General features: G+C 41.7%; 1 protein-coding gene across 1 annotated transcript; it reads left to right on the top strand.

Moving 5' to 3' along the window:
- Positions 1-24,971: 24,971 nt before the first annotated feature.
- On the top strand, positions 24,972-65,067 carry ZC3H12D (zinc finger CCCH-type containing 12D). Its single transcript, XM_044003502.1, is given in 6 exon segments — positions 24,972-25,288; positions 49,707-49,846; positions 56,968-57,202; positions 62,206-62,312; positions 64,024-64,967; positions 64,969-65,067. Coding segments are annotated over 6 exon segments (1,842 nt in total).
- Positions 65,068-66,105: the final 1,038 nt, after the last annotated feature.

Genomic DNA, 66,105 nt, shown 5'->3' with positions numbered 1-66,105 from the left:
AAATATTATTTTATTTGAATTGGATTTGTGTGCAAGAGGGTGTAATTCTTTAAAAAGGAATTCCTAAGAACCCCTACTCCAAACCCCTATCAATTTCACTCATAACATAATTGGCCCAACGTTGCAGGGTATGGGAAATTCCTCTTTCCTCTCGGCACACAAAACCTGGAGGTAGGAACCTCCCTTCTGGGTTTCTTTTCTCCCTCTCCCACCTGACTCAACCTCCCGTTTGAGTCTTGGAGAGGTCAAGACGGTCAGCTTTTGCACAAAACGGCGACAGGCAGCCTGGGTCTCCCTCCCTTGCCAAAAGCTTGGCGAGACGTCCGAACCATGCTCGGACCCTCGGACTCCATGTTTCTGGGTAAGAACTTTTGTGTTTGTGTGTCTATTCCTTGCCAGCGCTCGGCTCTTCCATGAGACGGGCAGCCAGCGTTTCCTTTCCTTGAGAAAGCTCAACCTAAACATCTGAACTATGTTTAGACCATTCCCCTTAGACAGAACGATATCTGGATACAGTAATGGGGCAGAAAGGGAGTGCATCTCTGGGGTGCATCCTAAGAGACTGGACTAAATTAGAATTTACAAATTTGAAAAAGAAATGCACATTCTATTGTTGTAACACTGTTTGGCCAAAGTTTCCGTTGGAATCCCAAGAAAATTGGCCTTTACATGGAACTTTTAACTATAATACCATTTTGCACTTGGACTGGTTTTGCAGGCGTAAAGGGAGATGGACAGAAGTTCCATATGTGCTGTCCAGGCAAAATTAACCAAGCCTAAGGAGGCTATTGATAACCCTAAAATGCCTCCTTCCTCACAGGAATTCAATGACTTCTTCTTCTTCTTTTTTTTTCTTTTTGCGGGGCAATGGGGGTTAAGTGACTTGCCCAGGGTCACACAGCTAGTGAGTGTCAAGTGTCAAGTGTCTGAGGTTGGATTTGAACTCAGGTCCTCCTGACTCCAGGGCCGGTGCCCTATCCACTGCGCCACCTAGCTGCCCCCTCAATGACTTCTTAGATGACTTCTTCCTGCTGGTAGGAAATCACCACAAGTCCATGTGATTAGCTAACCTTTCTAGCACACCCTCCTCCTCTGGTACTCCAACCCCTCCTACTCCTCAGCCTCATTCCCCAACTTTTCCTCCTTTCACCCCTTCTTCCCCGCCTCTTCCGTCCCTATGGGTCAACCATTGTCATACCACTCTATGACCCTTTGCCCACTAGCTGATCTCAGAACCAATCTCCTGCCACACTTGGAGTGGCCATCAGTACTCTTCTATTCTTCTGACTCAACAACCGTATTTTCTTCATTCCATTCAACTAGAAGGAATGTGTTATGGACCCAGGGTACCTCAGAAGTTTTCTGTAGTAGAAGCTCAATAAAAGTGTTTTTTCCCCTCAAACCCAAATGTTGTTGTTAAGTAACTTCAGTCATGTCTAATTCCTTGTGATCTTGTTTGGTGTCTTCTTGGCAAAGATACTGAAGTGGTTTTGTCATTTCCTTCTCCAGCTCATTTTACAGATGAGAAAACAGAGGCAAACAGGGTTAAGCGACTTGCCCAGAGTCACATAACTAGTAAGTATCTGAGTCTAGATTTGAATTCAGGAAGATGAGTCTTCTTGCCCCCAGAGCAGCTGGGGGAAATCAAGGAAACTTCTCCTTGAGAAACTAAACTAAAAGACAAACACACCTAAAGAGATAAGTGACACTGGATCTAGACTGAATTAGCTCCAGGATCACCACCCTTCATTCCCGTCTCTTCCACCCTTCAGGGAGATAAGATTAGGCATGGCTGCTGCACTTGTGGTGTCAGGGGAAGAAAGATGGCTGGAGAGATCAGAGCCACCTCTCACCCAACCATGCCTCTGTGCCATGCCTTCTCCCCATGCGAAGTCCAAGGACTTCTCTCTTGGTTTCCTTTCCCTAGTGCCTAAATAAAATATTATTTTATTCTCATTGGATTTGTGTGCAAGGTGTAATTCTTTTTTTTTTTTTAGTGAGGCAATTGGGGTTAAGTGACTTGCCCAGGGTCACACAGGTAGTGAGTGTCAAGTATCTGAGGCTGGATTTGAACCCAGGTACTCCTGACTCCAGGGCCGGTGCTTTATCCACTGTGCCACCTAGCTGCCCCGAGGGTGTAATTCTTTAAAGAGGAATTCCTAAGAACCCCTACTCCAAACTCCCATTAATTTCCCTCATAACATCTAACATTGATCATTTCCATCCTTTATCATCTTTGCCAAGTTGTTTTGATTTTCCTTTTTCTTAGTAGTGACTTGCTTATTTCATATGCTTGTTTATATATAGTTTGCAATTCTTTTACGGGCTGTATGTTTGTATCTTTTTCCCCATGGGGGAGGTGTTTTCCATTTCTTCATTTTAAGGAATGCCCCCTGCCCCTGCCCCTACCCTGGTGATCTTTAGCTATTTTCCAGACATCTAGCTAAGGAAGCCCTAAAAGATTTTAATATCTTTTGGTCTATCAAGCAAGTCACTCAATCTCTTTTAATCTAAACTTTTCTTTTAGTTATGGTCCAAAATTCCTTTTTATAGCTTCTCAGAACACCAGGGTCCCCTTTAAATCATTCCAGAGACTCCGCTTAGAAAAATTGCCAAACACCTGTGTAGAGCTGGGGTGAGAAGATTCTTTTCAATCTCTATAAACCCCGGGTTGCCGTGCAAATCAATTCAAGAGCAAGATTGAAAAGAATTTGGGCTTGTGAAACAAATGACCTTTGCCCACTATCCATCTCCCCCCCCCCCCCAGCAATGAAATTGGCTGTATTCCCTCCGACTGCCTAGTGGACCATTCTGAACTTCCTAGCAAGCAGCTCAGCTCTAATGCCATTCTAGATAAACAGTCACAGCTATCTCTGGTTGTCCCAAAGTGGTCACAGCCATGATACACGCAGGGTTGGAAGCTGGTATTGTTAACTACTTCCATGAATAACCCAGCGGTGACTGTAGCCAAATACACAGATGGGCTGTATTCTAGGCGGATGGATAAGCAAGGACGATTAGTTCCCCCCCCCCACCCCCCACCCCCCCCCCCCGTTTGTCATAACCAATGTTTCATTATTACTGACAACCCTTTTATCTGCCGATTCTCCAGAAACCAAGCAAAATGAAAACCCAGCTTTCTCCTCTTAATGCTTATGGAAAATAGCGTGATGAGTTTTACAGTAAAGAGGACTGATTTCTGATGGACATTATGTCATTCAGAATGGAATCTAGAGATTGCTGCCTCAGGCACAGCTTGGTTGGGTCGGGTACAGAATTTTGGGAGCCTGCGGTTGGTTCCCTGATCCATCTGAAAGGCAATTCCAGGCAGTTAGATTCAACTTAAATCTCCTGTTCCTCTTGCCTCCATTTTTCTTACATAATGGAGATTAAGCAGTACCAAAAAAGGGTGTAGCTGTTGCAACTAAAAATGTGGTAAAAACACTGTTCATTTACTAGCATTTAAGGTGCTAGATAGCACTTTAAAGCTTGCAAAACACCTTATTTATATTATTTGATTCTCACAATAAGCCTAGCAGAATACCTATTTCACAGATGAGGAAACAGGCTGAGAGGTTAAATGACTTGCCTGCGGTCATACAGCTATTAAATGGATTTCAATTTAGATCCTTTTGACTCTGGTCCAGCACCCCATTCATCCTTGTTGCAGTTGTTCAGTTGTGTCTGTCTCTGTTACCCTGTGGACCATACTGTCTATGGGTTGTTGTTGTCGGGTTTTTTTTGTTTTTTTTTTTATAAAGATACTGGAGTGATTTGTCATTTCCATCTCTAGTGAAGTAGGCAAACAGAAGTTAAGTGACTTGCCCAGGACTACACAGCTAGTGAGCATCCGAGGCTGGATTTGAACTCAAGGCTTCCTGACTCCAAACACAGAGTTCTATCCACTGAGCCATCCATAGTACCACTTAACTATTTAGTAAATAACTTTCAAAGTGTGTTACAGTGGAAAGAGCACCGGCTCTGGAGTCATTGGAGCTGTGCATCCAGCATTACTTGTTATGACCTTGACCTCTGGGCCTCAGTTTCCTCATGTATAAAATGGACTCTGAGGTTCCTGCCAATGCTAGACCTCTGATCCTAAGCATAGACCAGGGAAGAGGGGAAAGACTGGAGAAAACGACCTCAGTTTTTTCATAGAACACCCTATTCCCCAAGTTTTTTCTTGGTAGGTGTTGAAGAAAGGTTGTTTGTCTTGATCACTGAAGGCTCCGGGAACAGAGCAAAGCAAAAGGGCAGAGAGGCTCAGGGAGTGAAGTGCTGGAGGATTGGCAGGGCTGGAGGAGGGGGCTCTGAAAGTTGTGCAAAGTCTGAGGGAGATTTCCAGGGGACGGGGGGGCTCTTGGAGGAAGGAGGTGACAGATTGCTAGAGTCCAGAGATTGCGAGTTGCTTGCTAAGCTGGAATATGGGGAAAAATGTTTGCAGAGCATCAGAGGAAACATTTGGACTTTTGAGGTCATTAAGCACAACTCCCTCATTCTACGAGGCAGCTAGTGTGGCACAGTCAGGAAGACTCATCTTCCTGAGTTCAAATAGGACTCAAACACTCATTAGCCATGTGACCCTGGGCAAGTCACTCAACCCTGTTTGCCTCAGTTTCTTCACCTGTAAAATGAGCTGGAGAAAGAAATGGCAAACCATTCCAGTATCTCTGCCAAGAAAACTCCAAATGGGTTCACAAAAAGAAAGATATAACTGAAAACAATTGAACAACAAGAATCCACTCTATTATAATGCCTGATAATCTTCATCATTTGAAAATCCAATTCCCCTTAAGATTCAAGAATATTTACTGCTATTAGTAGGGACCATTTCCCATATCTCACTAGATTATGACCTTTTAAGAAGGGTAGTGGTTTCTGTAAGCTATAGGCTGCTGGGAATGTTGTCTAGAGTACTGAACGTAGAGTAAGGGAGACCTGAGTTCAAATTTAGCCTCAGACATATTAGCTCTATGCCTTAATTTCTTCATTTGTAAAATGGGCATAATAATAGCACTTACTATTATATTACCCAGGATTGTTGTATGGATCAAATGAGATAATATTTAAAGCACAATTTGTAAACAAATGCTAGCTATAAATCTTAAGCTATTGCCCACAATAGCCTCCTAGTTTATGGGATAAAAAGCCACATCAGAGGGATCATTGGGAAGCCTTTTTATGTGCTCTTCTGCTTATTTGGATCATACACTCTCATGTTGTTGTTAAGTAACTTCAGTCATGTCTGATTCCCTGTGACCTTGTTTGGCGTCTTCTTGGCAAAGATACTAGAGTGGTGTATCATTTCCTTCTCTGGCTCATTTGACAGATGAGGAAACAGAGGCAAACAGGGTGAAGGGACTTGCTCAAGGTCACGCAACTAGTAAGTGTCTGAATCTAGATTTGAACTCAGGAAGATGAGTCTTCTTGCCCCCAGAACTGGTGCTCTATCTACTGTGCTACCTAGCTGCCTCCATACACTTTGACACAATATATACTTGTGAGTTTTACAATGGTGCTGTTGTGAGCTTATTAAAGATTTGTCTGTCCGCTCTGACATTGTCATCCTTATTTGTAAAGTGGAGGAGTTCGAGTACACAGCCTCTGAGGCCCCTTTCAGTTGTGGATCTAGGAGCACAGGTGATCTCTAAGGAGGCTTTGAGCTCTAAATCTATGAGTGCATTATTACCCTGGGAGTTTACCATCTTATGCAGATAATGGTCTCATGAATGGGCACAGAGACAAACACGATATCAGCCCATACAGACAGTGAATAAAGACTTTATCATGTGCAGATAACATATTTATACAGTATTTGAAAATTGGCAAAGCCCTTTCCTCAAAATAACCTTGAGAAGTAGACAAGTATTATTATTTTCATTTAACAGAAGAGGAAAATGGATTAAGTGAATTATCCAAAGTCGAACCATGACCAAATCCAGTATTCTTTTCATTATCTCAAATTGTCTTTGTCTTTGGTGAATCAAAAGGTATATGGCAAATGAATTTAGTGGTAGTGGATAAAGAAAATTGATATTGTATTCAACTAAAGAGCTCCGTGGTAGATTATACCCTTTCTTCCAAATAGTTGGGAAACGACCAGAATCCTCTTCAGAGCTTACTTGATGTTGATCTCTTTGGGAACTGATAAAATGCCATTTGTTACTAGGAATTATAAGAGACCAATCAACTTCCCAAAGTAAAATCAATTTGGTTTGCTCAGTAATATCACCTGGAATTGGAAGCTGCTTTGAAAACTAGAAACTTTAGCAAAAAAAAATCAGATCCATAAGAGAACATGCTAACTCAGATAAATAGGACCACTTGGAAAGTTACAGGTTCAATTGATTACATATGAAAGAAAAGATACATTATTATCTATAAAAAGATATACCATTATATTTAAAAGAAAAGAAAGTTATAGATAACATAGAAATCTGGAGTTTGGTGTACAACCCTCTTTTTCTGTTATAATATATGTGTGGATATGGAAAAATTCATTTTTGTTTGGTGTCTGGAAAGCTCAGAATAAAAATAAATGAAAAAAGAATAGAACAAAGCTAATCTAAATTCACAGATATGATCATGTCACTCCCCTACTCAGAAGTCTTCAATGACTCTCTGTTGTCTATAACATATGATACCAAATCCTCTTTCTGGCATTTAAGACCCCCCCTCCCCATCTGGTTCCCCACCTACCTCCCTAGTCTTATTCATGTTATTTTCCTTTATTTAAGCTCCATTCTGGTCCAATCAGAATGTTTAGCTGCTTTCCTATTCATGATATTCTATTCCTTGCCTTTGTGCATGCGGTCCCCCAAATCAGGAATCTGCATCCTTCACACTTTTGCTTCTTAGAATTCCTCACTCCTTTCAAGGTACAACTCATGTACCCTAGCCTACATGAGACCTTTCCTAAATCCCCTAGTTATTGCTTTCTCCTTCTTGACAGGTTTTAAATAGGATTATATATGTATATATACATATAAATATATATACATGTGCATCTTCATATATACATACACACACACACACACTGTATTTCTTTTTCTTTTTTTTTTTTTGCGGGACAATGAGGGTTAAGTGACTTGCCCAGGGTCACACAGCTAGTAAATGTCAAGTGTGTGAGGCTAGATTTGAACTCAGGTCCTCCTGAATCCAGGGCCGGTGCTTTATCCACTGTGCCGCCTAGCTGCCCTCTATAGTACACATTTTGCACAATAGAAATTTTCCTGAAGAATCATGTGAAAATTATCTTTTTGTCAATGGAATTGTATTTTCCCATTGAATCTATATGTCCTTTAAGGTCAAGTTCCACCTGCTCCACAAAGCTTCCCTGACCACTCTTCTCTCTTCTTTGACATTGTTGTTAGAATCAGACATGAAGACGATATTGACTTCTTTTGTTCTTTCTTGTTCTGTGTTTCTTGACTCCCTTAACTAGAGTGTAAGCTTCTTGAGCACATTTACTCCCATAGGCCTCTTCCTGTCCTCAAAACTAGCACCTTGTCTCTCTGTAGTAGAAGCTCAATAAAAAGTATTTTTTTCCAAACCCAAATGTTGATTGATAGTATTATCTTTATTTCTTGTTGATCTTCAATTGTCAATGGTTCTTCAGTCTTAAGATTTAAATTGCTCAGGGCAGCTAGGTGGTGCAGTGGATAGAGCACCGGCCCTGGAGTCAGGAGGACCTGAGTTCAAATATGGCCTCAGACCTTTGACACTTACTAGCTGTGTGACCCTGGGCAAGTCACTTAACCCCAATTGCCTCACTAAAAAAAAAAAAAGATTTAAATTCCTCTTCATTTCCCACCCTTGCCCTCCATAAGAGGACTAATATCTCTCAAGGTTTCCCCTTGTTCCAGCCATAGGGATTTGTTTTTCCAAAAAGAGAATGGCTGTCCCCAGGGCCTGATTGACTCCTGCCTCTCTTGATGCAGCTTCCTGTTTTTTGTGTGTGTGTTGTTGTTGTTGTTTTTTGTGAGGCAATTAGGGTTAAGTGACTTGCCCAGGGTCACACAGCTAGTGTCAAGTGTCTGAGGCCGGATTTGAACTCAGGTCCTCCTGACTCCAGGGCCGGTGCTCTATCCACTGCACCACCTAGCTGCCCCGAATCCTCTTTTTTAATGGCACAAAGAGTCCCATTCACTTGGAGTTGGGAGCATCTCCAACTTGGTGACTGTCTGAAGATCACTTGAGCCATTCTACACCCTGCCCTGCTGATTCAATGTATTTCCAAATGGTGGAGGACAACAGGGCTGGTATCTATAGAAGTTAAGTACCACTGTATTGTTACATATCATTGCCATGTTAGGGCAAATTAAACCTTTTATTAACTATTCAGTGACTTGGCTAGTGTCTCATTTCGTCTCAAAATGGAACCTGATCTGAGTGCCAGTATCAGGCCTACCCCTAACAGTCTCTCAGTTTCATAGCTTCTTTTTCTTACAGTTAATGATCATTTGAATTCATGTGGGAAGCTCTTATTTAATGGAAGCCTCCAGTGGTTTTGTGGTGTTTTATAAGTGGGACTAATTATCACCTCTCTAATTTATCCTCTCTTTAAGTTCTGATGAGCACACTGGCATACCAGCATACTCAACTCCCTACTGGATTGTAACTTCTTTGAAAGCAAGAGTCTTGTCTTATACATCTTTTCTCTTACCCTGTTCTCCTTAGCCTGAATGCCTACCACAGTATTTCATTCATAGACACTGCCTGATCATTAAAAATAATGTTTAAAAGTTCTCTTTGTGGGGCAGCTAGGTGGTGCAGTGGATAAAGCACTGGCCCTGAGTTCAAATCCAGCCTCAGACACTTGACATTTACTAGCTGTGTGACCCTGGGCAAGTCACTTAACCCTCATTGCTCCACCAAAAAAAAAAAAAAGCTAGCTGTCATTTGTTCTGGGGCAGCTAGGTGGTGCAGTGGATAAAACACTGGCTCTGAGTTCAAATCCCACCTCAGACACTTGACACTCACTAGCTGTGTAACCGGGCAAGTCCCTTAACCCTCATTGCCCCTCAAAAAAAAAAAAGTTCTCTTTGGGGGATTTCTCCCTTCTTTGGTTCATTGCCCCTCACCAGATTGTCTAATCTGGAAAATTCAGTAGTTTGACTCTGTCTAGAAATAACCTGGTCACCAGCTCCCTCACAACCCAGTAGGTTTAAAAGACACAAAACACTAGTGGTTTTATTTGCAACTTAGTGTAAACAGACAGTATTTGCATGAGTCTGAAAGTAATTGTATCTCCAGGGAGCAACCTTCTCCCTACATACCTACGTAGTCCAGGTGACTTAGTACTCAGCCGCCTCTAAATGGGGAGCGAGGGGTGGTCAGTGTTTGTTCCTGGCTTCCACAGTGGGTTGTTATTTATTTCTGGCCACTTTCATATCAGCAGATGTCTCCAGTTTCTGTTCTCCTCACCATTTTCAAGGCTCAGCTTAATTGTTACTTCCTATGTAAAGTCTTTCTTGATTTCCACCCCCCCCCTCCAGCTGTTAGCATTCTATGGCCTTAAAATATCTTGTAATTATATGTATATATATTGTTTCCCCAGTATTTGCTTACTGCTTGAGGGTAAGTCCTATTTCTGGTTTTAATTGTTCTCTATGGATGGTACCTAGCACAGTACTTTGTGCAGAGTGGATGCTGGACAAATGTTTGTATTTAACCGCCACTGTAGTCAGTGTTACCTTGTTTGAATGAAGGAATTACTGACTTCTCTCCACAGCACCGGCCTCTGTGCCTCTAATGGTTGTCTCGTCACTGGCCACATGCTCCGTCCTGTGGGACTCCTGCTTCTTGCAGCTTTCCTGCGTATTTGTTCCAATAAATAAATCTCCATAGAGTCACTGGAGCAGGCGGTTGTTTCATCGCCATCTTGAAGCTTCAAGATCGGTATGTTTTAGGTGAATCAAACAATTGCCACCATCTTGACCAGACCCTGATGGAGCCAGTCCAGGTCTCTGAAGCCAGGAGGATAGCAGTGCCTCCCAGACCACAAGCTTCCAGCCTGGACCCTGCAGCTATTACTCAGTGACCAATGGGTTTATAAACCCAAGAAACTGGCAATGGCAGTGTCATCCTGGGAATCAGCCCCTAGAGAGATCAGCCCCTGGAGAGAGCCCTGGTAATGGCTTCCTTTGGCGTTTAAGCCATCATCTTCAACAACCCCAGCTCCTGAAGACTCAGAAAGCAAAGCCTTCCTAAACATAGTTCGTGGCACTGCCCAATCGTTGCACATCAGAAACGGATGGGATCGCATCGGTAGAAATGACACTTAAAAAGAAGTACTGTTGGGGGCCTAGGTGGCGCTGTGGATAAAGCACCGGCCCTGGATTCAGGAGTACCTGAGTTCAAATCCGGCCTCAGACACTTACTAGCTGTGTGACCCTGGGCAAGTCACTTAACCCCCATTGCCCCGCCAAAAAAAAAAAGGCAAAAAAAAAAAAGAAGTACTGTTAAGAATTTGGAACTCAAAAATCTTATATTAAAAAAATGTTGAAAACTATCTTTATTGGCTAATATGACAAAAACAGAAAATAATAAATGTTGGAGAAGCTGTGGGAAAAGAAGTGTAGTTATCCCTTCCACATCGCTGGGGTGAGGGACACGGTGCCTGAATTTTTTCTTTTTCTTTTATGGGGTGTTTGCAGTACCTTATTGTAAAAGGTAAAATATTAAATATTAAAATTAAATATGAAAATATTATTGTAAAATACTTAACCCACGTTAAGTATTTGGTCACAGAGCTCTGTGTCTTCTGCTGGCTTTTGTGTAACATCTGTGGCTTCTGCAAAACTCCCTCCAAATTCCCATTTCATTTCTTATGCCTACTGATGATATATTGAAACCACGACGATGAGTTGCGGAAGGGATAACTGTATCGACATCTGATTTGCTGCCACACCCTCAGGACCATGGTCCTTTCCATCTTACACGCAGCTGAAAGCTGCTGTATGTGCTGCACCCACCACTCAAATGTGAGCTCTTTTTGATCGGGGGCTGTCTCTGCTTTTCCATTTGTTGCCCCAGAACTTAGTTTAGTAGCTTTACACATTTGGTAAGGGCCCCTAGGTGGCGCCATAGTGCATAGAGCGCTAGACCCGGAGTCAGGAAGACTCATGTTTCTAAGTTCAAATCTGGTCTCAGATACTTTACTAGCTGTTGTGACTGTAGGCAAGTCACTTAACCCTGTTTGCTTCAGTTTCCTCATCTGTAAAATGAGCTGGGGAAGGAAATGGCAAACCACTCCAGTATCCCAAGAAAACCCCAAATGGGGTCATGAAGAATTAGACACAACTGAAATGACTGAACAACAGCAAAATCACTTGATAATTACTGATTTGTTTGTTCTCACTGGATCCAAGGAATTCAGGGAGAGCATTTTATCTTTTCTCCAATTATCCCTCCATTTTCTGCCTTTTGCCAGGGTGGTTAGACAGTATTCTTCAAATTAGAGGAGAGAAAGAAATTTGTAAGCTTTGCCACATCTTTGTTGTGAAGAGGGAGAAGGGAAGTGGGAAGGAGGGATATGGATATTATGGATAAAGACAAACAAACCAAGAAGCTCATTTTGGCCAATTGTTATAATCTCTGCTTCCACCAAAGTGATGTTTTCTTTCTTTCTTTTTCTTTTTTTGGTGAGGCAATTGGGGTTAAGTGACTTGCCCAGGGTCACACAGCTAGTACGTGTCAAGTGTCTGAGGCCAGATTTGAACTCAGGTCCTCCTGACTCCAGAGCCGGTGCTCAATCCACTGTGCCACCTAGCTGCCCCCTTCTTTCTTTTTTAAAATCTAAAATGCTAAAAAGCATTTCATGCATTATGCCCACATATTACAATTCAGGATAATATATTATATAATGTGTATGTGTGTATGTATGTATATTTACACACATACACTTCACTTCCTGTAAAGATAAAGTGACTTTTCCAAAGTCATATAGGCAGTAAATAGCTGAGACTAAGGTCACACAGCTAGTAAGTATAGTAGGCTAGATTTGAACTCAGATCTTCCTGATTCCAAGCCTGGCAATCTATCTGTTGTACCATCTAGCTACCCCCAAGTTTAGGCCATTTGTCTTCAAATACAATATTCTTTCTTTCTCTGGACCTCAGTTTCCTTGTCTCTAATATGATGAGGTTTTATTAAATGATCTAAGATTGCTTATAGTATTAACATTTTGTTTAGAAGACTTATAAGTTTCTATCTGTTTATAATTTATTCACTTTCAAGCCGTCAACTTCTTTCAGATAGTTAATTCCAAGATACTGAATGTTTTAAACTAAGTTTAATATTCTTTTCCTTGAGGGCTTTCCTGGGCATTTCTCCAGACTCAATTATCCTTCACTTCCAAGTTTTCCCATTCCTCAGATCTCTTTTATTCTACTTTCAGAAGTTCTGTTTGTCATGAAGAGATTGAGTCACTTGGCTGCCATATTCCTGAAAACTGACATCTTTTCTTCTCTTCAGTATCTTAGACTCCTTTATTCCTCTTCCCATGAGCCCTTATGGAAGTAAGGGTTGTGGTCGATAAATGCGATAATTGATGACACTCTCTTAAGAATGAATTGGAAGGATTTCTAGGCACAGCTTAGGCAGACTTTACTGCCTCACATCCCAAAATGCTCAGCATGAGAAACAAACAAATAGACAAACACTACCAAGGGGAAAAAAACCCACATTTTACAAAGATTCAAACTTATAAACCAATCAGGGTAGCAGTTAATCATATAACCCAAACCTTCTTTATTTCATATGAGGATGCTCACAGCCTTCTTGATATTAGCCAGCTCCCTTGGAGCCTTCAGTAGATGGTTTTGTTCATGTGAATTTGATTAATACAACTTCTTTTCAGGCATTAATGACTGAGTAGGTTTCAACAGCCATATAAGTCAATTTTAATTGACTTGTGACATTCCTCATTTCTGGACCATAGAAAGGATGGGTTTTCTACCTATTAAGACTTGCTGCAGGGCAGCGAGATGATGCAGCAGAGAGAGTACTGGCTCTGGAGTCAGGAAGACCTGAGTTCAAATCCAGTCTCAGACACTTGACACTTACTAGCTGTGTGACTCTGGGCAAGTCACTTAACCCCAATTGCCTCACAAAAAAAAAAAAAAGACTTGTTCCACTTACAGGTAGGTTGAGCAGTCTGAGGTTGGATTCGAACTCAGGTCCTCCTGATTCCAGAGCCAGTGCTCTATCCACTGCACCACCTAGCTGCCCCAGTTGAGCAGTAATTTTGAATCTGATGAGGAGCATTCAAGGAAAGAGACTATAATGTTTGTACCCTTCCTTCCCTACCTCCTTCCTTGCTTCCTGTTTTTCCTCCCTTTCTTCCTCCTTCCTTCTCTCTCCTTCCCTTTAAAATATTCTTGTGCCTATCTCTAGGCTAGATGGTCTGACCCTTTGTAAAGATATTAGAACTCTTATAATGCTGATATTGGAATTGAAGGGCAATATTTTCCTTTAAGGTTGGAATTCTTTTTTTTTTTTCTTTCAGGGCAATGAGGGTTAAGTGACTTGCCCAGGGTCACACAGCTAGTAAGTGTCAAGTGTCTGGGGTCAGATTTGAACTCCTGTCCTCTTGAATTCAAGGCTGGTGCTTTATCCATTGTGCCACCTAGCTGGCCCAAGGTTGGAATTCTTTTTTTTTGTTTTTTTTTGGGGGGAGGGGTTGTTGTTGGGTTGGGTTTTCTTTGTTTGTTTTGTTTTTTGGTGAGGCAACTGGGGTTAAGTGACTTGCCCAGGGTCACACAGCTAGTAAGTGTCAATTGTCTGAGACTGGATTTGAACTCAGGTACTCCTGATTCCAGGGCGGGTACTCTATCCACTATGCCACCTAGCTGCTCATGGAATTCTTTTTTTTTTTTTTAATTAGGCAATTGGGGTTAAGTGACTTGCCCAGGGTCACACAGCTAGTGAGTGTTGTGTCTGAGGCCGGATTTGAACTCAGGTACTCCTGACTCCAGGGCTGGTGCTCTATCCACTGCACCACCTAGCTGCCCCCACTCCTGGAATTCTTAATAGATTTCAGGTCTGCGAACCTGGATAGGAAAAAAAAGGATATCTTAATTTCTTTAAAAAAAAAACCTTTAAAAGATATCTTTATTTCAATGTAACCTATTTCCTTCCTAATCTTATAGATTTTTACTTTATGCATTTAAGACATTCATCTGAGAAGTGGTGATAGACTTTGCTAGACTGCCAAGGGGGTCCATGATGCAAAAAATAATTAAGAATCCTTACTTTAAGGCTTTCCGTTTGTTATGGGGAAATAGGTTGGGGTTTTGGGGTAGGGGTTTGGGGTCCTTAGGAATTCCTCTTTAAAGAATTACACCCTTGGGGCAGCTAGGTGGCGCAGTGGATAAAGCACCAGCCCTTGATTTAGGAGGACCTGAGTTCAGATCCAGCCTCAGACACTTGACACTTACTAGCTGTGTGACCCTGGGCAAATCACTTAACCCTCATTGCCCTACAAAAAAAAAATTACTCTTTCTTGCACACAAAACCAATTAGAATAAAATGCTGGTTTATTTAGGGGCTAGGGAAGGGAAACCAAGAGAGAAATCCTTGGACTTCTCTTGGGGAGAAGGCATAGTGCAGAGGCGTGGCTCTGAAATACCTATCTCCTTGAGCAGGAGACAGGCAGATACTTTTATAGAGGATTGATGGGGGTGATCATCTGACTGTGGAAAGTTCCCCTATTAAGGGAGGACCATCCCCCACTGCTGGTGGCTGGGGGAATTTGGGTGAGGGGTGGCTTCGGATCTCTCAAATCATCTCTCTCCTCCTCCAGACACAAAGGCAGCAGCCACACCTAATCTTATCTCCCCAGGGGTGGGGGAGACTGGAATGAAGGGTAGTGGTCCTAGGGCTAGCTCAATCCTGATCCAGTGCCACTTATCTCTTTAGGTGTGTCTGTCCTTTGGTTTAGTTTCTCAAGGAGAAGTTTCTTTGATGTACCCCAGAGAACTTCTGGGGTGCTAGGCCTATAGCACATTGATCTAGAGAGGGAGACAGAGATGCACCAAATGCCATTTTGCATTGGATTTGTTTGTCAGTGTTTGTCTTACTAAGGGACCAACACATTCTCTGATGCCTTTTCCTGCTTTTGTCCTTTGCTTTTACACACACCTTTGTCTGTCTACCGGCCATATACTTAGTTTTCCTTCCACTTCCCCCACTATTAAGTTTTTTCCACTATCCTTTAATAACGAATGGAAATTATAATGGAAAATAACAAACTCCAAGAAAGGAATTGCAGTTAGAAGTTTGACTTTCAAGTCAGGAAGACCTGAATGTAGATCCTCCCTCTGATCATTTTAATTTTGTGCTGAGTCTTATTTTCATTGTGGATGATCCCTAGGGACCCTTCCAGTTCAAGTCTGTGATCTAATGCTTGAATGAGGTTTTCTAACTTACCAGAGAAATACAGTACTTTGGTGGTCAGAGTGCTGAACTTGGAGTCAGGAAAACCCAGATTCAAATCCTACCTCAGACATTTGCTAGATGTGTGAGCCTAGTCAAATCACTTCATCTTTGTGAACCTCAATTTTCTTATCTGTAAAATAGGGATAATAATAGCACTCACCCCATCAGGTTGTAGGGCTCCACGGAGATGATGTATGTAAAATAATCATTAGAACTATTATTAGTTGGACAATAATAATGAAGATCAAAATTCTCAGAATTTTAAAATGATTTCTCATCAGATCACCCTTTGCTGGTCCCTGAGTAGTCTATTTTGTAAAATATCTCATGGCCCAACAACTTTCTTGCCAGTCATTTTTGCATGTGGTTATTGAACTTTGAGTCTCTGACTCATACAGAGGCTTTAAGCAAGCCCGTCTTTCCCTTTTGTGTGAGTGTGCGTGTGTGTTTTCTTTCTTTTTTCAATTCAAAGCAAAACTACCTCACTCAAAAGCCCAGCAGTTACGGAAGTGAGGTGTGGGTATGGAATAACTAACGACTGCCCTGTGAGCTTAGTTATCGTGTCGTCTGTTTACTCTTTTTTCCTCTTAGTTGACTCCAGCAGCTAAGCCTATGGATTCAGCCCTGACTTCCTCCAGGGGCTGTTCTCCTGCTCAGGCTGAAGACTAGCACGGTAGTTGAATGACTCAGGTGTTCACTGGCAGAGATCACATTGGACAAGCCAAGGCAGGAGACAGGTGCCACTACCTGGTAAGCATCAATCTCTTTTCTGGGAAACTGGCCCCAAGGGAAAGGCAGTGGAATACAGGAAAAAGAGGGGTGTAATTCCCCCCCACCCCGCCTTTTCTCCCTTATAATTATTCTCAGCAAGCTGATTTCTCACACCTTCCATCTTTGCTTTATGGACTCAAATGGAAAATTAAACATCCTTTAATTTTCTTCAGGCCAGATTCTTACACATCTTAGCAAAATCCCACTTAGTTTGAAGTAGTGCTTTCTCGGGGAAAAGTTAATCAAGGGAAGATCTTATGTTGATAAGCAGTAAATGTTTGCATGAATGAATGAATTGTGTCTGTGATCTCAGAAGCTATTCTCCTTGTGTACAATAAAGAACAGTATAATTCCCAGGATAGTTTTGAATGTAAACCCCTTTCCCCTGAAAAAAAATATTATAACTGAATAATATAATAATAACATAACATTTAGTTATTGATTTGTGGGTAACCTTCACTGGCTGAGTGCAAATTAGGAATATTTTGTATCTTCCTCAAAGTTATTTCTACTAGGCAAGGAAGGGCTCTATGAGTTTAAGGGAATGAGTTTTCTGAACCTGATTCCAAGACAGTGGGAAAATACAATACTATGGATGTGAACTAAGTTGCTGGAAACTCATGGTGAGGATAACATTTGGCTATTTCATTGTAGTCAGTGAGAAGCTCAGCAACTGGGGATTGGGTTCATGCGATTAAACAGATAAGGACTTTAGCAGTTCCCTGTGATTTGGGATGGGAGATTGACTATAAGTGTAGGTACTAGTATACCTTTAGGAATTCTACTCCCTCTTTTTCTGTTTTCCTCCCTTTGAACATGGGTACAAATCAGCGATCTGGTGTCATGAGTAAAACAAAGCAATAGACATAACTGTCTGGGACAGTCTGAAAAACCAAACCAAACCAAATCAGGAATGTGTTCTCCAGGGCTATTGTTTGAAACCTTTGACTTCTGCAATTTTTCTGAAAATAACAGTATAAACTATAGTGAATTCTGCCTTGCGTTAGAGCATTGGTTTTGAGCAAAAGCTGCTGCTGCTGCTGATTAAGAAATATTTCCCCTCTGTGTACATAAGGTCCCTCATGAGAGTGGGGTCAGATTTAACATAAAGAGGTAGTGAGGGGGACAACTAGGTGGTGCACTGGATAAAGCACTGGCCTTGGATTCAGGAGGACCTGAGTTTAAATCTGGACTCAGACACGTAACACTTACTAGCTGTGTGACCCTGGGCAAGTCACTTAACCCTCATTGCCCTGCAAAAAAAAAAAAAAAAAAAGCACAGTCCCTTCTACACTGTAGCTGCCTGATAAATGCTTATTGAATTGAATTGAATTGAGTTGAGTTGGGATTGTGACTTAGCCTGTTGCCACAGAAGATCTGCCTCTGGTTGGTGAGGACTGCATTTTTCGGGGAAGTTTTGGTCTTTTTTATGGTATGTAGTGCTGGGTAGTAGAGACCTGTGCTACTGTGAAACATTTGTGGCTATTATTTCTTTTCTTTTCTTTTTTTTTTTTTTTTTGGCGGGGCAATGAGGGTTAAGTGACTTGCCCAGGGTCACATAGCTAGTAAGTGTCAAGTGTCTGAGGCCAGATTTGAAAACAGGTCCTCCTGAATCCAGGGCTGGTGCTTTATCCACTGCACCACCTAGCTGCCCCAATTGTTTTTCTTTTTTTTTTCATTTGAGGCTATTATTGCACCTTGTAGGTGATTGGGGAGGATTTTCCACAGATGGTACTAACTGGAATAATGTTAGTATATTTGTCTTTTTCTTTTTTCTTTCTTTCTATTTTTTTTTTCAGGGTAACGAGGGTTAAGTGACTTGCCCCGGGGTCACACAGCTAGTAAGTGTTACATATCTGAGTCCAGATTTGAACTGAGGCTGGATTTGAACTCAGGTCCTCCTGAATCCAGGGCTGGCACCGTATCCACTGCGCCACTTAGCTGCCCCTATTTTTCTTCTGTTAGCAGTACCGGCATCATTTTTGTTTCTGAGTGCCCTCAATGCACTAAGCCAGGGAGATGACCCATCTCTTGCTATTAACAGAGACTACTCTTCCCCCCACTTCTTTCTCTTCCTCCTTATCTCTTTATATTTCTGTTTTTCCTTTCCCTTTTCTCCCTATCAACCTTTTTTTCACCTACCTTTTCTCCCCTCCTTTCTTTTTCCCTGACTAGGTCTTTGGTCTGCCAGTGGCATTCAAGGCCAAAGAAGTTTCTGAAGCCTGACCGCCTGTATTGGGGGCACTCAGTGAATATCAACTGATTCTAGCTATGGCAGTAGAAGGAAACTTTTTACAGATAATTCCACTTAGTTCCCCTGTCCTGTGGAAAATACTCCCCATTTCCACCTTTCCTTAGTCCTTGAATGACTTTAGAATCAAATTATATCTCTTCCTATTGCCCCCTTGGTTCACAGCCTGCTGAAAGGCAATCGTGATACTGCAGATTTCATAAGTATTGCAAGGCTATAGCAAGGAGGATGGACAGCTTTTGCAAAGTATTATTAATCAGCAATGATGCTTGTCATTTCCAGTCAGGGCAGAGGAAGCGAAATCCAATGAAATCTTTAGCTCTTTCAAGATTGAAAAATGGGAAGAAAGAAGGGGTAGGAAGGGAAAAAACTGCTAAATGTTAACATAGAAATAAAGGCCTAATCTCTAGCTTTTAAGGAAGATATGCAACAAAATGTGTCATGGAGTCCAAGAGCTGGTGGAAGTGGGGTTGGGGATCTTGTGAACAAACTTTTCTCAGAGTCTTCAGAAATTTCTCCCTTTATTTAGGAATTTTTAAAACTCTAAAATGTTTTAAAGAGTTTCTGAAGTGGCAGATTTCATAAACATTTATTAAACACCTGCTGTGTACCAGTCACTGTGCTAGGTTCTGGGGATACAAATACTAAGTGAGACATTTTCTGTCTTTATGGAGCTTATAGTCTACTTAAAAATTTGTGTTTTTTTTAGTGAGGCAATTGGGGTTAAGTGACTTGCTTAGGGTCACACAGCTAGTAAGCGTTAAGTGTCTGAGGTCGGATTTGAACTCATGTCCTCCTGACTCCAGGGCCAGTGCTCTATCCACTGCACCACCTAGTTATCCTACTTATAGTCTGCTTTTATTAGAAATCTTCTAGTCTCCTTTCACTGTGTTAAAAAGACCTCCTCTCAGGGCAGCTAGGTGGCGCAGTGGATAAAGCACTGGCCTTGGATTCAGGAGGACCTGAGTTCAAATCCAGCCTCAGACACTTGACACTTAACTAGCTGTGTGACCCTGGGCAAGTCACTTGACCCTCATTGCCCTGCAAAAAAAAAACAAAACAAAAAAACAAAAACAAATAAAAAGACCTCCTCTTTAATCAATAAGAGGGCTGGCCTTGGAGTCTGGAAAACCAAGGTATAAGTTAATTCTGCCTCTGATGCATACTGTGTGATCCTGGGCATGTCACTTTACCCTGTTTACCTCAGTTTCCTCATTTGTAAAATGAGCTGGAGAAGGAAATGGCAAACCACTCCAGTACCTCTGCCAAGAAAACCCCAAATTGTGTCACAAAGAGTCAGACATGACTGAACAACAGTGACAGCAGAAATAAGAGGGGGACACTGGAGCAGCTTAAATAGATTAATGAGACCTGTGATTTACAGATATCACTTTGGCAGCTGTTTGGGATGAGGGCCTGGAAAAGGGAAAGACCTGAGGCAGGAAAACCAATTAGGAAGCAACAGGGCAGTAGAAGAGAGAAGTGATGATAAGGGTCTGAGCTGGGCTTGTAGGCATATGAAAAGAGAGGAAGGGATAGATGAGGGAAATGTTCATAACACTTGGCAACTGATAGGATGGGTAAGATGAGGGAATGTGAAAGTCAATGACTCCCAAGTAATGACCCTGAGTGACTGGAAGGGTGGTGATGCCCTTAACAGAAATAAGGAAGAAATATCTATCAGTCACCTTCTATATACAAAGCCCTGTATTCAGAGTATACCAGGATTGAAAGAGAGAGAGAGAGAGAGAGAGAGAAAGAGAGAGAGAGAGGGAGGTCCCCTGCTTTCACGGAGCTTACAGTCTTTTTTTAGGGTAGTTAGGTGGATCAGTGGATAGAGTACCAGGCCTGAAGTCAGAAAGATAAGTCTTCCTGAGTTCAAACCTGGCCTCGGACACTCACTACCTGTGTGACCCTGGGCTAGCCATTTAACCCCTTTTTGCCTCTCAAAATGAGCTGGAGAAGGAAATGGCAAACCACTACAGTATCTTTGCCAAGAAAACCCCAAACAGGGTCAGAAAGGATCAGAAGTGACTGAAACGACTGAACAACAAAAATACATAGATATATGTATGTGTATATGCACACGTGGGTCCAGATCTGTGTCTGTATATATGTGTATGTATACACTCACACACATACATATACACATACATATACATACACATATACATATATATGGCAAAGAGACACTCTCTAGTATTTTGAATGTATGGTACAGTATCACCACATGTACAGTCTAGTAACAAGAAAATGTAAGAAGCATTAGTCCTTAAAAAGAAAACCTTCAATTTATCTCCTTTTGGAAGAGTTTACTTTTTCTTGACACTAGAACATGGAGTCTACTTTGGATTTAGGATGACAACTAAGCTATTTTTGAGGGTGTTGACTCCTGGGTCTTAGAATTTTATCCTCCATGAAATAAATATTGGTTCTCTTCTTGGGTTTGTTATTAACAAATTGTGATTTGGGAGAACTCTCCTTGCAGTTGTATTTCAGTTGCCCCATTCGTACAGTCAGGATGATGTCTTCCTCCCTTTTAATACATAATCATCTTGTGGAAATGAACAGGTCTGAGAGATTTTCATCATTTTTATTCCCTCTATAGCATTTTAGCAATAGGCCCCACAGAAAGAATAGTAAACATAAGAGGGAAAAGTGAAGTCTAAATGGGGAGAGGGGCAGTGTAGTATTTGTTGTTCAGTTGTGTCCAACTCTGATCCTATTGAGGGTTTTCTTGACAAAGATACTAGAGTGGTTTGCTATTTTCTTCTTCAGCTCATTTTACAGATGAGGAAACTGAGGCAAACAAGGTAAAGCGACTTGCCCAGGGTCATACAGCTGGTAAATGTCTGAAGCCATATTTGAAATCAGGAAGAGGAGTCTTCCTGATTCTAGGTCCAGCATTCTACCCACTACGCTACCTAGCTGCCCTCAGTATAACATAGTGGAAAGAAAGTTGGCTCTAGAGAAAAATGATGTGGGTTCAAATCCTATCTATGACATTTAAGACATTGTAAAGAGCACTGAACTTGGAGTCTTGTGACCTGAGTTAGCGCCTAGCCCTGTGTTACATTGGGCTTTTACCCTTCCTGGGCCTCAATTGTCCAGGGTCACACAGCGAGGAAGTGTCGTTTCTGAGGTTGGATTTTGAACTCAGGTCCTCCTGAATCCAGGGCCTGTGCTTTATCTACTGCACCAAGTAATGACCCTGCCTCAATTATCTTAACTGCAAAATTAAGAAGATTGGACTGTAGGACTTACAAGGTTCCTTCAAACTTCAGGAAGGAAGGGAGGAAGGAAACAAATAATTTTTTTAAGTGCTTACTCCCTGCCCAGCACAGTGCTAAGAGCTGAGGATACAAATACAGGCAAAAAGAAAGTCAGTCAGGGGCAACTAGGTGGCACAGTGGATAAAGCACCGGCCCTGGATTCAGGAGTCCCTGAGTTCAAATCCGGCCTCAGACTCTTGACACTTACTAGCTGTGTGACCCTGGGCAAGTCACTTAACCCCCATTGCGCCCCCCCCCCCAAAAAAAAGTCAGTCCCATCCTTCAATGGGAGACGACAATGCTCTAAAGGAAGCTAAAAGGGGGGAGGGGCAGGGAGGGAAAAGGGAGGGACAGAGGTACCTAGTACAGGGACTCGGTTATGCAGTCTAGAGGAGGTCTTTAGATCTACGAACCCATGACTTTTGTGGTCTTGGGCAAGTCATTTAACCTTCTGGGGTCTCAGCTTCCTCGGCTGCCAAATGAAGAGATTGGGCTATATGACCTCTGAGCTCCCTTAGAAGTCTAGATCTATGAGCTAGCTGATGACCTGCAAAGATGATAAAGGAATGACTTTGGGCGGAGGGACTGACTTGTTTGCTCTCAGTCATCTTTGTAGTCTTTGACAAAGCTATTATCATATTTAGGGCTGCTAGGTGGCACAGTGGTTAGAGCTCCAGACCTTGGAGTGAGCAAGGCTCTGGTTTCAAATCCAGTCTAAGATAATTACTAACTTTGCAACCCTGGGCAAGTCACTTAAATCTGTTTGCTTTACTTTTCCTCATCTCTAAAATGACCTGGAGAAGGAAATATCTAACCACTCCAATAGCTTTGCGGATAAACCTCAAATGGGATTTTTTCTTTTGGGCAGGGCAATGAGGGTTAAGTAAGTTGCCCAGGGTCACACAGCTAGTAAGTGTCAAGTATCTGAGGCTGGATTTGAACTCAGGTCCTCCTGAATCCAGGGCCGTGCTTTATCCACTGCCCCTCAAATGGGATCTTGAAGAGTCAGACACGACCGAAAACGACTAAACAACAACATTACCACATTGGGGCTCCTACCATTTTATGTTTGGGCTAGACCATGTTCACAGAAACCTTGGTAGATTCCATCCTGAACCACTCAGATGTCTAGGGAGAGGCAGTGGGGTTTGATGGTAAGAATTCCAAATGGAGATTCAAAAGATGTGGGTCTGAATCCCAACCCAGCTACCTACCACCTATGTGATCTTAGGGAAATCACTGCGATTCCACAAACATTCTGGTGCTTTAACACATGCTAATTGACTGCTTGTTATGCCAGGCACTGTGTCAAGTGGTGGGGATGCAAAGAGTTAAAAAAAGAAAAAAAACAACAAAACAAACACAAGGAGCTTACATTCTACTGGGAGTAAATAGGAGGGCGGGGGAGTTAAAGTGAGATTGTGAAGGGATTTTTAAATGCTGAACAAGGAGGTCATGCTTTATCATAGGGGCACTTGGAGAATGGCTGAAGAGTCTTGAGCAGGAAAGGGCCATGGTTAGATCTTTAGGAATATCACCCTTAATACCTGTTGGGAGGATGTGTTGGGAAGGGGGAAGCCAAGACAGAGTCTTCCTAGCACCATTGGAGGTCCTCATTTGGCATGTCTATAAGACAAAGGGAGGTGAAAGAGATGGTTGCTAAAGTCCCATTATCTATGAGATTCTAAGAAAGAACTGACCCCAAGATGTCTCAGGGGCTGGTCTTGCTTGTTTTGCAAAGAGTTTTAGAGCGTCAAGACAGCCAGAATTGAATTGCAAGACAGAGGTGGTGCTAGGGGGCCATTGAATGATGGAGCTGGGATGGTAGGAGGTAGCTAGGGTCAGTTGTTCTGGTGTGTGTGTGTGTGTATGTTTGACAGGTAGTGGAGTGTCGATTTTCCCACAAAATTTTGGAATGATTTTTCCTTCCAAAATTCCAAAAATTTTTTCCTCAATGATAATGTAGAGTAGTAGTCAATTATCATTAATAAGTAACATTTATATAGTTTTTTTTTGGTGAGGCAATTGGGGTTAAGTGACTTGCCTAGGGTCACACAGCTAGTAAGTGTCAAGTGTCTGAGGCCAGATTTGAACTCAGGTCCTCCTGAATCCAGGGCTGGTGCTTTATCCACTGTGCCACCTAGCTGCCCCTATATAGTATTTTAAGGCCTACAAAGCACTTTACATATATTACCAAGATTTTTTTTTTAACAACTTTTGGCTTTGGTTTAATTTAAAAGTATGTATGGGGGGGGCAGCTAGATGGCGCAGTGGTTAAAGCGCTGGCCCTGGATTCAGGAGTACCTGAGTTCAAATCCAGCCTCAGACACTTGACACTTACTAGCTGTGTGACCCTGGGCAAGTCACTTAACCCCCATTGCCCCGCAAAAAAAAAAAAAAGTATATATGGGTGGGGCAGCTAGGTGGCACAGTAGATAGAGCACTGGCCCTGGAGTTCAAATCTTGACACTTGACACTTACTAGCTGTGTGACCCTGGGCAAGTCACTTAACCCCCATTGCCTCACACACACACACAAAAAAGTATATATGGTGCAGTGGATAAAGTACTGGCCCTGAATTCAGGAGGACCTGAGTTCAAATGCGGCCTCAGACACCTGGCAGTTACTAGCTGTGTGACCTTGGGCAGGTCACTTAACCCTCATTGCCATTCCAAAAAAAAAATAGTATATAGAGCAAATGCACATACAACTAAACTAAGAACACCTGATTGCTAATGAATTGGTTTTGTTTCAAGTTTTTTTTTTTTTTAAAGGTGATTTTTCCAAAAGAAGGACTTTTGCAATAGGTTTATGATCTGCAGCAATGTTCCAGAATCTCTTCTCTCCTTATTTCCCTACCTCACTCTTTCCTCTATGCTTGACAAAGCCTGCCCATGGGTACAGAGCTGACATTTTGAGATTGCACTGGTAAAGGCAGGCTGATGGTATCTGTGGCTCACTAACCACACTGAGCAACTGAAAATCCCCAAAGGGACCATGATTTCCTGAAAGATAAAGCTGGAGAGCAAGTATATAAATAATGTGTCCTCAGTAAACTGACAGTTTCACTGCCAGGTTGGCAAAAAAAAAAAGACTGATGATTTTTCCTTTCCTTCAGTTCACATATCTGTGTGTTTGGTGGTGAGGACCGAAACAAAGGCCGTGCAGCAGAAGGGGCTGACTCCCAAAAGAGACAGAGCCTCGCCTGTTCCCCCAACAGGGCTGGAGTGGTTTCGATGGAGCCCCACACGGATAAGCTGGAGTTCTTCCGAAAACTGGGCTACAGCGGGAAGGATGTCGTCCGAGTGTTGTCGAAGCTGGGCCAGGGGGCACTGGTAAATGACATCCTACAGGAGCTGATCCAGATGGGCAGCCGACCTCACGTGGAAGAAAGCTGTGGGGAGAGCCCCGCTCTCAAACTGGTAGCCCGAGGCTCCGGTGGCACTGTGGACTTGTCCAGACGGTCTCTGGGTACGGATCCCGAAGTTGAGTTGGAGGAGCCTGACAATCATTTGAGACCCATTGTTATTGATGGCAGCAATGTGGCTATGAGGTATCCAATTCATTCATTCTCCTCCCCCAATTTCTCATAAGTTGTCTAACATCCCATAGGATGTGGTATAGTATAACAGAGAATGCACAGTCAGGAGGCAGGAGATTTGGGGCTCTGGGCTTTGTTCTATCACCAGCTAGCTACCTGACCTTGACCAGGTCATGGAACATCTCCATGTCATTCACAAGCAAGCTTTGAGACTTAACTAAGATGATATATGTGTGTGTGTGTGTGTATGTGTGACAATACATCTAGAGCTGCACAGAGGACATCTAGTCCAATCCTCTCATTTTACAGATAACGAAACAGGCATGGGGAAAAGGAAATGCTTTGTCCATTGGCACACAGGTTGCCCATAGCCAAATCAGGATTTGAACCCAGGTTCTCTGACTCTAATTCCACCTCACTTTTCCACATTGCCTCTTCCATTGGGTATGTTTCGCTTGTCCGCTCTGTGAGATTTCATCCTAGCTTCCCGGATTCAGAGATGGCTAAATTAGCCTTTAAAAATAATAAAATAAAATGAGGTCATTCAATGTAATGCCATGTTCCTTCCTGATTTCCAGGAGTTAACTCATCACCCCTTAGGTCTAAATCATAGGAGCTTCTGGATGCAAAATATCATTGAGTAAGGATTTTGCTTTGTCCAAACAAGGGAAGATTCAGTTTGCTGAGTCAGAGCCTGAGCAAAGAACTCTACCATAGGAAATTGTCTGTTGGGTCGTTACTGTGGATATGTTTCCTTTTCAAAAGCTGAGTCACTGGTGGCATCAAATTCCCCAGTATTATCCAAAGCCTCATAGTGACCATCAGTATGACCAGGCTGCATTGTTTGCACTGAACTGACTTTCTTTGGCTGCGAGAGGTCAAGAGGTTAAGACAGTTCAACTCCAAACTTGTCTTCTATAGCTCTTGTTCAGACAAGTTCAGCATACATCCATCTCTGCCTTATTCATTCTTGGGTTTTGTTTTGTTTTTAAACCCAGTAGGGTTATCGTGGGCTGGGATAATATTAAAAGAGAGAGTAGAACCCCCTTTTCATAGAATTATAAGATCCTGGTGTTACAGCTGGAGAGATCCTTAGAAGTCATCTAACTCTTTTCATTTTGCAGATAAGTAAATTGAGGCCCAAACAGGCTATTTCGAGATTATTGCTGTTGTCCAGTCATTTTTCAGTCCTATCTGACTCTTCTCGACTTCATTTGGGGTTTTCTTGGCAAAGATACTAGAATGATTTGCTATTCCCTTCTCCAGCTCATTTTACAGATGGGGAAATGGAGGCAAACAGGGTTCAGTGACTTGCTTAGAGTCACACAGCTAATAAGTGTCTGGATTTGAAATCAGCAAGATGAGGCTTCTGACTTTAGGTCTGGTGCTCTGTCCGCTGTGCCACTTAGAGATATTAAGTGGCAGAGCAGGGATTTGAAGCCAAAATCCAGTGTTCTTCTTCCCTGTGCAAGCTACTTCTTCATTAGGGAACCAATGTAGTATAGTAGAAGGAACACTAGCTTTTGGAGTCAGAAGGCCTTGATTTAATAATAAGTGTAATAGTAATAGCTAAAACTTATGTGGTACCTACTATGTACTTGGTAGCATGCTAAGTGCTTTATAAATATTATCTCATTTGATCCTTACCACAACCCTGGGAGATGGGTGCTATTAATATTCCCATTTTATAGATGAGGAAACTGAGGCAAAGAGGTTAGGTGATTTGTCTAGAATCACGCAGCTAGTGTTTGAAACTGGATTAGGACTCAAGTTTTCCTGACTCTAGGCCTGGAGTTCTATCCATTGGTACTGATTTAGTTGCTTAACTCCCCCCGCCCCCCCAAAAAAATTCCTACTATGTTCGAGACACTGTGATAAGCACCTTATGGATATGATCTCATTTGATCTGCCCAACATCCCTGAGAGGTTGACCACTGAGTCACCGATCCAGCTGTTCCAGTTGTCACTGGTTCCAGAATCATCATATTTCCTGGCCCTACTTTTTATGTTCATTGCCCAGTTTTGCCACTTGCTTCCTGTGTGACTCTGGCTATATCCCTCAACTTCTGTGAGACCCATTCATAGAAAGAGAGAACAAATGCATTGCCTTCCAAGCAATTTGTAAACATAAAAGTGCTATATAAAAGGATGCTTTATGAAAGGATATATTATCCAAGTTAAGGGCCTCAAGGATGGCTCTGGCTTGTTCCTCCCTCATTCCTCTCCTCCCTGCCTCCCCTTCTCCCCTGCCTCCTTAAGTCATGGTATTTAAAGCACTGTTCAGTGTATAAGACCTGTTATAACTGGAAAGGATTCTTTTTTTTTTTAATTTTTTTTTTTTTTAGTGAGGCAATTGGGGTTAAGTGACTTGCCCAGGGTCACACAGCTAGTAAGTGTTAAGTGTCTGAGGCCAGATTTGAACCCAGGTACTCCTGACTCCAGGGCCGGTGCTCTATCCACTGCGCCACCTAGCTGCCCCACTGGAAAGGATTCTAATGGCTCAGTCCATTTGGAGGGACTTTGAGAGAATTCTTTAGAAAATCAGAACCCAACAGAATGTGACAATGTCTGTTACATGAAGTAGATAAGTGACCTGGACATGGAGGCATCACTGGGAGAGGTAAGCCAAAGGCTCAGAATTTAATTCCCTCTGACAAACTAAGCCTTTTTCTGTGAGTCAGGTAACTTGCCCATGCTTCACGTTTCTGATGTGCGTGGTTTGGGGCAGGAGGTTGGTATAGCCGCCGATTTCATCAGGGTAGGGAACTCCTGCTGTGGAAAATCTCTCCAGTGATGCCATTCAACCGCAGAGCATCGATTGAGGCACCTGAGAAGTTAAGTGACTTGCTTAGAGTCATTGCCAGGGTCACACAGCCAGTGTATGTCAAAGGCAAGACTGAAACTTGGGTCTTCCTGACTTTAAAGGAATCCTTCTATCCACCATTCTGCCTCTCTTGCAAAAGGTAACTGTTGTCTAAATGAATAAACTGAAGATTATTTTCTTATTGCCTGAGCAATAAGGAAAAAATAAAGTCAAAATCAGAAGGGGCACTGGAAGTAGCCACATTAGGCAATTGCCTAGAGTGTAACACATGGAGGTGTTAATGAATGACACTTTTTTTTTTATTACTTTTTCCAGATGCATATTTTCACAATTCCCCCTTTCATTGGCAGTGAGGTGTTTATTTTATGATATTAAGGTACATGTGTTGGACTGAAAGCTTTATACCTCTGGTAGATGGTAACCAAAAAGGGGCACCAGGTCCCTGCCTCACGCATAGTGATGTCACCCCTCAAGTCTGGTCCAAGTATAAACATTTTCCCTGATTTTACATATTTACTAGATAGAATAGTACTTCAATTAATGGGATCTTAGAAATCCCTTTGTATACAGCTTGAAGGACAAACAGACACATCATGAGGATGATTAAGAATTTTCCTCTTTAAAAATATACACACTGTGTAGGGGCAGCTAGGTGGCTCAGTGGATAGAGCACCGGCCCTGGATTCAGGAGGACATGAGTTCAAATCTGGCCTCAAACACTTGACACTTACTAGCTGTGTGACCCTGGGCAAGTAACTTGACCCTTACTGACCTGCAAAAAACCAAAAAAAACCCAAAACCAAATAAAAATATACACAGTGTGGTCTGGGGTTGGTACATCCTGAACACTGTCAGCATAGTACAGTGGAAAGAGTGTTGGGTTTAGAATGTGAGAATCTGTCTTCAGATCCTGTCCCTGACACTTACTAGTTAGCTGGGTGACAGCAGGAAAGTCACCCGTTACCAGAGAGTCTGTCTCTGGATCTCAGCTTCCCCATTTATATATAATGATAGGTTGGAGTTATTTGCCTTCTAAGGACCGTTCAAGCTTTAAATCTGTGAGCTTTTGTATGATCTGATCCCTTCTTCAACTTCACATTTATTTTATTGGACAGTGGGAACATTGATGTGTATGACTTGGACGCCCAGGTGCCCAAGCCTGTATTCCCCAGAGAACAGAGGATAAGCAAAAAGATTAAAGGCACATATATGGCAGAGGTGGACTCAGTAGCACCTGGTTAACTAATGAGCTAGGAGAGGACAGAGTCAATAGGACCTCCAGGTTACCAATGTGAGACACTGACAGAAATAGTAAAGTGAGAAGGAAGAGCAGAAAATATAATCAAAATTGGAATAACTACCAACCAACTTCAAGTTTAGCTGTCCTAACTGGTACTCTTGTCATTTGCGTTGTAACCACCACAATCAACTAGGAGCTCACTGTGCTGTATGCCTTAGGGAAGTGCCCAAGCCTGTCATAAACAGGATCAAGCAATCACCTGTGTACTGGGAAAACCCCTTTGCCTCACCATCCTTGAAAGACTATAATAACTGCCACTCCTTATGGGTCAAAGCAACACCCCAGGTTAAAATACAAATAATCTAGGGAGGGGTAGCATATTGAGCCTTTATCAATCATTAACACCTTATCATAAACTAATTTATCAGATCTTTTCCAACTGATAGCTTCCAAGGTCTATTGGAAAAGGTCATAGGATTGGTTAGAGGGTTGACAGGGGAGAGTAGAAAACAATTGTCTATTTATAGTCCAGGAAGAGCGGCCCTGGTTAGGACTTTGAATGTAAGCTTTTTGAAGTCAGGGAATATTGCATTATTGTCTCTGTATTTCCAGAACCTAGTTCTATTGTCTCTGTATTTCCAGAACCTAGTTTCTTTTTTTTTCAATCTTAACAGTATTTTTTTCCAGTTACATGTAAAGATAGTTTTCAACATTTGTTTTTATAACATTTTGAGTTCCAAATTTTTCTGCCTCTCTCCCTTCCCTCTCCCCTCCCCAAGACAGAAAGAAATCTGATATAGGTTATATATGTACAATAACATTAAACATATTTCCACATTAGTCATTTTGTGAAAGAAGAATCAGAATGAAAGAAAAAAACCTCAAAAAAGAAAAAACAACAACAAAAAAGCAGAAATAGTATGGTCATTCTTTATTCAGATTCCACAGTTCTTTTTTCTGGATATGGAAAGCATTTTCCATCATGAGTCCTTTGGAACTGTCTTGGATATTTCTGAGAAGAGCTAAATCTATCACAGTTGATCATTGCACAATGTTGAGATTACTGTGTATAATGTTCTTCTGGTTCCCAGCACCTAGTTCTTAAGAAATATTTGTTGAATTGAACTGAATTGGGCAACCAAGGATGCTTGATGGGGAGAAAGGGGCATGAAAGCAGGAATCAGAAGGTGCCTTTAACAATTTTCACCTAGTTTGGTCCTGGCTATATTTTTGTTGACTGTGTTATTCATGTAATCTGTTCAATAGACTTCTAAATTGTTTCATGTGGTGCTCAGAACTCAGTAAAGAAGCAGATCTCTCTGTCTCTCTGTCTCTCTCTGTGTGTCTCTCTGTCTCTCTGTCTCTCTCCCTCCCCATCCCCCCTTTTCCTTATAAATCTACCTTAAGGGCATATCTGCTTCTGCTGGCAGTGGTCTAGATAGGTCACTTTACAAAATTGCTTGAGGACCTGGACCTTTAACTCACACCACTATTTCTATTAACATTTTATATTGATGAAACAAACTTATGGCAATTGTAACATTAAAGTATAACAATCCCTTACCTCTCAAAAGAAAGGTAAAACTAGTCTCTGATCTCAAGGAGCTGACATTCTAACAGAGGAAATAAATGAAAATAACTTGGTACCTGCAGAATAGTTGGGAGATATTGCCTTTGATGGGACTTGAGCTGAATCTTGCCACCCAAATCAAGAAGCAAAGACTATGCATGCTTTCTGTTTTCTGGCCAAGTCCTTGAAGATCTAAGTATCAGAGTGGTTCATAGGATCATAGACTAGGAATTGGAAGCTTAAAGGCCATCTTGTCCAACTACTTCTTTTTTTTTTTTTTTTTGTGAGGCAATTGGGGTTAAGTGACTTGCCCAGGGTCACACAACTAGTAGGTGTCAAATGTCTGAGACTGGATTTGAACTCAGGTACTCCTGATTCCAGGGCCAGTGCTCTATCCACTGTGCCACCTAGCTGCCCCACAACGACTTCATTTTATGGGTAAGATCCAGTCATTCAAAAGAGTGGCAAAGATGAAACTTGAACTCAGGTCTGCTGTCTCCAAAATCAGCACCATTTGCACTGTGTATTCTCTCTCTCTCTCTCTCTTTCTCTCTCTCTCTCTCTCTGTCTCTGTCTCTATCTCTGTCTCTGTCTCTGTCTCTGTCTCTGTCTCTCTGTCTTTCTCTCTGTCTCTACCCAAATTCCCCAGCAATTAAAAAAAAATCAGTTGTTTGTGGTCATCAAATACTAGGCTACTAGGTTCTTTTGCTTCTGTATATTGTGTACTGAACCTGTTCCACTTATTGATCTCACTATTTTCTAACCAGTACCAAATTATTTTGAGAATTACTACTTTTTAGTACAGTTTGAGATCTAGTACTGTTAGGTATTCTTTTTTTGGACAGGGCAATGAGGGTTAAGTGACTTGTCCAGGGTCACACAGCTAGTAAATGTCTAGTGTCTGAGTCCAAATTTAAACTCAAGTCCTCCTGAATCCAGGGCTGGTGCTTTATCTACTGCATCACCTAGCTTCCCCCTGTTAGGTATTCTTAATTCCCACTTTCTCCCTCTCTTTCTTCCCATTTATTCCTTTGCGATTCTTGACTTGACTTCCATGGGAACATTATTATTTTTCTAGTTCTATCAAAATCATTCATCTCACATGAGATTTGAACCCACCATTTCTGGTTAGGACATGATTGTGCTATCCATTAGATTGACTGATAAGTATAGTTAGATGGAAATCACATTTTTAGAGATCTGTGATACATCCAAGTATTCATTCAGAAATGGGAAAAAAAAAAAAAAAGAAATGGTGACCAGAGAAGATTTTGGCAAATTTTTGAATATGGCATCAAGTAGGTAGTCATTATAATGAAGACATTTCACTGCATACATATTTCTGGTGAGAAATGGAATTAATAAGAACAACTAGCATTTATATATTACTTTAAGGTTTGAAGAACATTTTACAAATAGCACCTCCTTTGATCCTCACAACAACCTTGGGAGGGAGGTGCTATTGCCATCTCCTTCTTACAGCTGTGGAAACTATGGCAGACAGAGTTCAAGTAACTTGCCTAGAATCACTTGGCAAATTAGTGTCTGAGAAAGATTTGAACTCAGGTCCTAATTCAGAACTCTTACCCACTATGCCGCTTAAGTATCTTTAGCCTTTAGGGCACAAGACCACCTATAACATCATTTCCAGTTTGAAGGTATCAACATCATGGTGCTACTGAATGTCCTCATTCTGCCCACAATGCAAAAGTGTAACATCTCAGACACTTACTGGCTGTGTGACCATGGGCAAGTCACTTAACCTCTGTCTACCTAGGTTTACTCATCTGTAAAATGGAGTGAATAATAGTACCGGCCTCCTAGGGTTGTTGTAAGGAAAAAAATGAGATAATATCTTTTAAAGTGCTTCACAAACTTTAAAGCATTATATAAATGCTGGCTATATTAAATATGGGATTTGTACCTTGGGGTGTGGTGCTATATGATATGATGAAAGTTTCTGGAGCTGATTTGCTTACTTTTCATCATATCTCTTAAGATTCCAGAGTGGGGAGGAATCTCAGAGGTCAACTAGCTCAGCTCCTATGTCAAGCAAGTCCCCTTCTACAACATTCCAAACAAGTAATGATGCAGTCTCCACTTGAAGCTCTCCAATGAAAGGGAACTCTATAAGGCAACTCATTTCATTTTCAGATAACTCGAATTGTTAGGAAACCTCTCCTTATACTGAAGGAGTATCTTCTTTTCTATAATTTCTACCTTATTGCTCCTAGTTCTTTCCTTTTTTTTTTTTTTAATGGGGCAATGGGGGTTAAGTGACTTGCCCAGGGTCACACAGCTAGTAAGTGTCAAGTGTCTGAGGCCAGATTTGAACTCAGGTCCTTCTGAATCCAGGGCTGGTGCTCTATCCACTGTGCCACCTAGCTGCCCCCAGTTCTTTCCTTTAATACTCTTTTTTTTTTTTTTTTGGTGGGGCAATGAGGGTTAAGTGACTTGTCCAGGGTCACACACCTAGTAAGTGTCAAGTGTCTGGGGCCAGATTTGAACTCCGGTCCTCCTGAATCCAGGGCCAGTGCTTTATCTGCTGTGCCACCTAGCTGCCCTCTAATACTCCTTTTCCATGACAACTATTCAAATATTTGAAATCAACCACCGTGCCCCTCCCTAAATCTAGGGAAGCTGACAATCCCTAGTTCCTTCACCTAATCCTCACTTGATATGGTTTGGGGTTCTCTTAACAGCCTGATTGTTTCCTCTGGATGTCCTTCAGTTTGTCAAGGTCCTTCCCAAAATATGTGATCCAGAACTGAATGTAGCACTCCTGATGTGACTGATCAGGACAGCTTGCAGTTGAACTCTTATATCCCTTGTTCTGGAGACCACACTGCTTTAAATACACCTTCAGATCATCACATTAGCTTTTTTGGGCAGAAACATCACACTGTTGACTCATAGTGAATCCACTAAAATCCCCAGGTATTTTTCTTTTGAACCACTGTCTGTGTTTTTTCTATGTTACCAGTGGGAGTCTTTAATGAATGCAATAACTCAATAACACTTAAGAATTTCACGGATGTACTGGGGCTGGTCTGCCCAAAGCAGGGACCATGTCTTATGCTTCTTTTGTTTCCCTCATGGTACCTACAATGAATTATACACAATAAATTCTTGTTGAATTAAACTGGATTTTAACTGAAGCAAGCTTTTCTCTGGACCAAGTACTGATTGAATTGCATTTTAATGACTCTAAGTATTATAACCTGAAGATCTTTTGGTCCATGTGTTTACTTGATCTCTTATTATTCCCCCAAATAGGGAAATAGTCATACATTGTTCTTCCCCTTCTATACTTTTTTTTTTGGCCTGGAGCTATGATTTCCTATGTATTAGGAGCTATCCAATGAGGAAAGTCCCCTTATCTATGGAGATCCCAAACTTCTCTGTAACTCCTAGTCTTAGAGGCTTGTCTGTATCATTTGGAGGCTAGATGACCTGATTGGGGTCATATACCTTGTATATGTTAAGGAAGAGACTTGAATCAAGTAATGGAAGCCAATTGTCCTCATTTCAGCCTTTCACCCATATCTCTATGTTTACTACTTAATTGACCATAAGAGGAGGACATAATTTATACAGTCTTAGAAATGATTATTAATAACCTGTATCTTGGGGGGATTCAGAGCTGCCCCTCTTTCTTTCAAAAATCCTGCAGTTTTTCTTGAATAACTTTACTGATAAGATTGCATTTAACTCTCTTCATCTTGGTCAGAACCATCCCAAGCTTGCAAGGAATTTAAGTGTGGGGAGGCACACCGTGTTCTGCTCAGGTTTGGGTGGAGACAGATTCTTTAGTCTAGGTAGCTGAAGGCTAAGGGTGGTCTGAGTAGAGATAATTTCTCTGTTCAGGGGTTACTCAGTGTTCCCCCCTCCATTGAAAAGTATATACATTCTTTGAATTGAAAGCCTAAAGCTTTGGTTGGTCTGGTATAGCCCACCTTCAATTATGTTAACTAATTAGATTTGATTACTGTTTGATGAACCACCTACTGTTCGGAAGGGTATATAAACTATGAGCTGGCCACCATGATGGTCTTTGGTCTGAGGGAGAGAGCAAAAAGACCATCCTTTTATTAATAAGCTACTGGCTTTATTAATAAAATTACTAAATAACCCAGAAACTCTGTCTCTCAAATTTTTAATTGTCATAATGGTCACAGGATGAGGTGGAGAGACTGGGAGATCTCTCCTTGTCAAAAACATGGCCCAAAGACCAGCTAGCCATCAATATTTACTACGAACTTTTTCTGGTGGGACTCTCCAGTCTGTAGAAAAACTACTCATTTAAGAAAACATAACATAACAAAAATAAATCTTGTTTCTTCCTTAGAAGAGTAGGTTTTGCCTATTCTTGAGGGGTTAATTGACCATAATTAGGTGTCATATTCTCTTTTTGAGACATCATCCTCATCTTGTTTTTCATATGATGCTTTATCACAATCTTCTCTGTTAAAGAGAAGTAGGCTTTTCTCCTGGAACATTTTATTTTATTTTATTTTTTTGCATACAAGACAGTTTTAGCCTCTTACTGGATAGTTGCAGTATTGTATCCAGATTGACTTTCATATAAATGTGCTTACCACTCTGCAGTGTCAGCATGTTTTGGACATATGTATGCTGCTGTCCAAAGTCTCTTAAAAAAATGGCATTTCTTTTACCCAGAGTACTTGAAGGAGGAATTGGCTCATTTTCAGAACACAATTTGTCCATGACCATGTAAACCAAGAAAACTGTGTCTGGAATTACTCCACACTGTACCTAACAAAACCTTCTATCTGCTTGTTTTCATAAGAAAAGGAATCCATTTGTATCTTAGAAGTATGATGAATGTCCACAGGCTAAACTTAGAGCTGGAATAGACCTTAAAGGCTATCGCATTTAGTCCAAATCCTGTCTTTTTTGTAAATGAGGAATGGAGGTCTAGAGAAGATAATTTGCTAAGGGTTCCCCCAGTCAGCAAGTGGTTGAGGCAGAATTTGAACCCAGTTCTTCCAAAACTTTGATTTTGGTCCTAGATTGGTGATATCATACCAGCTTCATTACAAATAGTGACACATGCACTGAAGACTTAGGAAAAGCAATATAGTGAAGCAGAAAAGCATATTTCCAATTCCCATCATCCCATTTTGTTTCCCCTATATAGAGTAGGGATATATCATATTTACCTGGAGGGCAAAGGTGGGGGAGAGAAATCGGGATACTAGTGTGCTGTGTAACTAATTTAAAGGCAAGAGGTGATATTTATTAATGACAAAGAAATATTTCAATAAATGACATGCATGATTTCATTGGCAAGGATACTTCTACCATGTATAAAGATTGCTGACGGTGTTTGTGAAATGCTATGACCAAAAAGATCAATCACTTAGTAGTGACCAATTTCTGGAGGTGAGTTTCCCAGTTCTAAGCCTGGCTGGGTTTTGGATGACAGACACATGTTATTCCTGGGCCTGTACTTTTAAAGCCTTATCCCCAGTGATAAAATGCAATCCAGTTGGATCTGGAGTAAGGAAGACCTGAGTTCAAAGCTGTGACCCAGGGCAAGTTGCTACAACTCTGTCTGCCTTAGTTTTTTCCTAAGTAAAGTGGGGATAATAATAGCACCAACTTCCCTGGGTGTGTGTGAGGATAAGATGAGATAATATTTGTAAAGTACTTTGCAAATCTTCTAGTGCAGTATAAATGCTAGTTGTTGTTGTTGTTCTTATTCTTATTCTTATTTTCAGTTTGATAGCCCCAAGGGAACCTGCTCTCTATTGTAAACACCCAGCTCACCTCAAAGCCACAATGCTGCTTCTTGAGCAGGGCTTCACTAGAGCTCAAGAAGAACAAAACAAATGTTTTTCTTTTATTAAAAATGTTTTTGGTAACTTTCATATCCTTGTTTTATCTCTTCCTCCCTCCCTGAAAAGAAAAGAAATACAAAAGTCTTTAACAGATAAGCAGAACCAAGCAAAACAAATACCCACATTGACCATGTTTGGATATATCTGTTTCATTCTACTTATTGGTCCATCACTTCTCTGCCAGGAGGTGGGTGACATTCTTTATCACTGGTCCTCTAGAATCATGGTTGATTATCGAACTGGTCAAAGTTCTTAAATTTTTCAAAACTGTTCATTTTTTTTTGGGGGGGGGGGGATGAGGGTTAAGTGACTTGCCCAGGGTCACATAGCTAGTAAGTGTCAAGTGTCTCAGGCTGGATTTGAACTCAAGTCCTCCTGAATCCAGGGCCAGTGCTTTATCTACTGTGCCATCTAGCTGCCCCAAAACTGTTCATTTTTACAAAGTTGATATTACAGTATAAATTGTTCTCCTGGTTTTGTTCATTTCACTCTGCATGAATTCATACAAATCTCTCTAGGTTTCTCTAAAATAAACTCTTTGTTACTTATAGCACAATAATATTATAATATTCATATTACATTAATATTTGTTCAGCCATTTCCCAAATGATTGACACCTTCTTAGTTTCCAGTTCTTTGCCAATGCAAAAAGAGCTGTTATAAATTTTTTTGTACACATAAAATTTTTTACTCTTTTAAAAATTTCTTTGAGTATAGGCCTGGTTGGGACAAGGGCATACACAGTTTAGTAACTTCTTGGGCATAGTTCCAAGTTGATTTCCAGAATGGTTCTACCAATTCAAAGTTCCACCAGTAGTGTAGTTCCTATTTTTATGCAACCCCACTAATGTTTGTCATTTTCCCTTTTCTGTCAACTTTGTCTTTCTGATGGGTGTGAGGTAGAACCCCATATTTGCTTTAATTTGCATTTCTCTGATTATTACTAAGTTGAAGCATTCTTTTCATATGGCTATAGACAGCTTGGATTTCTTCCTTTTGAGAACTGCCCATTCATATCCTTTGACCACTTATCATTTAGAGAATGGCTTTTATGCTTATAATCTGGATCAATTCCTTAAATATCTTGGAAATGGCACCTTTGTTAGAGAAACTTGCTGCAAAGATTTCTTCCCCCACAGTTAATTGTTTTCCTTCTCATTTTAACAGCATTTATTTTGTTTGAGCAAAAACTTTTAAATTTTATACAATCAAAATTTTGTCTTTTGTGACCTTCTCTATCCCTTGTGTGATCATGGACTCTTTTCCTACACATAGATTTGAAAGGTAATTTCTTCAGTGTTTCTCTAATTTGTTTGTAACATGATCATTTATATCTAGGTCAAATATCCGTTTAGAGATTACCTTGGCATGTAGTGTGAAGTGTTGGTCTAAACTTAATTTCTATTAAGGGCTGATCAGTTTTCTCAGCAGTTTTGTCAAATAGAGTGTCCTTTCCCTAGTAATTACGGTCTTTGGGTTTATTGAACACTAGGCTATTAGGTTTATTTGGTTTGTAACAAATCTTTTTCTTGAGTAAAAATTTTCCTTTATATCCAAGGACAGGAAGCATGAAGAATTTAAGTTAGACCCAAGGAAGAATGGTTGCATACAAAGATTGTAGACTTTCTTTATGAGCCTTTAAATACATGACAGTTGTTGTTTTTTTTTTAATCATTCTAGTGGTTTAAGAATGTTCTTGATTAGTGGATAAAGCACCTGTCCTGAATTCAGGAGGACCTGAGTTCAAATCTGGCCTCAGACACTTGACACTTACTAGCTGTGTGACCCTGGGCAAGTCACTTAACCCAAATTGCCTCACCAAAACCAACCAAACAAACAAAAAGAGTGTTCCTGATTAACGATAGTGGTCTACCTTTTCAAGTTTCTTAGGATTTAAAGCTGGAGAGGGCTAAATCATAGACTTAGAGCTGGAAGGGACTTACAGCTTAACAAATCCAACCCTTTTTTTTTTTTTTTTTGCAGGGCAGTGGGGCTTAAGTGACTTGCCCAAGGTCACACAGCTAGTGAGGCCGGATTTGAACTCAGGAACTCCTGAATCCAGGGCCGATGCTTTATCTACTGCGCCACCTAGCTGCCCCCCAACCCTTTTGTTTTATAGATGGGGAAACAGACCCACAGAGTTCATGTGACTTGCCTAAGGTCACATAGATAATAAGTAGAAGAGGCAGGATTTGAACCTCTGACACTGAATCCAGAGTTCTTTCCACTCTACCACACTACATGATTCTATTTTACAAGGTGAACCCAAAGTTTCCACATTGCTCTGATGAATATGACCTATGTGGCCTTTGATGTATGCAGTGACCTCAATGGTACAATTATTTTTGTGTTAGCAATTCCACAGGGTCCATTTTCAAAAATTACTATAATCTTTTCAAAAGAAAGATGTTTGTACTTCTTTTCAGGGATAGGGCAATAGCAAAGGATCATTATAAAGTCCTTTTGTAATTTTTAAGTATTAGTGACTTGGATTTAAGTGTGATGGAAACTATCTGTAAGTGGCATTTAAAGGCAAAATGAGTTTCCTTGCCATAGCTGGCTGGAATGTCAATTCTTCTCACTGGGAGATACAGGTTCCCCTTTTATTGTATCCATATTTACTCATCACAGCTGTTTTTCATTTGTCACAGGATCTGAAAGAAGATACATTATGCCCAACTAGCTGTACTAAATTTTTATACATTTGCTTTTAAATCCTATTAACAAATTGTGTCAGGGGAAGCTAGGTAGTACAGTGGATAAAGCACCAGCCCTGGAATCAGGAGGACCTGAGTTCAAATTTGGCCTCAGACACTTGACACTTACTAGCTGTGTGACCCTGGGCAAGTCACTCAACCCTCATTGCCCCACCAAAAACCGAAAATTAAATTAAATTAAAAAAACAAAAACAAACCCCCAAACAAATTGTGTCTATGACACTAACAATACTGGTGATGAAAGCTTGCAAGTGCTCAAGGTTTTAATGGAAATCCTGTATTTTATACTTCTTTCTGTGTGCAGTCACAAAATCTGGGCTTGGGTAGAAACCCAGAGCAATAGTGAAGTCACAGTGTTATCTCCACATCTCCGATCTTTATGAGGAAACAAGGAAGGAGACCCACTGGGCTTCTCCCAGACCTTTCATCATCCTGAAACCCATCCTCTGATCTCCAGCATTGGGAAGCTTCTTCCATCCAGAGCCATCTCCCCCATGTGCTCAGCTGCTCCCTCTCTGGTTGTCACACCTCAACATGGTGGTTCTTATGGTTTCTCTAACACACACTGGGGAAGTGAGGTTAATTCTGCTTTCTGTGATAAGAGATGTTGTTAATCTTCTTCAAAAGGCAAGATGTGCTTGGGAAGAAGTGACACCTCCTGGTTTCAGGGTCCATTGTTATTAGGAAGTAGATTTGGTTGACTTCCAACAGTTGGAGTTTTCTAAGTGGAATGGGCTGGCTCAGGAAGAGTGAATTTCCCATCACTACATCAACCAATCAGTCAATAAACATTTATTAAATGCCTGCTGTGTACTGGGCACTGTGGTAAAGAGACAAAAAGAGGGAAAAGACAGTCCCCTGCCCTCAAGGAGCTCACAATCTAATGAGGAAGACAATAAGCAAACAAATATGTACCCTCCCCTGCAAAACCAAAAAAACTATGTACAGAATAAATAGGAAGTAACTAAGAGAGGGAAGGCAATCCAATTAAAAAGGGTTGGGAAAGGCTTCCTGTGGAAGATGGGATTTTAGTTGAGACTTAAAGGAAGCCAGAGCTGGGAATGAAGTGTTTGTGATTTGTTCAGAACCTGGACAGATGATATCCAAGGTCCCTTAAGACTCTAAGGGACTCTAAGACTAAATTCTGAACAGCAGGACTGTTGACAATCCATAAATGTTAAACCTACAGAGAATGATATTTATATTTGCATAATGTCACAGGTTGATTAATAATATGGTTCAAAGAAAATTAATTCCCCAGTTGTTCAAGAGAGGTTTGTGTGTCACATGCTCATGGGTCCCAATGCATGTCACATGTATCATGTGGATGCTTAGCTAGATGAGATGTGTTGTGTGTGAGCTCTTGCTACATGTGATGTCATGGGTTTGAGAGCTTAACAAGATGTGATACATGTGTCATATGTTCGAGCCATCAGCCAGATGGAATGTGTATGTGTGTTGTAAGGGGGTCAGGTGTTGTATGTATATGGATACTCAGCAATATGTCATATATAGGCACCTTACATGTGTGGTCACTCATCCAGATGTAATATGTGTTGTATGTTTTTGTGTGGACAAAACCATGAGTGAAAGGTGTTTTTCCATATCTGTAGGAACTCTCAGCCATATGGGTGAGCACTTAGCCAGATGAGAGATCATATATTCAGGGCCATTCACCCAGATTCTAAAAGGACAAAAGAAGCTTTTCTTGAAAGTGTTTTTGAGTATTCCTTATGGTGTTTGGTAAGAACTTATCCAAATGTCATTTAGCATATGCTAATGGTTGCATACATTTCCTTGTCCCAAAGCAAGTAAATTCAGTCAAATGGCTTCAGTGACTTTTTACATTCAGTAGGCAAATTTGCAGCCGGCATGATTTGAAGTATAAAGCTTAGGGGGAAAACAGCTGACAATTTCACATCCTCCTACAGACTTACTCAAGGGTTTCATTTGACTGTGTAAGTCCCCATTTTCTGTAATTGCAACAAGACAAGCTGAATTTGGCTTGTATGGAATAAACAAGCCATCCAAGAGTTTATTAGTTGAGAAACCCCATTCAATTCATTAATAATGAAATCTAGGCAGCCTCTGAAGGGAGTCAGAAAACCTGAGTTCAAATCCTACTTCTGACATATTGTCTTTGTGACCTTGGTGAAATCTTTTCACCTCTCTGACCTTCAGTTTCTTCATCTGTAAAATGTAGGGGTTGGACTACATGGCTTCTGAAGTCCCTTTGTAACTCTAATTTAATGATCCTGTGCTACTCTGACTGGATGGAGAGCAAGGACAAGAAGTAATCTTTTGGACTATGGTTTTGACTGTTACTTTTGACCACTGATGTCTATCCATTTCCCTGGCTATAAGACGGAGGAACCGCCCAAACCTATCTCTCACCTTATATTTCCATGATATTTTGAAGAGACTTGAAGCCATACATCCTCCTGCATGAGGCTTTTCCTGGTTCCCCAGTTGTTACACCCTCCTGGCTGTCATTGCCAGCGCCACACCCCCTCCCACCCTGATTCCCATATGTGAGATGATTTTGAACTCTAGGGAGGTGAGGGTGGGGTAGGGCATCCAACTTCAATGTTACAGGTGTTTGAAGTTTCCTCAATATAAAAACCATTTAGAAACAATAATGTAAGTTAAAATTCCAGGTCCCTGAGCAATTTTGTGAAACTTAATTTAATTAAGTGGTCTGTGTGGGTCACTGCCAACAGAAATGACCTAGGGGAGGGGGCGGCAGAGAGCTGCATGTTTAAGAAGCCCCCAGGCATTCCATGGACTTTTGGGACAGGAGTTATACATAGAACGTTTTCAAAATCTATCAAATCCATGATACAAATGCAATAATGAACAGTGATGTGGTTGGAGAAGTAGGTGAAATTTCATCTTAGGCACCTTTTCATGCTCCCTTCCCCCACCCCCCATACTGCCTGGCTGCTCAAAGCACTATAAATGTTGTCCTAATCAGGGTCCTACTTCCTGAGCACGGTACACTCTGGACATTTCCATCAACTTCCCTAACATGTTAATCTGCTCCAGTAGAGCCATAGTTGGAGAGGATCTGATAAACTAATTTTTGATAAGGGGTTAATGGTTGGCAGCTGGGCAGCTAGGTGGGCTGATGGTTAGAGCTCCAGGCCTGGAGTCAGGAAGACTCATCTTCCTGAGTTCAAATCTGGCCTCAGACCCTTACTACCTATGTGACCTTGAGGAAGTCACAACCCTGTTTGCCTCAGTTTCCTCATCTGTAAAATAAGCCAGAGAAGGAAATAGCAAACTATACCAGTATCTCTGTCAAGAAAAACCCAAATGGGGTCATGAAGAGTTGAACACAACTGAACTGAAATAACTGAATAAAATGGTTGGTAAAACTTTTGTGTGTGTTTGTAACTCTTTTTTTTTTTTTTTTGGTGAGGCAATTGGGGTTAAGTGACTTGCCTAGGGTCACACAGCTAGTAAGTATTAAATGTTTGAAGCCCGATTTGAACTCAGGTCCTCCTGACTTCAGGGCCGGTGCTCTATCCACTGCACCAGCACCACCTAGCTGCCCATGTTTGTAACTCTTGATAATGTCAAGGCAGTGGCTCTTTAGAGGGCTTTTGTTGGAATTTCATGGGTGACAGGGTGATGATGGGGTGCTTCCCAGCATATATATGTGACCATCTGCTTTCTCTGCATATAACAAACAGGCTTTGGTACTTCCCTAAGGCTACAGACTAGTGAACTCCCTGGGTGATAGTGAGAGTTTCAATTCCATTCTTATAGTACCAGTTGGCTGACATTTCTTCTCTGGAGATAATATAGAAATAACAATCACAATAGCCCTTAATTGTGTACCTTCTATATGATAGGAAAGGTGTTAGGAATTGGTGGTCCCCTCAAGGGGTTTATATATATCCTATTTCTCATCCATTCTCCACACACCTACTAAAATGATATTCTTTTTTTCCCTCCCAAGGCAATGAGGGTTAAGTGACTTGCCCAGGGTCACACAGCTAATAAGTGTCAAGTGTCTAAAGTCAGATTTGAACTTAGGTCCTCTTGAATCCAGGACTGGTGCTTTATCCACTGTACCACCTAGCTTCCCTAAAATGATATTCTTAAAGCATGTTTCTCTCTTTGGTTCTCTTCCTCCTCCCATTGCTCCTAGGATTGGCTCCAACTTACCTTTCTGGACTTATTTGGTCTTATTTACCCTCACATACTCTATGGTTAAGCCAAACCATCTGGCTTGCTGTTCCCTATGTATGAAATTCCTTCTCCTTCCTCCATGCTTTTGTACAAGCTGTGCCCCATAACTAAAATATACTCCCACCTCACTTCTCTCTCTTAGAATCCCTAAAATCTGCTTAGAATCAAAACTCAGTTCAAGCACCATATCCTGCAGAAGGCCTTTTTGGATCCTCCCACTTGCTAGTTCCTAGACTTTGTATATGAATATATGTATACACATGTACAGGGAGGGCCAAAAGTCACGAAGGGGTCTGATGTTTTGATAACTTTAAAAAAATTATTGTTAATTTTTTTTGCCATTTATGAGATTTGATTTTTCACATGTAATATAAATTCATTTCACATATATACTGTATATGATGTTGTGGTATTAGAAATTAAAAACAAAAAATTAAATGGTTATTAAATATTTGTAACTTTTGACCATCCTGTATAACACAAATACATATGTGTGCATGCATACATATGTTGTTTCCCTTAATAAAATGTGGGTTTCTTGAAGTCAAGGACTGTTTAGGGACACTATTTGGGGAGATTTTTAACATTACAATGAGAATAATTTTTAATATTTTAAAATCATTTAAAACATCATTTTAGCTATTCAATCAATAATATTATTTTAATATTTAATTTATTGATGTTTACTATTGTTAGTTTAATAATATTATTTTGTATAGATCAGTGGTATCAAACTCATGTAGAAATGGAGGCTATTAATTCATGCATAGGATCCCAGATGGGCTGCCTATTTTGACTTGGTTTTAAAATGTAATATTATCTATGTTTTATCATATTTTGTCAAATATTTCCCAATTGCACTTTAATTTGGTTCTGGTTACACTTGGGAGTGTTATGGGCCCATGAGCTGTGTGTTTGACATCTCCGGTCTAGATGAGAAGGGTCTAAAGGAGGAGGGTATGGATGTGAGCAAGAGATAGAATCAACAGCACTTATCAATTGATTGAGTGTGGAGAGTAAGAGAGAGGGAGAGGAAAGATGAGTCTGTGGTTTAGAGCCTGGGTGACTAAGAGGGTGATGGTATTTCGTTTTTGATTTTTTGAGGGGGGCTGATGATGAGTTCCATTTAGGATATCTTGACTTTGATGTGTTGGTAGGCCATCCATATGGATATATAATCAATAAGAATATACAACTGGGATTCTGGGTGGATGTTGTTGGTATATGTATACATTTGGGATTCATCTATATAGAGGTGCTAATTAGTGCTATGAGATCTCCAAGAGAGACTGTGGAAAGAGAAGAGGGTGAAGGACAGAGCCTTGGGAGACTTTCACATTAAAGAGGCAGGAAGAAGACAAAGAGTCACAAAGGGAACAGAGGAGAAACAGAGAGACAGAGTCATGAGAGCAAAGGAAGCGCAGGTTATCCAGAAAGAAGGGATGTTTCTGGGCAGCTAGGTGGTGCAGTGGATAGAGCACCGGCCCTGGATTCAGGAGGACCTGAGTTCAAATATGGCCTCAGACCTCTGACATTTACTAGCTGTGTGACCCTGGGCAAGTCACTTAACTCCAATTGCCTCACCAAAAAAAAAAAAAAGAAGAAGGGATGTTTCCAGGGTTCAAATGTCTTGGAAAGGTCAAGGAGGATTGACAAACAGTAAAGACCTTGGATTTTTGACTGGTGGGAGCTGTTTTACTTAAGCAGTAGAGATGGAAGCTAGGTTACAAAAGAGTTAAGGAATGAGTGGGGGGGGGGGCGGTAAGCAAGTTTAAACAACTCTTTCCCCAAAGTCTGACAGCAAAGGGGAAATTAGAAAGAATAATTGCTTGAGGTAGTTGTAAGTTCAAAGGAAGATTTTTTTTTTTTTTTTAGGATTAGAGAGATCTTGAAGAAGAGACAGAATCCACATCTCTCCCTTCTTTACAGAGGTGGGAGACTATGGTTGTGGAACATTGTTGGACTCAGTTTAAGTGTTGGTTAATTTTGCTAAACTTTTTTTTCCCTCCTTTTTATTCTGTTAAAGGTTAGGGAGAGATATAAATTGGTCAATAAAGTTATGTAAAAGTCAAAGATATAAATTAAAACTAAATTAAAAAAAAAGAAAAAGAAAAAAAAAACAGGATTGGGGATACCTGAGCATGTTTATAGGCTGTGAGAAAAGATGTGAAAACCTTGACACACTATATAAATGCAAAAAATCGTCATTATTATCGAGGATGCACAAGAGAGGGGGTAACTGAGGGAGCAATGACATCAGGAGCTGGGAGGTGATGGGATCAAAAGATAGAAGTGGAAGGCCATATTCAGCAAGGAGGAGGGCCAATTCCTCCTCTTCAAATGGCAGGAAAGGGATGATACTAGGTGAGAATATTGAAAAGGGAGGGACCAAAATCATCTCTTGATGATAAGAGGGTAGAGATTGGAGTTGCAGTCTTATGTAGAGAAGGAACTGAACAGTCCCATTTGACAAATGTGATAGAATGAGATTGCTGTGCAGAGGTACAAGTCTAGCTAAGGTTCAATAACATAAATTTGTAAGGAACCCGATCAGTTGGATTGGTCCAGACCAAATGCTCATCTGAGCTATTACCTGTCTTCCTTGTATAATCTCTACATAGGAGGAAACATTTGTTGGAACACAGTAGTCTTAGGGCAACTGAAGTGGTGTCATTGACTATTGGAATCAGTGTTTCTGAATCAATGATAACCATCTATCTCCAGTATGTGTGGGAGGGCAGAAAAAAGATCAAAAAAAGAAATTTACATGATTAGTTAGTTGGTTGTATATTTGAAAGAAATAGCAAGTTGTGCATAGTAGATTTAAAGTTTCATGTGCAATTGTCTTTTTATTATATAGTTATGAAAATGCTTGTTTTAGTCCATAAATTAAAAATAAATTAAAATTTTAAAAAGCAACAGAAGAGCCGAATGGTAGTCCAGTGTTTTGCAAACTGTCTTTTCTTTCTTCCTTTCCTCATTGGGTCCTGCCTTCTTACCATTCAGAGACTCTAAGATGGGAATTGTCAACCTGTGGTACATATACCAAAGATATCATGTTAGATGATTTTTCACTGGTATCAATGCACTTCCTGTGTTATCTGCTCTTCATGTCTTGTGAAACAAGTTTGTTGTCTAACCCTAAGTTGGCACAGTAACAATTTCCCTGACTATACATTGTACAAATGTGTGTGCAAATATGTTTCTTCCCTGCAAGACTAGAAGAAAAGGATTCATAACTTTGGCACACTGCTTTTTTTTGGTGGGGCAATGAGGGCTAAGTGACTTGCCCAGGGTTACACAGCTAGTAAGTGTCAAGTGTTTGAGGTCGGATTTACACTCAGGTCCTCCTGAATCCAGGGCCAATGCTTTATCTACTACACCACCTAGCTGCCCCAGGCACACTGTTTTTGAAAGGTTCTGAACCCAGCCCTTCTCTAAGCTGTGGACAGCAGATGAATAGCATCCTAGAGAAGAACTAAGTGCTACTTGTGTCAGCGGATCTTTCCTGACCCACAAAGTCTAGGTACATTCTGGAGACCTCTAGACTTTTCTGGCTTGTTTGCCTCTATCCAGGTGGATGTGGAGAACATCAGTATATGGCAGTTCCCCTGAGGTGGTCTTCAGCCCCTTATAAGACTTTGCCCTCAAAAGGCATCAAACAGAATGTTTGATTTACTCTGCAAAGGACAGAGAAAGAACTTGTATACAAACCAACAGAGAATCAGGAGATCTCTTTTCTGTGGGTCCTTTTCTTGTCCGCATAAGAGACCTATACCTCATAGTATCATTCTGCGTGCACCTTTATTGATGGAAGAGGTGAAGGTTGTTCCTTCTGTATCTCACTGTGGGAGCCCTGTTTCCAACAGGAGTCTACCACTTTATCTTGCCATGGTTGCTGTCCTCTGCTTCTGGCTACCATCATGGATCCCCCCGCCCAAGTATCTCTGTCCTCAGTGTTGTCTCATTGTTTTCTGCTCTTTGGCTCTCTTTCCCCAAATGTTCCTTCTCATTAAACAATGCTGCTAACTCTAGAGTGTGGAGAGATTATCCTGAGGTCCTAATAGCTCTTTGAAGTTCCTACATGCCAGGGCAGCTAGGTGGTGCAGTGGGTAAAGCACTGGCCCTGGATTCAGAACTATATGAGTTCAAACACCACCTCAGACACTTGAGACTTACTAGCTGTGTGACCCTGGGCAAGTCACTTAATCCCCATTGCCCCTCCAAAAAAAAAAAGAAGGAGGAGGAGGAGTTCTTATATGCCAAGTACCAGTGTTTCTGACCTATTTATTTTTTCCATTCTTTGATACTCAGTCCTACACTACTACTTTACAAAACAAAAGACCTTGGTGTCATTTTTGTTCTTGTTGAGAAACTCTTTCTACTTAATCTTATTAGTCAAGTATGCATTTTCTCTTTCTAGTTGAGTAAGGGTGAATTTGTTCCATTTATCTCCTTCCTTTGACACTGCACAGGCAGTGTACCTCCCTCCCTCCCAACTGCACTGATTCTTGAGAGGTCTAGAGGGGTATTTCAGCTCCTTTCCTATTTAAATCTACTCTCATCTTTCTCTGGGCCAAGCTAAATGGCTTCCAAAAGGCACTAAGAAAGGGAGTGGGAAGGAATGATCCTTTCTCTGAGAGTGCAGATTTAAGTCTCTGATACATGCAAAATAACTTTAATGGCAATAATAGTCAAATTTTAACTAGAAAATTGACCCAAAGTAGATTGAATCATCTAGTCATGGTCACCTACCAATTGTATACAAATAATGTGCAAATTTCAAATGTCCACTTAATTACTTAGTGTACTTGGATTTCTGGTTAATCCTAGTGAAAACCATTGTCTAGAGTTAGTCTCTTTTGCCAGTCAGTCAGTTAATAAACATCTATTAAATACCTACTATATGCTAGGTCTGTACTAAAGCTGGGGATACAAAGAAGGGTAAAATACAGTCCTTTCTTGGGCATAGTTAGTGATCAGTTGTTCAGAAAAAAAGATCTAGAGATTTTAGTTGACCACTGAGTCAGTGATATGATATGGTATCTAGAAAAGCTAATGTGAGATTGGTCATCATTAATACAGGCATAACAAAATGCATCGTTAAGACAGGAATAACAAAACAACAAAGTTCAGCAGTTTCAGTCCAGCCCAATTCTTCATTACTTCATTTGGGGTTTTCTTCACAGAGATGCTGGAGTGGTTTGCCACTTCCTTCTCCAGCTCATTTTATACATGAGGAAATGAAGACAAATAGGGTTAAGTGAATTGCTTAGGATCACATAGTAAGTATCTGAGGCCAGATTTGAACTCAAAAAGAGGAATCTCTGACTCCAGTCCCAGCACTCTATCTACCTAGCTGCCCAAGATGGGCATCGCTTCTAGAAATGCAGAGGTGAGAGTTCCACTATACAATACCCTTGTCTAGAGTTTTGTTCAGTTTGGTGGGCCATTGTTTAGGATCTGGGGCAGTGTCCAAAGGAGTTTGACCAGGATGACCTAGGACCTTGAGTCCATGTCATATGAAGATTAACTGAAGGAACTTGGCATATTTAGCCTGTAGAAGGGATATCATGGTTATCTTCAAGTATTTGAAAGACGGTCAGATGCAGGAAGGATGCAGAAGTAGGAGGATTGAGGGGAAGCTACAAAGAGACCAATTTAGGATAACCATCAGGGCATTTTTTTCTAAGAATTAATGCTGTCCAAGATTGGAACAGACCAACCTGGGGACACCCTTTCCTTGGAAATCCTCAGCCAGACTACAACTCTTAACTTTCAGATTCTTTGATTATAATTCTTTGCAATATACAGTATAGTGGAAAGAGCACCAAATTTGGACTCAGAAGAGGTAGGTTTTGATCTTATTACAAATGTGACCATAGACAAGTCACTTAACTTCTCTCTAGGCCTCAGGTTCCTTTTCTGTAAAATTAGGGAGCTGGACTAGATAATCCCTCAAGTCCCTTCTAGTGCTAACATTCTATGAGCATATATTTTTAAATTTTCCAATTATAGTCATGGAAATAAAGAAATCTTTTCCTGCCGGGGAATTCGGTTGGCTGTGGACTGGTTCAGGGAGAGAGGACACAACTACATCAAGGTCTTTGTCCCATCTTGGAGGAAGGAAACACCAAGATCTGATACCCCTATTTCAGGTATGTTGCTATAGATGTTTCTCAGTCTTCCAGGTGCCAAGGATGGCTTCAGAAGTAGTCATGCTAATGTCTTGCAGATAAGTGTCTTAACTATACCAGCCTACAAAAAAATATCCGGCCAGCACGCTATCTCTCTTGCTACATAATCTATACTTTGTCATAAGGTAAATTGAATTATAAGGCCATACGATATTAGAAGTGGGAGACAACTCAGAGTTCAGGTAATACAACCTCATTTTTACTGATGGAGAAACAATCACATGATCATAGAATCTCAAAGTTGAAACAGTCAACAGGCATTTATTAAGCACCAACATCATGCAAAGAGCTGAGGATATAAAGAAAAAGCCATTCCCTACTCTCAAGGACCTCCCAGTCTAATGGGGAGACAACATTAAACAACCAAATTCAAAGAAGATACGTACAGATAAATTAGGGAACATGAACAGAGAAAATTCATAGAACTAAGGGGATCAGTAAAAGCTTACTATAGAAGATGAGATTTAAGTTGAAATTTGAAGGGAGCTAGGAGGTTGAGAGGAGGGAAGGCACACCAGACATGAGAGATAGCCAGTAAAAATGTCCAGTCTGGAGATGGAGTGCCTTGTTCAAGGAATAGCAGGGAGTCTAGTGTACCTGAATTGTAGAATACATGGAGGGGTTTAAGGTCTAAGAAGGTTGGAAAGGTGGGGAGGGAAAGGAGGTTATGAAGGACTTAGGATGCCAAATAGGATTTTATATTTGATTCTGGAAGTGATAAGGAGCCACTGGAATTTGTTGTAGAGGGCGCTGACATGGTCAGTCCTGGGCTTTGGGAAGATCATTTTGACAGGATGAAGGACTAAAGTAGGGAGAGACCAACCATCAGGCTAGTCCAATAGTCTAGGCATGACAGTGGTGGCAGTATCAGAGAGAAAGGGGCTTATACAAGAGATGTCTGAAGGTAAAATCTATAGATTTTGGCAACAGATTGGATATAGAGAGTGAGAAAGAATAAGATGTTGAGAGTGACACCAAGGGTTCAAATCTGGAGAACTAAGAAGATAGTGGTAGCCTCTACCATATCAGGGAAGTTAGGAAAAAGGGAGGGTTTGAAGAGAAAAAAATGAGTTCAGTTTTGGACATGTTGAATTTAGATGTCAATGGGACACCAGCTCAAGATGTCTGGTGGGTAATTGTAAGGGGCCTTAGAAGCAATCTAATCCAATCTATATCCTATAGCATCTCTGACAAATGGTCATCCAGCCTTTACTTCAAGACTTCCAGTGGGAGGATGGGGAGCTCATGTCCTGAGGCATCTCAGTTTACTTTGGGTTAATTCTAATTATGAAGTCTTTCCCATGCATAATGTCTCTATCTGACTCTCTACTAAGGTGCTTTGTTCTTAGTTTCAAGAAGAGCAATTCTAATTTCTTTTCCATATGATGTCATTTCAAGTGTTTGATGAAAGCCACCATGGTCCTACTGTCTACTTTTTTCTTGATTGAAGATTCTTAGTTCCATCAACTAGTCCTTTTCTGGGCTATGATCACCAGTTCTCTCACCAACACAGTTGCCCTCTTCTGGCTTTGTTCTAGCTTATATGAATCTTAAAATGTGGCGCTCAGAACTGAATAAAATATGCCAGATATGTTCTGGCCAGAGAACAGTACGGTGGAATTATCAGCCACTTCTTTTTTTTTTTTTTTTTTGAGATATTTTATTTTTTCCGTTACATGTAAAGATAGTTCTCAACTTTTGTTTATACATGCTTTACACTTTCAGATTTTTCTCCCTCCCCTCCCTCCCCCCTCCCCTAGACAGCAGGTAATCTGATATAGGTTATATCTATATATATCTATACATATACATATAGATATATATATACACACACATATATATACACATAATAACATTAATCCTATTTCTGCATTAATCCTGTTACAAGAGAAAGAATCAGAGCAGTGATGCAAAACCTCAAAATAGAAAAAAAAAACAACAGCACCCAAAACAAAAGAAATAATATGGTTCAATCAGCATCTATACTCCACAGTTCTTTCTTTCTTTTTTTTTCTTGGATTTGGAGATCCTCTTCTATCATGAGTTCCCTGGAACTCTTCTGTACCATTGCATTGGTGAGAAGAATATAGTCCATCACAGTAATTATCAGCCACTTCTTATAGTTCTATGCCTCTCAATGGGATCCAAGAGCATTAATCCTCTTGACTAGCTTGATATATATATATATATATATATATATATTTTTTTTTTTGGCGAGGCAGTTGGGGTTAAGTGACTTGCCCAGTGTCACACAGCTAGTAAGTGTTAAGTGTCTGAGGCCGGATTTGAACTCAGGTCCTCCTGAATCCAGGGCCGGTGCTCTATCCACTGTGCCACCTAGCTGCCCCTTGATATACTTTTAATTTATTAAACTTGTAGGCCACTAAAATCCCAAAATCTTTTTTTAAAAAAAGTGTTATTTTGTCACACTGTTCTGTATTTGTAAAATGGTTTTTTTGTTTGTTTTTTTGTTTTTTGAGGGCAATGAGGGTTAAGTGACTTGCCCAGGGTCACATAGCTAGTTAAGTGTCAAGTATCTGAGGCTGGATTTGAATTCAGGTCCTCCTGAATCCAAGGCCAGTGCTTTATCCACTGCGCTACCTAGCTGCCCCGTAAAATGGGTTTTTTAAAGTTAAGTCTAGAATTTTTCTTCTCTATCAAATTTCATTTTCTTATATTTGGTTCGTTGTTCTAGTCTGCCAAGCTCTTTCTAGATATCTAACCATCACATAAGCTATTCCTTCTGGTTTTATGTAATTTTCAAATTGGGCAAATATACTCTTATGTGTAAAGTGTATACAAAGTAAACATAAACATAATTTCTTATATGTTTTGTGTCTTCCTCCAAGTCACTGACAAAAATGACACCAGGTCAAGGGCTGATAGATGCCTGGGGCATTCCCATAAGGACCTCCTTCCAAATTTACCTTGGCCCCACTAAAAAAAAGTAAAAATTAGCTAGCATCTACATAGTGCTTTAAAGCTTGCAAAGTACTTTACAAATATTATCTCATTTTATTCTCACAGCTACCAGTGGAGGTAGGTGTTATAATCACCCTGGTCTACAGATGAGGAAACTGAGTCAGAGGGAAGTTAAGTGACTTACCCTGGGTCATATAGCTAGTAAGTTTGAACTCAGGTCTTCCTGACTCCTGACTTCCTGACCCAGCACTCAGTCTACTGAGCCACCTAGTTGCCCATTAATAATCATCCATTAAGTCTGATCAGTCAGCCACCTCCGATTCCACCTAGTTAGGTGCATTAGGTGAATACTATGATCAAGCTCTTCTCTCTCCATCTTATCCTTAAGGTTTGCATGCTACTGTTCAGTGATTTCGGTCATATCTGACTCTTCATGACCCCATTTGGGGTTTTCTTGGCAAAGACACTGGAGTGGTTTGTCATTCCTTCTCCAGCTCATTTTACAGATGAGGAAACAGAGGCAAACAAGGTGAAGTGACTTGCCCAGGGTCACATAGCTAGTAAATGTCAGCTATGCGATGTTTGCATGATACTATCAAATGCTTTGCTGAAAACTAGCCATATGATGTCTATAACATTTCCCTGTCAAAAAAAGAAAAAAAAGAAATAAAATTAATCTGGCATAACCTGCTCTAAATATACAGTCATGCTGACCTTGCCAAGAAATTGAGGACCTCAGATGATATTAAATGGTTAGTTCAAAGTTCCATAAAATCCCCGTGTTTTACCCCCAGTAACCTATTAATTGTTTAAACAGCTGAACAGCTGGCTCTGGGCTGGGCCATTCTATTTACATATAAATACAGCTCAAGGGTTGATTGACGGGTATTCCCAGAAGGAGGGAAGATTAAGGGCATGTTCTTTTCCTCAAGCTCTTGTGGAAGAGGGAATAGGCTTATTTATGTTTTAGAGGGTGGAACAATTCAGAGATCAACAGGTGAAAGTGACAAGGAAGCAGGGAGAGGATTTCTGCTCACCCCAAGAAAGAACTTGATGATAATGGTGGTGGTGATGATAGCAATAATATCTTCATCTGAATGATGCTTTTTAGCTTTCAAAGAGCTTTTTACATACCCTTTTTCCTTTGATGCTCACAGTAACCGAGGCAGGCAAGGCAGGTGTTATTTCCCTTGTTTTACATATAAAAAAAACTGAGGCTGAGGAAGGTTATATATGGCTTATCTTGGGTCAAACAACTAGTTAAGCAGTAGAGACCAGTGACATTGGAGTGGTTTAACCTCAGAGGGGCTGACTTGTAACACAGTGAAGTCCACGGAAAAGCTCAAGCAGAGGCCAGAGACTGACTCAGACTATGGGGGAGGGGGAGGGCTCTCCAGCATGGTTCCTGCTCTTTGTGGTCCCTTTCCAACTCTGAGGTTCTGATTTTTTTCCTTATCAAATATTGTACTTTGGATTCTTGACTTCATGCAGTCAGGAAGGGAGCCCTCCTGAAAGGGAGCTGTGGGTAAATTCAGAGGAAGTAAGAAATAAAAACCCTTGGGACCTATGTATATGTATTGAGGGGAGAGGGGAATGGCTGGTACTCTTTTTTTTTTTTTTTTTGGTGGGGCAGTGAGGGTTAAATGACATGCCCAGGGTCACACAGCTAGTAAGTGTCAAGTGTCTGAGGCTGAATTTGAACTCAGGCCCTCCTGAGTCCAGGGCTGGTGCTTTATCCACTGTGCCACCTAGCTGCCCAGGTACTCTCATTCGCTTGAAGCAATTCAGCTGGTAACCCTGTGCACTCAGGGTTCAGTTTTCTCTTGTGCTTTTTTACATTCTTCCTTCTACTAAATTCTCTGACACCCCCCCCCCATAGTGACTTTATGAGGGAGGTACTTCCTAGGGAGATGAAGCTCACTTTAGGATATATGAAAACTAACTCTTTGTGTATGTGTATGTGCATAAAGGGTGTGTGTATTAGATTGTTATTATATGTTTACATATATTCACACATATATAGAGAAAGAGAGTAAGAAAGAGAAAGACACACACAGAGGGACAGAGGGGGACACATGGCATAGTAGATAGAAAATAAGCTTCACAGTAAGGAAGACCTGGGTTCAAGTCTCAACTTTGATACATTCTGTGACCCCGGACAAGGCATTTACTGTCTCCCTGCTCTAGGCCACTCTATAAGGCTATAATCAGCAGAGAAAGTGCCAACCTGCAGTAGGAGTTCCCTTATTAAGAAGTTCCCAATGCCATTGGAATCATCAGTTTGATCCCTCTTAGCTCCATTTATTTATTTACTCATCCATTTGATCATTCATTCATTCATTTATTTATTCATTCATCCATCCATTTATTTATTTATCTATTTACTTATTTTTTTATTCATTTATCTGTTTATTTATTTGTTCAGCCATTCATTCATTTATTTATTTAAGATTTATTTATTTATTTAGGATTTTCCCCACCTTACATGTAAAAACAAATTGTAACATTGATTTTTAGAACTTTGTGGTCCAAATTCCCTTCCTTCCTATCCTCCCCTTAAGAACTCAAGCAATTCAATATGTTATACATGTGCAGTCATGCAAAACATAGACAAAAAAAAACTTTAGAAAAAGGAACTAACAACAATAAGAAAATATACTTCCATTTGTATTCAGATACCATCAGTTCTTTCTCTGTAGATGGACTGCATTTTTCATAAGTCCTTCAGAGCTGTCTTGGATCATTGCATTGCTGACAATAACTAAGTCATTCGCAGCAGATCATCTGACAATATTGTTATTTTGTATACAGCACATTTCACTTTGCATCAGCTCATGTAAGTCTTTCCAGGATTTTCTGATAGCATCCTGCTCATTTTTTTTTTTATAGTAAACTAAATTTATGTAGTACTTTAAAGGGAGATTTCCTTGCAAAACACCCATGAGGTTGATTATTGCAACAATAATAACAGTCTTAGCTCTATTTACATTTGTGTCTTAAGAGAGGAGGGAGAAATAAAAGGGAGAAAAGGGGATTGGTCCTGTGATTTCATTGGTTTACAGAGATTCCATATGAAGAAATTCTTTTTATTAATGCAAGTAACCACCTTCTCTGCCAATTACAGCCTTAGAGAGTTGTCCAGGGTCACACAGCCAGTGTGGGTGTGTGGGTGGGGTGGGGCTTGAACCCAAGTCTTCCTGGCTGTGAGAAAGACCCATGCAGTGGATGCATACACATATAGAAATTACTGCCACAACTTTATGAGGAAAAAAGACAGTAGGATAGTGTAAAGGATGCTAGACTTGTAGTCAAGAGACCTGGATTCCAATCCTGATTTCTATTTCTTCACTAGCTGTGTGACTTTGGGCAAGTCACTGATCCTCCCCCAGCCTTAGTTTTCACATATGTGTCTATGTCGACAATCACATGAGAAAATATATTTAAGAATGCTTTGAAAACTGACATGTGTTATATAAATGTAAGGTAACATATGACATGTAACATGGTTTCTAAACCTTTAGCAGCAGAAGCATGTAAATCCAACACAGTTCTTCCAAGAGACAATTCCGTGACAAATTCTGTTTACCCCACTAAGTAGCTATGGCTAGGTTCTGATTAGTGAGATTAATGAATACTGTGCTCTCATTTGAATTAGCACTACACATACCCATTGGGCTGGAACTAATGACCATATTTCATATAATTGTGCAATTATAATTTTTATATAATTATAACCATATTTTATAGAATGATAACAAAATAGTGCAAATACATGGGACCACTTCACAGGGTTCATTATTCTCACTAATCAGGACCTAGCTGTACTTGTGAATAGTGTGAACCTGGGTAAAGCACTTAAACTTTCTGATGCTTAGTTTCCTCGTCTTTAAAATGGGTAAAGTAAAACTTGTAGTATGTATTCCATAGGGTATTGGAAGAATCAAATGAATGAGTGCCTGTAATGTGCTTTGAAAAACTTTAAAGTAATCTACAAGTGTATGTGTGCGACTATTTGTCTATCTTGGTTATTATTGTTAACAAAGCCATTTTTCAGGGTTGGGGGGGGCAGGGGAATGGGTTATAGAGAAAAGTTGAAACTTTAAAAGGCATATTTTTTTCCAGGGAGCGTCATGACTTCCATTTTCTCCTTCTGTTTTCAGAACAGCATGTCCTAGAGGATCTGGAAAAGCAGGCGGTTCTGGTGTACACCCCATCTCGCAAGGTCAATGGGAAACGGGTAGTCTGCTACGACGACCGATACATTGTGAAGGTGGCCTATGAGAAGGATGGTATCATTGTTTCCAATGACAACTACCGGGACCTCCAGAGTGAGAACCCAGAGTGGAAGTGGTTCATTGAGCAGAGACTCCTCATGTTCTCCTTCGTCAATGACAAGTATGTGTGGGGAAGGGTCCTGAGTAACTAAAGACAGCTCAGGGAGAGCAGTGGATAGAGTGCTGTTCCTGAATTTCAAATCCAGCCTCAGACACTCACTGGCCATGTGACCCTGGGCAAGTCATTTAACCCTATTTGCCTCAGTTTCCTCATCTGTAAAATGAACTGGAGAAGGAAATGGCAAACTACTCTAGTATCTTAAGGCCAAGAAAACCCCAAATGGGGTCACAAAGAGTCTGGCATGACTGAAAAATGACTAAAAAGCAAGACTTAAGAGAGTAAAGGAGGGGGTAGCTAGGGGGCACAGTAGATAAAGCACCAGCCTTGGATTCAGGAGGACCTGAGTTCAAATCTGGCCTCAGACACTTGATACTTACCAGCTGTGTGACCCTGGGCAAGTCACTTAACCCTCATTGCCTCCCCCCCAAAAAAAGATTACCTTCTAAGAGAGTAAAGGAAAGTGAAGGGGACCAAGACACACAAGGAACCTGGTGCTAGCAATTAAAAAGGAGGGAAGGGAAGGAAGACTTTCCATTTAGTTTCTCCTTATAGAGCTAAGAAATGGCTTGTTTCTATGCTCTAGTGAGGGGTTATTAACCTTGGGCCTGTGAACTTTGGGGGGGGGGACAATGAGGGTTAAGTGACTTGCCCAGGGTTACACAGTATCTGAGGCTGGATTTGAACTCAGGTCCTCCTGAATCCAGAGCCAATGCTTTATCCACTGAGCCACGTAGCTGCCCCCCCCACCTCGACTTGTTTTTAAAAAGTTTCTGTAACTATTTCAGTAGAAGTGGTTCCTTTGTAATCTGATATATTATATTTTATGCATTTTAAAATGTCATTTTGAAAAGGAGTCCCTAGGCTTTACCAGACCACCAAAGGGGGGGCCACATGGCACTAACAAAAAAAAAAATAAAACAAGTTGAGGAACCTCTGCTGGAGGGTATGGCCTGGACTAGTGAAAGTTATTCCTTTTGTGTTGGTCCCGTAATTTTACTGGTATTGGGAATTCTGGGGGATAAAACTCCCTCTACCCATAGAGATCTCTACCCACTCTACATCTTAGCATCCTAGAAAATTGCTTGGGACACAGAGAGGTTGTCAGCTGTCCAGGATCACACAGCCAGAGGTTAATCAGAAGCTAGATTTCAACCCATGTCTTCCTACCTCTGAGGCTGACTATCACTCCATGTTGCCTCGTATTATTTACTCCATGGTCACTTGTTCATAGTGCTCTCTTCCAAAACCTGATGTGAGTATTCTCTGCATTTGACATATCGTGAAACTAAAGGCCTGGAGAGGTTAATGGTCACATGGCTAGGTAGTAGCTAAAGCAGGATCCAAGCTTAGGTCTTCTAAGGCCAAGTGCACAGCGCTTTCTTCACTCCATAATTCGCCTCTATTTCATGCTTCTGACTGGGAGATCAGAACACTATAGATATGGTAATAGCCACCCTCCAGCCATACTGGGGCAGTAGAGAGCAAATTCAAAATTGCTTCCCCAGAAGCCTAGATTTCAGCCAATCATTTCTTGTTGTCCTGGAGGGTAAGAGGACAGTTTGTTTGTCTTTTTGCTCAGGGCAATGAGGGTTAAGTGACTTGCCCAGGGTCACACAGCTAGTAAGTGTCAAGTGTCTGAGGCTGGATTTGAACTCAGGTCCTCCTGAATCCAGGGCCAGTGTTTTATCCACTGTGCCAAGTAGCTGCCCCGAGGGTAAGAGGATAGTAAAGCAGATTCAGAACTCATTGAATGACCAAACCCAAAGAATGGTCATTCATGGGTCGATGTTAGCTTGGAGGTGGTCTCTAGGAGTGCCTCAGGGATCTATCTGCTATTGACCCTGTGATGTTTTTGTCTGTGATGTAGGTGATTCACAAGATGCCCTAGTCTCCTTAGGAGAGAAGGGGGTTCATTGTTATTTGGGCTGGGCAACTTCCCACAAGCCAGGGCAGGCACAGTCTGGGAGGCCAAGTCAGCGAGGAGGGGGCCGACGCTCTGCTGTTCCCTTCTTCACCTTACCTCCCATGCTCCCAGGCATCTGAAAATGAAGGGCTACCTCCCAAGCCATGCAGCAGAAATTTAGTTGCTCTGTGGGGTAGTCAAACTCAGCCTCTCTCCCATCTCCACTTATGCGTAGCCAGAGGCCCCCACTGCCCAGTTCCAGGCCAGAGGATTCTGGCCAGTCTTACTGCTTTGAGTGCCAACAAATCCTCCCTGTTGCCTAAAGACCCATGACGACTTCTGGCCCGCTGACAGCCTCTGGGTTGGGGTCCAAGTCCATCTGACATAACTGATCCCTGTACAGGACCTGCCATCTCCCTGGCTGCCAGCATGCAGTGCCCGCCTGCCCTCCTGCCTTCCTGGGCGAGAAGGAACTCCATCCCAGAGTCTTCAGCATGGCCCTAGCGGGCTCTTGGCCCAGGAGAGAGTTCAGGAGGCAAGGCCTTTGGTCACTGAGAATAACCGTGGCAAGCCACTTCCCAGATTCTTGGTTAGGGTCCAACATTCAGAAGCTCTGTGTACACTTGGTAGCCTGAGCAACCGGAGTCCAACATTGGAACAAGCAAGTCTCCAGGCCTGGGATGATCTAGAGACTAGTTCCAATGGACTCCTCGGAGGGGAATTTCAATCTGAACTATATTGTGTGTGTGTGTGTGTGTGTGTGTGTGTGTGTGTTTTTAACTTATTCAGAATTAGTGAGCCACCTGACACAGCTTTCCCTCAACCAGGAAATATGCTCTAGGGACAAATTTGCATCATCCAGGTAGTGGGGAGAGGTTCCCATCTGTTGTAATTCATTCTGCCCTTGCGAGGCAATTGCTGAGAATATGTATTATTGCCTGGGTGGTGCAGATAGGGAGAAATCCACTTCCCTTTTTGGCTGGGCACACGGGCCACGAATATTCAAATCAGGGATGACTGAGCCAGTAAACATGAAAAGCTAAAACCCAACACAGAAAACACAAGAGTCCCAGGAGGCAAATCCATCCACAGGCTGCAGACACTCAGTAGTGCTGGATAAGTCTTGACCTTTGTCCCCTTTGTTTCAACCAAAGTATCCAACTTAATGGTCCTCAAACGAGCCATTTTTCCCATTTCTAGGTCTTTGCTCATTGTTCTTCCTTCCATCTGCCACGTTCTCGGCTCCCCTCTTCCAACTCATTAACTGAGACTCCAATCGATTAGTATTTTGGTGCCTGCCGTGTGCTCAGGACTATAGGGAATACAAGAAAAAAATATCAGGCCCCCAGTGCCTGGGTGCTACAACCTTATAGGAGTTTGGAAAACTCCCTGGGATGAGGTACAAGTGTTGTGAAACTTGTCAGAGCCCTTAGAGATGATACCGGGGTGGATGCCTGGGTATGGTGCAAAATACTGACGTAGGAAGTTCAGAGCCCTGCATTGTAGGCCCCGCTCCCTAATCAGCTATGGGTCTTTGGGTAAGTCAGATGTCTAAACTTCTCTTGGATCTCAGTTTCCTCATCCATCGTCTACATCTTTCACATTCTCTAAGTCTATAACCCAATCAAAGGACTTTTGTGGGGGGCTACCTGTTTTGTGGCCCCAAGCTCTGAACCACCAAGGCCCCAAACCTTTCATGTGGTTTAGAATCTCTGAGGGGAGTTGTTACTTTTTCCATTACTCACAGACGGTGCCTATTGAAACCACTGATTCATTTGCTCTCGGAAAGGTCTCCTGCGACACACACACCTATGTGTCACCCCTCTGCCTTGGGTCTGCCTCACACCCCCATCCATCCCTGTGGCAGGCAGGGGCCTTGACCCCAAGGACCTCAGCACCCAGGAGGTGTAAGCCAGACGTCTTCCTCCCATAGTAATTTCTTTGTCTGAGTAGAGCAATGAGGGGGAAGCAGATGAAAAGGGCAATAGGGAGGTGGCCAGTTCCCTCAGGTGCTGTTGCTTAGGGATTTGCCCTGGTTTACTTCTGTCTGTGATGAAGGGTTGGAGATACCCAATGCCAATCCCATTTCTATTGCACTTTAAGGTGTACACAGAATTGTCTTCACAACATTCCCATGAGAGAAATAGTGCAAAAATACTCCCCCCATTTTTTTTTTTTTTTTTTTTAGTGAGGCAATTGTGGTTAAGTGACTTGCCCAGGGTCACACAGCTAGTAAGTGTTAAGTGTCTGAGGCTGGATTTGAACTCAGGTACTCCTGACTCCAGGGCCAGTGCTCTATCCACTGTGCCACCTAGCTGCCCCCCCCCCCCATTTTCCAGATGAGGACTGTGAGGCTCAGAAAGGTTTGCCCCTTGATCACATGGGTAGTAAATGATGGGACTAGGGCTTGGACACGAGTTTTCTGAACCTTCCCCTGTAGACTATCTCTCACAAAAGCTAGGTCAAGACTCCCTATGCTCTGTACCCTGCCTGTCCTCCCCCTACGCTCCATTCTTCCCCTTTGTGTTTCCACCAAATCAGATTTCTTAGTGTTTCCCAGATGGGCCACCTGCTTTTCTACTTCTGGGTCTTTGCCAATGTTGTTCCTTCTACTTGTCCCCTTCTGCCTCCCACTCCTCCTGCTGTATTTCCACTTAGCCTCCAGAGTCCAGAGTCACTGTTGTCTCCTCCATGAAACTTTCTCTGATCCTCTCTCCTCTCCCTTCACCAGCCAGAATTGATGCCTCCTTCCTCCATCTTCCCATACCCCTTCCTACTTCTCTTAGAATTCTTCTCCTATATTGCCTTGTATCATAGTCAAGTGTGCACAGATCTTATTTCTTCTGCTGCAATGGAATCTTCTTGAGAGCAGGCATTGGGACCAGTTGCATGTTCCTTGATGTGCCTAGCACTGTGCTTTGCACTCATTCTATCTGCCTTACATGATTATCCTAAGGAAAGAAAAGCAAAGCTGTATGGGGCTGGAGAGGTGGGAGTTGTTTTTGTAATGATAGAGTATCTCTGCATCTCTGAAAGCTGTTGTTGAGGAATGAGCCAGTGATCCTGTTTCTTTGGGGATAACCATTCTCTTGTTTTCCAGATTCATGCCTCCTGATGATCCTCTGGGCCGCCATGGACCAACCCTTAGTAATTTTCTTAGCAAAAAGCCAAAGCTTCCACAGGCCTCCTGGCAGCACTGCCCTTATGGTAGGTCTTACACTTTGTACCCTATGGCTGCTTCAGAGACTAGTTTTTTTGGTGGGGGGACTTGAGTGAGGTTGTGAAGTGTTAAGGAAGGTCATTGACAAAAGCGGGAAATTGGATGGAATTTGTCTTAAGAATCTTGTGTGTGTGTGGCGGGGACAGCTAGGTGGCACAGTGGATAAAGCACCAGCCCTGGATTCAGGAGGACCTGAGTTCAAATCTGGCCTCAGACACTTAACACTTACTAGCTGTGTGACCCTAGGCAAGTCACTTAACCCCAATTGCCTCACCAAAAAAAAGAAAAAAAAGAATCTTGTGTTGGTATTCCTTTTCCCTGTTCATCTTCCTGCTCTGATGCTCTTCTCTCCTCTCCTTCCTCCTCAACTGCCCCCCACCCCAACTGCTTCTTACTGTCTCTTGTCATGGAGGAAAGGGATATTGGTAAACCCCTACATGTAAAAGTGTCAGGGTCTTAATGGGTCCCCTTCTCAGAAACAGGTACCTTCAAAGAGGGCTTCAGGGAGAAGGCAAATGCTTAGCACCAGTTACTGGGAGAATTTCAGGTACTGGTTGGGGAGTCAATCTCAATCACTCCAGCTTCCAAGGCCACTTCAAGCCTCATCAGCACAGCCCAGATTGTAGCAATTTGCAGAGTGAGCCTTCCAGGAAGGGGCCCTGCTAACTCCATATTAGGGTGGGCAGGGGAGGCCTTTCCACTGAACTTCAGATATATCCCAGAAGCAAGTGCCACTCAATCAGTCAATAAGTCAGCAAGCATGTATTAAGCACCTACTATATTCCAGAGGGTAGCTAAGTGGCACAGTGGACCCTGAGCCAGGGAAACCTAGGTTCCAATCCAGCCTCAGACACTAGTTATGTGACTCTGGGCAAGTCATTTAACTTTGCTTGCCTCAGTTTTCTCATCTGTAAAATGATCTGGAGAAGAAAACGGCAAGCCACTCTAGTATCTTTGCCAAGAAAACCCCCAAAAGGGGTCATGAAGAGCAAGACATGACTAAAAATGACTGCAGAAAAATGTTCCAGATACCAGATACTATGCTAGGTGGTGAGGATATAAAGATCCCCCGTCCCCCCCAAATTTTTAAAATTAAAAAAAACAAAGGAACAATTTTTCCCTTGAGGAACTGACATTCTGTAGAGGAAAACAACTTGTACATATAAAAGAATGTACCAAATATATACAAATTAACTGCAAGATAATTTCAGCAGGCAGGCCCTAGAAGCTGGTAGTATCAGGCTTGACCCTGTCTATCTGGTCTTTGGGATCACAGAGCCAGGAGGAGCAGCACTTTCCATGGTACTCTACTCATTGGATGCTGAGACCACCCGAGTCCTTAGTAAGAATAGAATGATGGATGGATCTGTCTCTGTGGTCCACGTGTGGACTTCCACACAGACCCCTCCTCCCAGGCCTCCCCACAGGCATACTGCCAATTCTACTAAATCCAGGTCTTCCTGTCAAAGCTCCGGTGCCTGTGGGGTATCATGGGAAGGGAGCCATAATTATTCACCCACCCAATGGAGCTAGAGTGGGCTGAATTAAGAAGTCGAATTTTGCTCCCAGGACTCGCTGTGGCCTTGCTCCAACAAGAGGAAAGGGGGATAGGGCTAACTCAAAGCAGCAGTGAAAGGGCCCGCATCCACCCTCGGCTCAACCTCTCATGGGCTGACTCTTGTCTTTACCTCCTTGCAGGCAGGAAGTGCACCTACGGCAGTAAGTGTAAATTCTACCACCCCGAGAGACTGCATCAGATCCAGCTGTCAGTGGCGGATGAACTTCGAGCCAAAACAAAGACCTTGCCGGGGTCAGAGGAGGAGCGACTGAAGACCAGCCTCTTGAAGACTAGACCAGTTCCCTCCCCGCCTATCCCCAGCCTGAGCACCGAAGGACTGTGGAATCACAGGGGAAACATCCGAAGCTATAGTAGCTACAGTAACAGCAGCCTTGGCTCCAGTTGGACGGAGGAGAGAGTTCCTTCTATGGATGGGAGCTTTAGGGGGACCCTGGCGGGGACCTGGGAGAACTGTGATCAGGAGAGACAGGACCCTGAGAGTAGCTTGCCACATCACTACCAGAAAGGAGACATCAGCTTTCTGGAAAGCCAGTTTTCCCGATTGGCTTTTAGTGATGATTTATATGGTGGGGGCTTGCATACTGGTATCAGAAGTGCAGGGATGCAGAATAGGATGAACACTTTATACCGGGACTGCAATCTCAATCTCTCCAGCTGCCGTGGCCACTTCGAGCCTCATCGGCACAGCGTGGACTGTTTCTGTTTGCAGAATGATCATTTCCAGGAAGGGGCCGTGCCAATTCCATACACTTGTAGACACTTGACAGTCAGAGGTTCTTGTTGCAATGGTAGCAGGGAGCCAGGCCCAGCCCTGCGGAAGACTTTCACCCCTAGTAATCACGCACCCAAAGCAGATCTGCAGCAGACCCAACAGCAGACTGTATACCGCTCTCATCCACCCACTCGGGATCCATTTCCCCATCCTGCACAGTCCAATGAGAGCTGGGGTATAGGACAAGTTATAAAGCAACCGTCTGGTCCATCCTATTGGGGGGACTCCAGTTGGGGAAACCACCCCATGAGGAGAGCAGGTAGTTATCCACACTCCTCTGAATATAAATACCCTTCTCTTGGATTCAGCCATTGGCAACTGAGCCCACATTCAGATAGCCCTTTATAATATCTTCCGCCAGGATGAGATTTTGCTTGAGCATCTCCATTGAGGGGGTAACCAACCCACAACTTCTCAAGGCAGTTCATTCCACTTTGGAATGGAATGGATCTGGAACAGATTTCATCGTTAGGAAGTTTGTGGGTGTATTGCTGTTGGATTTTTACTTTTATTTGACCATTTCTACCCATTGCTCTTAGTCCTCCCTGGGCCAAGAAGAATAACTCTAATCCAGGGATTCTTTATCTGGGGTCTGTGAACTTAATTTTTTAATGATTATTTAAATATAATTGTTTTCCTTTGCAATCTAAGGTGTATTTTATGCATTTAAAAACATCGTTTTGAGAAGGGATCACGGTGTGTCGTCATTGGACTGCCAAAAGGGTGGATGACACAATAAAGATTAAGAATCTCTTCCATGTGACCATCCCCAGAATACATGAAGATAGCTACAGAATAATGGGAATATAGATTTAGAGCTAGAAGGGACTCATCAAGTTCAAGCTCTTCATTTTACATATGAAGAAACTGAGGCACAGAGCAGTTAAAGCGACTTGCCCAAGGTCACACAGGGAGAAGGGGCAGGGTTCCAACCCCAGGCATCTGATACCAAACTCAGCACTCTTCACTGAACCATGCTGCCCTAACGTCCCCCTCTCCTTTTCTCCAGGCTGAACACCCACTATTCCTTCCATCTTCCTATGATTTTTCTTTTTTCTTTTCTTTTCTTTTCTTTTTGCTGGGCAATTGGGGTTAAGTGACTTGCCCAGGGTCACACAGCTAGTAAGTGTCAAGTGTCTGATACTGGATTTGAACTCAGGTCCTCCTGAATCCACTGTGCCACCTAGCTGCCCCCTTCCTATGACTTTTCAAACCTTCATCATCCTGGTTGCCCTTTTCCAGATGTGTTCCGGCTTTTCTGTCCTCTTATTTAAAATATGGCACCCATCGCTGAACACACAACCCTCCAAGTGTAATCTGTCGGAGAACAGAGATGCAAAGATAATGATATTCTATCATCCTTTACCTAGAAGTGAAATATGTAGAGATTGGAGTCAGGAGAAACCTGAGTTCACATCTGGCTTCAGAC

The sequence above is a fragment of the Dromiciops gliroides genome, chromosome 4 (assembly GCF_019393635.1).
Source record: "Dromiciops gliroides isolate mDroGli1 chromosome 4, mDroGli1.pri, whole genome shotgun sequence".
Taxonomy (NCBI): Eukaryota; Metazoa; Chordata; class Mammalia; order Microbiotheria; family Microbiotheriidae; genus Dromiciops; species Dromiciops gliroides.
Note: the sequence above shows the minus strand (reverse complement) of the source record. Positions and strands in the feature narration are given on the sequence as shown.